This window comes from Eurypyga helias, unplaced genomic scaffold, assembly GCF_000690775.1.
Source record: "Eurypyga helias isolate BGI_N326 unplaced genomic scaffold, ASM69077v1 scaffold7049, whole genome shotgun sequence".
Lineage (NCBI taxonomy): Eukaryota > Metazoa > Chordata > Aves > Eurypygiformes > Eurypygidae > Eurypyga > Eurypyga helias.
Window position 1 is genome coordinate 27943 of NW_010270173.1, and position 70943 is coordinate 98885.

General features: G+C 45.7%; 3 protein-coding genes across 3 annotated transcripts; 1 reads left to right on the forward strand and 2 right to left on the reverse strand.

Annotated features, from left to right (window-relative positions):
- The first annotated feature begins 702 nt into the window (after positions 1 to 702).
- On the forward strand, positions 703 to 18492 carry ARHGAP25 (Rho GTPase activating protein 25). Its single transcript, XM_010158349.1, has 11 exons — positions 703 to 763; positions 6005 to 6198; positions 8317 to 8404; positions 8820 to 8939; positions 11383 to 11590; positions 13754 to 13886; positions 14920 to 14993; positions 15573 to 15694; positions 16450 to 16649; positions 17135 to 17703; positions 18282 to 18492. Exons 1-11 carry the CDS (start codon positions 703 to 705, stop codon positions 18490 to 18492), a joined length of 1980 nt encoding a protein of 659 aa, XP_010156651.1.
- Positions 18493 to 34253: 15761 nt separating this feature from the next.
- Positions 34254 to 39294, reverse strand: BMP10 (bone morphogenetic protein 10). Its single transcript, XM_010158350.1, has 2 exons — positions 38944 to 39294; positions 34254 to 35365 (listed from the first exon to the last, which is right to left on the reverse strand). Exons 1-2 carry the CDS (start codon positions 39275 to 39277, stop codon positions 34422 to 34424), a joined length of 1278 nt encoding a protein of 425 aa, XP_010156652.1. The 5' UTR covers positions 39278 to 39294; the 3' UTR covers positions 34254 to 34421.
- Positions 39295 to 54122: 14828 nt separating this feature from the next.
- On the reverse strand, positions 54123 to 57673 carry GKN2 (gastrokine 2). The gene is made up of 6 exons (XM_010158352.1): positions 57662 to 57673; positions 57073 to 57126; positions 56415 to 56546; positions 55797 to 55907; positions 54808 to 54961; positions 54123 to 54214 (listed from the first exon to the last, which is right to left on the reverse strand). The coding sequence occupies exons 1-6, from the start codon at positions 57671 to 57673 to the stop codon at positions 54123 to 54125; spliced, it is 555 nt and encodes a 184-aa protein (XP_010156654.1).
- Between the last annotated feature and the right edge of the window lie 13270 nt (positions 57674 to 70943).

Below are 70943 nucleotides of genomic sequence, written 5' to 3' on the forward strand. Positions count from 1 at the left end.
GGGGTCTGAGCCCACGTCCCCTGGCCCTCACTGCTCTGATAGTGCATGAGCAGTTTCATTTCATCCCCGTTTTGCTCGTACAAAAAGGGTGTAAACCCCTTCAATCGGCTGTGGGGACTGCAGGAGACCCCCGTGTCGCCTGGGCCGAGCGCGCGGCGATGCTTTAGGACACCGGGAGATGCCATCCTGCGGCCTTTGGCCGTGGCCACCGGAGCCGCAGCCTGCTCTGCGCTGCTGCCGCGCAAAGCATTTCCCCAAACTCCGTGCCGGGCCGTGTCCTTCAGCGAGCACTTCTCTAGCGCACCAGCGGCACCGAGGAGGATACCCACTTCCTCAAATGCAACGAGCAGCGTGCAGAGAGCAACCCCGCGCAGCCACGTTGGGGTGCAGGCTGGGGCCGGGCTGCCGCGTCGCCCGAAAAGGGGAGCGAAAAAGGCGGCATCGCCCCGGCATCGTCGGGGAAGCAAGGCGAGAGCTTTGCAGGAAAGCAGGGCAGGAAAGTACTTTTATGGGGTTGTTCGCAGCCGCTCGCAGAGGAGGGAGGAGGAAGTACGTTGGCAAATCAACCCTCGCCGAGCCGCCGCTCTTCGTGGGGGGGTTCGCACCCCAGCTGCAGGATCCCCACGGGACTATCAGAGCTTTCTTTTAGCCCATCTCCTAGGTGAGCCCTTCTCGAAACAAAAAAGCCCCTCCTGATCCAAAATGTCCCTCAAGCTGCCACGGAACTGGGATTTCAACCTGAAAATGGATGCTGCAAAAATAGGTACCGTGACCATTTCTTTGTGCCCTTCTGCTTGCTTCAGCTTTTCAGATGCGCTGGGGTCTGCTGGGGTGCCTGGGCCAAGCCCAGCAGCGATTTTGGCAAAGGGCCAGACCCAAACCTGCTTCTGGCCTCGGTGGGGGGACCTAGCCCCCCACTACCGCTTTCGAGAGATCTTTTCGAGATGGTTGGCAAATGATTTGCAAGATGTGATTTGCCTAATTGTCACCGAGAGATGCTGCAGGAGCACGGCCAGGGCTGTGGCTCTGGGGCTGCAGCAGCGGCTGTCCTGGTAGGGTGGGGGACAGGGGGACCTGGCAGGGTGGGGCTGCTGCCCACCCAAAATCCAGGTTTGAGGGGATTTAAACCGCATGGCTTCATTCTGCTGGCACGAGCCGTGCAGGAGGTGAAGTGCAGGCCAAGAGGCGGATGGAGCGGTGCAGGCTGGAGGAAGCAATCTCGCTCTTGGTCAGGTTTCTTCGCCCACCCCGACGTCACTGGCTTCCTCTCACCGGTGGTGAAGAGCCCTCTGATGCCCCTGCCAGGCTCCCTGCCATGGGATGGCTTCACCATGGGATTTCTTGGCTTAGCTCCTGCCTCTGCCCAGGCCTTGCACGGCTCTCCTCTGCCTTGGGATCCATCTCCAGCATGAAACCCCCTTGGGAACGCCTCTGGGAAGGAGTGAGGGATCCCTGTGGCCAGCTCTGTGGCCGGAACATCACGGCAAGCCCATGCCTGCCTTTGGGTCAAGCAGCCAGGGAGGGGATTTGGGGCCGAGGGTGCTGCAGTGGAGGAAGGGGTGCCCAAGGCCAGCCTTGTGCATGCACCGAGGCAAAGGCCCCCCGTGGTCCCCGCACTGGTGCCCAAACCTCATCCAGGCACATGTTGGCCACTTGATTTCTCCCTGCAGCAGAGAGATTTGACGGAGCCGGTCTCTGCGGTGCCGAGCGATTCCTCCCTGCGCTTTGCGAGGTCATCCCGGCTGGTTTTTCTTGCAAAGGCAATCTGGTCCAGCTGAAGCTGGTTTCATTGGGGTGGCCAAACCGTTGGCTTCACACAAGGCCCCAGAGCTGGTCCCCAGTTGCCACGGCTGTGGCTGGGCTGGACGATGCACAACGACATGCAGGATGGGACCCCGGGTGGCCCTGAAGCTGGCGGCGGGTGGGGGAAGCAGTGTCACCCCCTGCACTCATCAGCTGGCAGGACAGGGGTGGAGAAATCCTCGCGTAGTCATCACAGAAGCATCCTGGCTTTCTGCACTGCCCGTTCTTGGGATAATTCGTATTGTTTTGCACAGAGGCTGTGGAGCAGTGGGTAGATTCTGTTGGTACCTCAGGAAAGAGGACACTGAGCCTGTTGGGATGCAGAGTGGGTGGAGACGGGACACAGGCTGGAACCTCTGTTCCTTTTTTCCAAGGAGATCTGCCTGTGATTAAATTCTGGGTGCTTTTTGCTGCATTCAGCTGCTGTGAGCCCATGAGATGGGGGTTGTGTGTGTGCGCAGAGACCTGCGCCGTGGGGCACAGCTTGGTGCGTCGACTCTTCTCACGCTTCGGGGTTTCTGGCTGCGGGGACCAGCTGCTGTCTGTGGGGGTGCAGCAGGGATGTGACTGACTTGTGGAAAAGCACAGCCCTTGCCAGCTCCTCCCAGCTTCGGGACACTTCCCCCTCCTCGTCCCGGCCGTGGCACAAGGAGTTTTTCTAAGCCCCAGGACGATGCGCCGGCTCCTGCGTTCTTCCTCATGGTGAGAAAAATGCGGAGCTACTGATTACAACGAAGGAGAAAATTGCATTTGCGACTTTCATTGCAAAACCTACTGTGGCACTTTGTTTTTCATTGCCAGTACCTGCCGCCCCTCCGGCGGGGCAGGAGCGAAGGGCACGGCAGGGAGGGCTCTCGCCCAAGACAAGGGTGTGGGGCAGGAGCCAGCATCGATGTGGACACCACGGTGGCACCCAACGCCGTTTCTCCTGCCCGTTGTGCTTTGGCGGGGCGCCTCTTTCCGGGGAGCAGGCAGCAGGACGTGGGCACCCTGCTGCGGCCGGTCCCCGGGGCTGGAGGAAGAGTGAGGATGTTTTGGAAGAAATACTCAACTTCAGAGGTGGTTACCCCAGGAAATGCTTCGGGGGGGCACCACATTTGCTCTTAGTGGCTCTTTCCTGCCCCGTGAGAGTGGCAAGAAGGAGCGGGGCTGAGTGCGACAGGGATGTGCCGGTGAAGGAGATGATTCCAGGTGCTGGACCACCAAGGTGGGAGCTGGGCAAAAAGCTCTGCCCCAGCCCCACATAAAGTTTTCAGCCGGTCATCACACACGGGCTGGGTATTGCACTGGCCGCAAAAGGTAGAAACTCAGCAAAAGCCTTAGGGGAGGGAGCCGCAGCCGTGGTAGTTCTGGTTTTGTGAATGCAGACAACTTTCCACTGGGCAAAAATAGCCTTGCTGCCTGCAAGCAAAGCCAAGCTCCCCGCAGCAGTACCCTCCCCACGCCTCTGCACGAGCCCTGCGGTGGGGATGGCGGTTGGGGAGTGCTCACATTGCGGGCAAAAAGGATCCTGAAAACTGCTATTTTGGCCTTAAATGAGCCCAGTGTACAGGGACAGCAAAGTATTGTGCAGAGGGACGGTACGTCTGCGTGTTCACTCTGGGGGGTGTGTGTATGGGCATGAACACGGCTAAGCCATGGCTCCGCGTGTGCTCCGGGCACACCGTGAGTCTGGTGTTGGAGAGGGCTGGTGCTAAAGAAAGGGGCCCCGAGCGTACCCCGCCAAACGCACATTCCTCACGCACCGGGGAAAGGCTGCAAAAAGGGAGAGAATGAACCTGATTTCTAGCAAGGACTGGGCAGTTTAAGGTCAAGGCTGAGGGCAGGGAAGCAGTGCCTGCCGGATCGGTTCCTTTCCATGGTGCAGAGCTGCGATGGGCTTAGAGGGATATTAATATCTCCAATACAGGGTAGTAAAACATTGCATTTTTTCATAAAAGACACAATTTCTCCTTTTAAGCCTTGTGCTGCTGGAATAGCAGTGCTGCTGGGCTGAGCTGAGCTCTCTGGGGAAGGCTGAACATGGAGCTGATGGATGGAGACGCATCCCTGATTTCCACCCACTTGGGCGCGAGTATGGATGCTGTGAGCTTCACTTCAGATTAAGCCCCGTGGTCATCGGTGCTTGGTACGGAGACCTCGCTCTGCAACCATTAGTGCTAATTAAACAGGGCGGATATCAGCAACTCTGTTTCATCAAGGGGGAGGTAAGGTCCTGTGGTCGGACAGGAGCACACACAGCAAAATTCGGGAAGGCATCAGGGTGCTGGCTCGTGGGAGTGCTGTTTCTGTGGCATGGGGCTAGTTTGGTGCCAGCCCACTTGGGATTCGCTCCGTGCCAAGACTGTGGTTCGGGGGAGGCAGGCAGCACCCTGCCTCCAGAAGCCTCCACGCTCCCGGCGGCCGCTCCACCCCTGTGGATCATTCCCCAAAAATCCTTGCCCCCGAGGAGTCGGCGTCAGCTGCAAGACATGAAAGAACACGATTTATGGAGAGGAGCGATGCCGCTCCAGAGCAGTTTGCTGAGTACCATTAATATTTATGAGACTTGAGTAATGCCGATGTTTTGGCAAAGAGCAAAGAAGCTGCCCGGAGCTTGAGGTGCAGTTTGGAAAACCCTGTTTTGGTTTTTGTCAGGGTAATCCCCAGCACCAGCATTTTTCAGGGGAGGTGGCTGGCAAACGCCTTTTGAAGGTCCTTGCTTACAACCGCATCCTCTACAGGAGGCATCCCACATCAGCAGAGGTTGAGATACAATCAGCATCCTCACTGCACTTCGAAGGATAATTCTGGATTCACAATCCTTTCTGAATTTTTGGGAAGCGATCCGCGATCCTGTGACAGGTTTGTAGTGGAGAGGTGAGCTCAGAGTGCCCCAGCCAAGCCTGGCTCCGAAGACAAAACGCAGCGGGGTTTCTTGCTCCAGGGGATTTCAGAAAGGGAAGCTGGGCTCATTCTTGAACTGCAGCACCCCCCTGACCTCTGAAGCAACCGCTAACTGCTCGGCACCGAGTGCAGCGTGTTTCATAGGCTTGTGCTCCCTGTGGGTGCCTGTGCGATGGCAGCACCCACGCAGGGGTGAGATGCACCCACTCCCAAACATCACAAGGCAGCGGCAGGTGATTTTTACCTTTCTCCTCTTTTAAGCTTGTCCTTTGCACTCTGGTCCACGCCAGGATTCACCGACGCTCATGTCTAACACAGCTTTTGCAGCTCTCTGCTCCGTGACCGGTTCAGGGGAAAAGCAAGCGTCTGGGGGCAGAGATACAGGGTCGCTGCAGCTTCCCCATCCCACAGCATTGCACAACACCTCCCTCGCAGCCCTGGCTCAGCCTGAATGCCCTCTGCCAGCAAGCACCGCTGGGCTCAGGGGCCCGAATCCTGCACTGCCCTCACCCGCAGGACCCAGTCAGGTGCCATCAGATCCGTTTTAGCAGGGGAGACGTAAGACCTCAGGAAATCATCACGTGTAAGCTGAATTCCCCTGGCGTCCTACAATTATTTTTGCCCTGAGACCATAAATGCCAACTCCATCCAGCTGCATTGGCACTGGGGTCCTGCAGTGCCCGGTCCAGAGCCAAAAACCCCTCTGGAAATGACCCCTCCCAAGGCATCTGCTGTCAGAGGAGCATTTAGAGATGCCACGGGGCCATGCACGTCCCTGGCACGGGTCAGCAGCACCAATGGGTTGCAAAATCTATGCGATGCAAAGGGGACAGGGCACTGCTCTGCCCAGCCAGTAAATCCACACTGGCAGCTTTTCCTGCTCGTTGGAGACTTTCCAGTCCCATTGTGTGAGAACTGCCCCACTGGAAACTTCAGACAACTCTCTCCCAGACCAAAACTGCAACTTCCAAACAGTTCTTTTCTAGCCGGGCTGGGTCATTCTGCTATCACTGCTGCAAGCTGTTTGGGGTGGGTATAAAAAACCCACACACTCCCATTACAAAAAAAAAAAAGCTAATGATTTTCTTCTCACTTGCAAGACAATTACTCCCACGCAGGAAAAAGGAAGCACATACTGACAGATACTGCAGCCACTTCCTTTAAAAACTCTAGCCAGCTTGCTCAGCACAGGCAGAGGGGCAGAGAGCCACGCTCGCTGTGGTAGCTTTGATCGGCCCTGGGGGTGGCCAGCGCCTGTCTGCTGGCAGCTCACCCCCGTGTACCCCCACAGCCCGTCCCTCTCTTCCCTTGGCAGCCCGCTCCAAGAGCGTGATGAGCGGCGAGCCTGCGGGCGCCCGGCCAGCCTCCCCCAACCCGCTGGAGCGGCCCCTGAAGATCGGCTGGCTGAAAAAGCAGCGCTCCATCGTCAAGAACTGGCAGCAGAGATACTTCGTGCTCAAGGGCCAGCAGCTTTACTACTACAAGGATGAAGACGATGTCAAACCGCAGGTAGGATGAGGCTGCTGGGCTTTGCTGGACCTCAGTCTCCCTCTTCTTGCAGCTTTGCTTGTAGGGACATGGCTTGGGATGGGTCTGGCGCAGGGTATTAGAGGTTTTCTGCCCTTGGGCAGTAACAAGATGAGAGATCCCGATCAGGATCATCCTCACACCTAAATTCGCTGGGAGCTGGGTCCCTCCCTGCCCAAGCAATGGGCTGCTGGGAGAAACCCAACAGCAACCAACTAGAGAGTTGTTATCATTCTCCAAGACAACAGAAGAAGCCTGGGGAAACAAAGTGCTCGGCACCCCACTGTTTTTGTGATGTCAGGTGCAGCAACGGGTGCACAAGATGCGGGAGCTTTGAGAGAGGTTTCGGCCATGCCCTTGGTGGGAAAGGCATCTTACGGGATGCTCTTAGGCGAATACAAGCAGGACTTTCAGCGTCGCCTGGGTGTGAGGATCTGCTCAAGATAGACCTCCCGGCGAGGCTGTGGGCTGTGCAGATGACAGCAAGGGGCAGCTGCTTCCTTAGGACCCCGTGCTGCGGGAGAGGGCAGCTGGAGGGATAAGAAAAGGAAATCTCCAGCCTCTGGGTTTGCATCCCATCCTGGCCCAGCTCCATCCTCTGCAGAAGGCTCGGTGGTGCGGATGCAGTTTGTGCTATTCGTCTGCCATCCCAGTCCATCCCCTGCAGCCAGAGGAAAGCTGCCCTGCTGCCCTTTCCTCTAAGGCTTGAAATCTGCTGAGCACTCGGGTGCATGTCAGTTCTGCTGCTTCTCGAGACCCCCAGGAGAGCACAGTGTGCACCCAACCCTTTGCACGAAGCAGAAGTGCCATCACCCACCTGGGCGTGATGTAAACATCTGCAGCAGTGCCCGATATCCACAGCCCACTGGCAGTATCCCCCCATCCCTGCTGGGACGTAACAAGCCCTCTCTCTCGCCCATATAAACCACTTCACAGGGTAGGCATTGTAGTACACTTGCCAGGAAGAAATCAGGTTGTTTTCCCAATTTATATGGATAACTTTTTAGTTTTTCAACCATTTTCTCCATACTGTGACTTACTTTTTGAATGTCCACCATCTTTTCCTCATTTTGAGAAGTTTCAGAGAAAGGTCCTCCCCTTTGCTGGAAAAGGGGATTTGCTCTAAAAGTTGTTACTGGTAGCAAAACTCATCTCAAGATAGAAAAACTCTCCTAAGGGGAAGGTGAGGAGTAGATCCTAGAGGTGAAAGCTGAGCCCGGCAGCATCTAGGTCCTATTTCTGTTTCAGGGGTGACTGGGAGGAGCAGCCTCCCCAGATGTAAACGGGACGTAGAAACAGAAAGTGCTGTAGAAAGCTTACTGCTACTCCTGGCACTTGGGGCTGCTCTCACCCTGATGCACCACCCCGGGTCATTGCAAACCCCTGCCATCCCATCAGTGACTCCGACGGATACAGCGACGATTCAGGCTTTTGGAGCCTCGGTGCTGCCCACTGCTCATAGGAGCCCAATGGATTTCAGGAGGCTGAAATTAGTGAGAAACTTCATTTCTGTGGCGCAGCCTCGTTTCCTGTCCCGGGAGGCCTCCGGTGCTGACTCACACGCCTGCTCGGCCCATGCGCCTCGGCCGCTCCCCACCCTCCTCTCCAGCGGGGACGGAGCTGCCCATCTGCACCATGACAGCTGGGGAAAGCAAGGTCCGAAAGAAACAGCTGTCTTGCACTCTGCTTTCTCATTTTCCCTCCTTGTTCTTCTCTACTCCTCTCCCGCAAACTTTGGGTTGGGTTTTAAGGGATGCTGTGTTAAAGGAACAGTTTTCCTGCGCCGGTGCGGCAGAAACAGGATGCTCCAGTGTTTTGCCAAGTTCCTTCTCCTTTGTACTTTCTTCTTCCACTCCCAAGAGGGGTTAAAAAAACCAAACGCATGAGAAGGGCGGGGAGCAAAATAACCATTTTTCTCATTCTGAGAATCACTTAATCAGAAAAAATGGCATTGAAGAAGTGCCCCTTATTGTTTGTATAAAAATATAGGCTACCAGCTCCTGAAAGGAGGACTTGGATCCTGAGTACTGACACATGGGAGTGGCAGCCTCACAGAGAGGGGACACAGGTCTTTGCAGCTCCTGCTCTGCTTTGTCCTAGGGCTGCCTGTCTCTCCAGGGAAGCACCATCAAGGAGGTGGCCAGCAACCCAGAGGAAGGAGGGAGATTTATCTTTGAAATCATCCCAGGTGAGGATGCTTCACTCCTCTTTGTGGCACGCTTTTGGGCTGGACTGTTCACCCAAAATCATCTGGGCAAGTCATTTTGCCAGTTCTTTTGCTCCCACTTCTTTTCAAGGTCCCCACAGCGCTGCGTTGCACATCAAAACCAAGGTCTTGCTTCCAATATTTGCCTGCCAGGGCTGGAGGAGAGCCCTGTGTCAGTGCCCGTGTCTCATGCCGAGAACTTTGCCAGACTGCAACGTAAGCAGTTTCTGTTCTTTCTTCAGCAAGGGGGAAATTGAAGAGCACTGCTTCATTTCACACCCAAACAGACACCGAGGGGGAAATGTGGAGCCAAAAGCATTTAACAAAGAAAACAAGAGGAATGTGTCTTTTCTCCCCCAGTTCTCTCTAGAAATGATGCGTAATTTGTTTTTTGCAGGGGCGTCTGGAGAGCAGAACCGGACAGGGCAGGACACCTACGTGCTCATGGCAAATTCCCAGTCTGAAATGGAGGAATGGGTTAAATCCATCCGACGAGTGCTGGGGTCAGCGTCAGGAGGTAACGGGGAGCAGGGACAGCTCTTGGAGTGGTGGTTTCCCACTCTCTCGTTCTCCACAGTAATGTTGTGCAAGGATTTCAAAGCTGGGCTCATTAAATCCTTGAAACTGGAAAATGGAGCTGTAATGTGACTGTAACTAGTAACGCCGTAAAACCCTACTGCTAGACCAGAGTCTGCAGTGTTGGGGCTGCTGCAAACCTGGGCAGTGTTAAGGAAGTGACAGCCAAGCATGAATGAAGATTTCTGGGCTGGGTTCAACCTCTTCTGCAAACTTCCTCATTGACTTATTGACCCCAGAAAATGTTCTTTAAAACAACTATACTCAGGGACAATGCATTGAAAAATCTTCCTTTTCACCTGCCAATTTCCTTGCTTTGCTTTTTGTCCAGCTTTTCTTGGTCAGCCCAGCCCTTCTGCCCCCATTTTCTCTGCAGAGTCTGCCTTGGCCACACAATCGCCCTCGCCATGCTCAGCCACTTTCCTGTAAGGAGGGATTACCCACACCTTTCCTGTAAGGATGAACTCTTATCAGCAAGATCCACCAATGAAACCTGTTTTGCTCTCTTCCAAAAGAGCACTAACCTGGATGGTCACCCTGAGCCTCTCCGCCCTCCCTCTGTGCTTTGCTCTATCTATATAATCTGCTTTTCAGAGTCCATGCCCTTCAGCTGTGCAAGACAAGCATGGTGGAGCTCTGGTCTCCCACAGCTCCTGCGTGATCATCATTCCCAGCAGTTTAGAGGCAAGAAGGCACTGCCAAGTCGAGATCTTTCACCGGGACCCTGCCGTAGGCACAGAGGCGCTTCACCTAAACGACAACACAGCTGGGTTTTGCCTGCAACTCTGGTGTTTTCTGCCTCTAAAGTGCAATATGTTGTGCCCTGGGGAAGGCAGCATTACTCATTTGAAATTAGGACTGCACGAGCCAGAAATTTTTGGGTCATTGCCCTACCTGGCTTTAATATTTAATAACAATTCCACATCTGATCGTTGCTTAAACTTGCAGTTTCTTCCAGCTAGATACAGTGACCTTACATGATAGAAAATGTAAGTTCATAGTTGCACAGAGAGCCCTTGTAACAGAGAAGTCAGATGCTCTGGAGTGGCATTTTATGTCAATACACAGGTTACCAGGCCCTGAAACTCCACGCTTTATGTTTTTGGCTTCAATGCAAGGTGAAGGAGTGTGTGCTTTCAAAGCAGCCCGCTGCGCGGTGGCAGTTTTGGCAAGAGCCCACATGGAAGCAGCCCCACGTGACCCTGCTAGTTGTGAGCTTGTTGCACACCACAAAGCAAAGCACCTGCAAAGTGTGAAGCAGCAGCAAAAGCATCTCCAAAACCTCAGAGGAGCTCTTCAGGGCTGGCTGCCACCCTACACTGACAGTGGGCTGGCATGGGCATCACATTGGCCCTGGGGGGTATGCCCAAGTTTACAAATCTGGCAGCTTGAGGTTAAATAGCAATTCATTATCAGCTACCAAAGCAGAGAGGCCAGGAGGAAAAAAAAAAAGGCTATTTGCTTTTACTCTGCACAATGACAAGTTTATACTCATTATTTAAAAGTGTAAGCGAGTCAGAAATTAAAAACCCTCCTGAGCAGGCAGGTGCTGACAAGCCTTGTGGTTCCTGATGAGAGTGTTTACCTGCATTTTCCTGGTCTGGAAGATGCACAGGAGTTATTTCAGCCTTTCGAGCACGACGTGAACACATCCCACGCATGACTGGGGTGAAAATATGGTAGAGGACCATAGGGACCCTTTGCCATTAATATCCCAGAGCCAGTTCGAGTTGGGATTTGACTGCTCTTATCATGCCCCAGGGTCCAAGGAGGAAAAGCTGGCATGCAGGCTGCTGCCTTCCCACCTTTGAGCTTTTCTTTTGCTGCGAGTTCAGGAGGAAAAAGCCATTGCTCCGAAGGAAAGGTACCACCCGCTGCAAATACTGCTCTTCTTTGTACAGGGGAGTTTCTGGAGGGTGAGGAGAGGGAGGGGGGAGAAAAGCAACTAAGTTAGTGAAAATTCCAGCCCCAAATCTCTGCAAGGCTGATTTTCTTATTTCTTGCTGGTCTCCTGTGCTTTCTGTATCCTTCAGGTTTGTGCAATGAGCTTGCCTCCTCTCCCTGTGCTCTCACGTCAGTGTTTTTGTTGTTCCTGTCGCCCTCTGCATCAGCACCCTGCTCCAAGGCAGGCAGGCAGCGTAACAAAGACAAGGCTCACTGCTCGGTTTAATCATTTTGAGAACTGTTAATGAGGAGGAACAAGGTTTCATTTTGCTATTATTTCTTTGGAAGAAGTTCTGTTTTCCCCCAGTTTGTGCACTTCTTGTAGCTCCTGTGCTGTCAGAAAAGCAGGTTCTGCTGTGACATTTGCACGATGCACTTGGGCTGGTAACTTGCCTTTAGCAAAGTTCTGGGCTCCTCTAACCTCTCTGTCCCTTTCCTAGTGGTGTTCGGCCAGCGCCTGGCAGAGACCATGGCCTATGAGCAGAAATTCGGGCAGCACCAGGTCCCCATCCTGGTGCAGAAGTGTGCTGAGTTCATCCGGGAGCACGGCATGAGTGAAGAGGGCATCTTCCGCCTCCCCGGCCAGGACAACCTGGTGAAACAGCTCAGGGACGCGTTCGATGCCGGGGAAAGGCCGTCATTTGACCGGTAATGCTGGATTCCCCTTCTCCTGTTCAACTAGGCCTCATACACCCCAACATCTGGGGAAAAGCAGCCCCAGAGAGCCCAGCAGTTCCCTGCAGGAAACTTGGATCCTCTGAAAGGGCTTGACAAGGAGAGAGGATTCAGCAGAAACCCCAAATGGAGACAAAAGCAAAATCAGAGGGTGCTGAGATGAGCTTCATGGAAATAAAGGAAAGCACTTAGGAAAATCCTGCCCCCGTGCAGCCATTATCATTTGCAGGAGCAGCCAAGGAAGGAGGCAAAGAAAGAGCCTACACAGCCCATCAGCTAAGGGCAGAGGTGTAGAGAAAGGAGCAAGTCGAGGATCACAAAGAAGCTCAGAGAACACCCTAATGCACACAGTAGAATTTTTAATTTCCCTGCCAGCCCATAGCCGTGGTATTTTCCTACTGTTGCTCTTCCGTACACCACCATACAGAGATGAGAGGGAGATTTTGGCTGCTGCAAGGCTGTGTCCTCCAGATCCCTTTCCTCTGCAGGACTAAGAGAAAATAGCAAACTCCCTAAAGCTGAGAGCTGCCTGGAGGTCTGAGAGAGGCTTAGCAGAGAGACATTTGCTACTGCTACCGCTGTCACACCCTGTGCAAACTGAGGGAAGAAAGGCAAGCCCTGGGTGCGTCTCTCCATAAAGCCCTTCCCTGGTAGCTCGCAGTCCCGCCGCCCTTGCAGGTGCCTCATTATCTCTGAAGAGGTTTCCTGGGCCTTTACCCAACAGTTCGCACTGGTGAAAGCACTGACCCCTGTGCTGGGATAAAGGAAAAGTGGGTCCTGCCTTTTTATGGTACCTAAAGGGAGGTTTTTTGGTTTAATTCCTGCCCTGCCCTGTCCACCATAAGAGGACGATGAGTGTCCTGGCAGTGCTGAAGGTCCGTGATACCGGCCGGGGCAATGCCCCATGTAGGCAGTTCCCATATGGCATCACCTGAGCTCTGAGAGCCACCACCAAAATCTGGGTGTACCTGTGGGAGGGCAGCACCCAAAACCAGGAGCTCCCCTGGGCTTTTGTGCAAAGCCCTTTGCCTAAGCGGGGTGCAGGGGGCTCGCCTGCATTTGCAGACCTGTCCCTCCCGCAAGACTTTGTCTATTTTTACCTAGCTGTATGCAGCTTTGGTGGGAAAAACCACAGCACATTTACCTAAACCACCCCTGTGCCGTGTAGGGCAGAGCCACGGCTGCTCTGGAAGCGTGACCGTCCTGGCTGTTGGTTTTGCAGCTGAATTTTTCTTGCTCTCTGGGTGCCAGAGTCCTGCTGAGAGCTTTCCTGTTGTAACCTGTAAGGGGGTCATAGGAAGGTGAAGCCTTTCTTTCCCAGAACAGTGTTCTGGGGCATGGCGAGGGAGTTTGGCCCTTTTCCCAGCACCCTGCAGTATTAACCCTGTGCTGCAGGGTTTGGTGCGAGCGTTGCCGCAGTGATCTCAGGGGGAGTGCAACCCAGGCATCCAGGATGCCTAATGGTGTGTATTTACAGGCCTTACAAAAATACAGCTCGGAAAAAAATTCCTCTATGTTTTTATGTGCATTTGTTAAAAATAACAGTATTTTCAAAACCCCAACCACTCCTAAAAATAAATGACCTGGGGGATTTTTGCTAGAAGTTTATAACAGTTTAGCAACTTCAAGGTAGGTCAAATTAGAGGCTCGCGATCTTGACAGTGTCCTTTTGACATAATGTAAACTATATGGTACGCAAAGCTGCAAACATCTGTCCCGGCAGAACATCGTCAGTAATTGCTGTTGATCTTAAAAACCCCAGGCAAGCTTCGCCAGCTCCGCAGAGGGGGGAGTGCTTGCCAAACATGTGGACACCAGACAGTATTTGCATGCAAACCCTCCTGAGTCCAGCGCAGGCTGGGAAGGCTCAGCCCGGGTACGAACGCTGGGGATCTGCCAGCCCCATGGTGGGGAAAATCTCCACCAAGCATTTATTTTCCTGCCAGCTGGGGCCATTCCTTGGCTTAGGGTGCCCTGTGGATTCCCCATCAGCTTGGTTTGGCCGCCTTATTTACCTCTTTCTGTCTCCCGCATCTACACACAGAGCTTAAATACAATCCCATGCCCCCGGAGCAGGGTAGGGTTTGCTCACCACTTGGGTGGGAGTTTCACTGAGCGGCTCTTTGCGCGTTGCAGGGATACGGATGTGCACACCGTGGCCTCTCTGTTCAAGCTCTACCTGCGGGAGCTCCCCGAGCCAGTTGTGCCCTGGATGCAGTATGAGGACTTCCTGCTGTGCGGTCAGGCGCTGGATGTGGATGAGGAAAAGGTAGAGATGCATTGTTTTTCTCCTTCTGACCTTCAAATGAGCTGTGTTTCAGTGCCAGGGCTTTGCGAGCCGGAGGTGCCAGGTGATATATAGCTGTGCATTGTTAAGTGGTGAAATTACTGAGCTTCAAAATCCGAAAAAAAAAAGGGAAAATATTAAAAAGAGAAAAATCTCCCCAAGCCAGTGGTGTTTCTCAGCTTGACAACATGGGCTTATCCATTTTGAAGCTTAAATTTCTAGAGCAGATCTAAGAGCTGTTCAGCACCTCTTTTGTTGAGCCCTTGCAGCGAACACTGAGTGTGAAAACCGAGAGAGGAAAACAGTCTCCTGCAGCCTCCACCAGCCAGAGCTGAGAGCAGAGCTGGAGGAAGGCTCTGGGGGAGACCAAGGAAGGAAGTGGAGATTCGGGAGAGGGAGAAATGGGTGGGAACTGTCTTTTCCTACCTATATATTTTGGTGGAAAAGAAGTCCCGGGAGAGGGAGAAGTGAGAAACGGGTGGGAACTGTCTTTTCCTACCCATATATTTTGGTGGAAAAGAAGTCCCTCATTGCAAAGAAAGCCCACTCACGGATGCTGTTCCTATACACACAAAAATGAGGCCGATCTCCCTGGCAGCAGCAGCTCTCTGAACGGCAGTGTTCAGCCCTGTATTTCAAGGGCAAATGTTTCTTGTAGGTTGTTTCACTTCAGGATCTTTGGGGTTAAAAACGTCCTAAGTGTTTACATACAAGAAATGCAAGGAGATTAGGCATGATCAGCTATTTCCGAAGAGCTCATCACACACGTGCTGGGCTGGAGGGACCCTGCTCTTCCCGTTGCTGCCGTGGCAGCCGCAGCGCTGGGCAACGGGCTGCCTCTTCCTGCTCAAAATCTGCTCCGTGGCCATGCTTGGTCTGCTGGAGAAATGTAATTTCCAAGGCGAGAAAATGGGAAGAGATGAGACCTCGCAGGGATGAATGGAGTGACCGAGGGGCACTCGAGTCCGTAAGCGCCTGTGAATCTTTATGGAGGTGTTCCTTAACTTGCATTTAGGGCCATCAGGAACTGCTGAAGCAACTGTCCCTCCTTCCCAGAGACAACTACAACCTCCTCAGCTACATCTGCAGGTCAGTCCTCTGCACAGGGTATAAACAGCTCAGATTTGGTGTTGGCAAGTAGAAATATCATCCCAAAGGCTGAGGCTCACTCCTCTAGAGAGAACCCTCTTCAGCCAGGTTTTGGGTCTCCCCCTAGGCACCAGATCCTGACTTTTGTAAAAGGGAGAATTTCAGCCATGGGGATAAATACCTTGACCTTGTCTGAGGACAAACGCCTGCCCTAAAACTCACTTGTGAATCCCTGAGAATTAAAATCAAGGGTAGTTTTGCTAGACAAAACCTCGTGCAACCGAACTGTTGGGTTTCACCCAGCCTGGGTGATTTTCCCCTGGTTATTAAATAGTAGATGTGGGTTTTCCCTTCCTTTTTTATTTCTTTTGGGTGAGCAGCTCATCACATGGTGGTTTTTCTACTGGTACCAATAAAACCCAGCTCCAGTTCGCAGTTGTAAGGCAACTATATGTTTCTGTCCTTGGGACTTAGAGGAAGAGCTGGATGGATTAATCAGGATTTTACACCAATGGGTGTGTAAGGCTTTTTGCAGTTTTCCTTCTCTGACTTGAAATATTTGCCCTTGGATTCTGGCAGGTTTCTCCATGAGATACAGTTGAACTCTAGTGTCAACAAGATGAGTGTGGATAACCTGGCAACAGTGATTGGGGTGAACCTCATCAGACCCAAGATAGAGGATCCTGCAATTATTATGAGAGGTAAATGGACTCCTGGGATAATTGCCATAGGAGCGCCTGATATGCTGAAACACTCAGTTGCAGCCATAATCTTGAAATTAAAATTTTCCAATGTTAGACCCATGGATATAAGCCAAACACATGCCTGGGCACAGCAAGTACAGCAGGGTAGAGTAAAGCCACAGGTTAGGCTGTAAATGTGTTTATGGTGACAAAACCCCCTTAGGAGTTGCACTGTGTGTCCCCTCCATAGATTTCAAACTATTCAGGAATTGGACAAAGTCACCTTTCTTTAGTTCAGAGCAGGAAGGTGTGAAATTCTTCTTAGAGAAACAAAGGAAACTCAGTTCCTCAGCTCAAGGTGGACCAAACCATAATCCCATGTGCAAGGACAGATGTAGCAGCACTAACAGAAGAGATATTTTAAGGCCTGCTCTGCTCTGTAGACATCCCATGTGAATGGTCCAAGAGTCATACACCTGTTCGTATAACTGATAGTTGTAGTTCGCTTGTTGAGCCAAAGCAGCATAATCTGTGGCTCATACAGCTGACCAAACTCCCATCTCGGTTGCTTCGTGGTCTACTACTGCTGTTCTGGAGTGATATAAGAAGGCCAGCCTTTATTTGGTTTTATGATTGTGCTCCTTGTCTTCACCTGCATTCCTATGTGCATCTCTGTCTTGGACAACGGGAAGACCAACCAGAAAATGCAAGTGTGGGTGGAAGAAAGCCCATCGTGTTGGATTTGCTGCTGACAGATCTCTGATTTCTTCCAGGCACACCGCAGATCCAGAAAGTGATGACTGTGATGATAAGCGATCATGCAGACCTCTTTCCCCCATCCAAGGATGTGCCGCCCTCCCCGCCTGCCCACAAAAATGACAAGAAAGTCCCCATCCCGCGTAGCTCCGTGGGCTGGGATGCTGCGGAGGACCCTGTGGTGCCCAGGGCGGAGAGCTTGATCCGAAGGCAAATGGTAAGCATAGATCCTCGGACTCCTAATAAAACATAAATTTAATAAATGTGTGGTTAATTATTATGGGATCTAACAAGTCAGTGAGCCTCTAACTGTGCTTGCTATTAATAGGCTAAAGAGCTGTAACTGTCATCCCTGGAGTCAGGAAAACAATGTAGATAAATTTTCCACTTTCCTGTGGAAAATCTACTATTCTGGGGGAAAGGAAAATTCCTAAAGGTTTGGAGCTAAAAGGCAGAAGGTGAAACCTTTTCAGTTCATGCTGGTGAAGTGAAAACACTTAGGATTAAAGGCTTTTCTCAGAAAGAATCTCTGCAAAATATTCTTTTAAATGGAAAACATGGTGCAACCCAAAATTACTACTTACGGAAAACTTCCTGTTAGCATGTTAAAATGTGCCTTTTGTAACTACTGCAGGCACTGCAACCTGTCTCTGCTCACACAGCAGGGCAAGGCTGTCCTCATGCCACGGGTCTGTTTTACAGAGAGATGACCTGAATTCCAGCGGTGCCCCCGGACCAGCAGCGAGCTCAAGTGCACCCAAAGATAATGAGTCCAAAGATACACTGGGAATTTGGAAAACGCAGTCAAGGAAAAGGACTCAGACTTTACCTACCAAGAAATCTTTCCTGACAGCTTCTTTGGTGGAGAAAGGCAGCAATGACAAAAATGACAAACTTGCCAGTGACTTTTGGAAAAGTTCCCCTGGGCGGTCCATGATCTCTGAGGGACATAAGAGAACGTTGTCTCATGATCTTTTCAAGCTGCTCGACCTCCACCGGGCTTCGACCTACGATAATGTTCCTACTGCCCAGGCAGAAAGTGAGGAAGGCAGCGGCTCCAGCCCCAGCCCTTCAAGCAGCTGCTCCGATAAGGAATTTCTACCCTGCCCCAGCCCCAGCCACCAGCCAAAGGAAATAGCCAGTCCCACCAGCAGCCCTGCCGAGGTCTCCAAGTCTGATCAGGAGAGCAGGGAGATCCTGCAAAACATGATCCTGAAGCTGGAAAAAGAAATGGAGGTACAGAAAAATGACTACGAGGGACAAATTAAAAGGTAACACGCTGCGGAGTGCTGCTTTCTGGAGAGCATGAAGTCTCCAGCTCATGTTATTCCAACACTAGTCTTGCACAGATTTATTTACGAGTAATACTGTACAGTAAGACTAATGATAAAGCATAGTATTATAGTAGGCTGTCTAGAAGGCAATGCTCGTGCTGTACTCTCATGACATAGTGGCTAAAGTTTTATTACTACAATATTAATACTCTAAGGTTCTTATTATATAATTTTCTGGCACTATAATATATCTGCAATAACCACACAGTCGCAATTCATGTTATTATTGCAATATTGTACCATTATACCATCCAGAATGCAGTTGTAGCATTACTACATTATTAGTCGTGACCATCAGTGTTACTATAGCTTCAATATTGGTATCATATCATTGTGTATCATGTGTATTGATTTATTGCATCGTCTTTTGTGGCCATTGAGGGTCAGGGGATCAGGACAGCATCTCTAGCTTATTTTATTGCTTAATGACACAGAGGGAAGACTCCTTAAGAGCCAAACGATGACTTCCTGCACTCTTCTGATCCAATCTTTTCACTCTCCATTCCTCTTTGCAGTCTGGAGAAGGAAAACTACGAAGTCTGGGCCAAAGTGGTGAGGCTAAATAAAGACATTGAGAGGGAGAAGAAGAAGTCAGAGGAACTGGAGCTGAAGCTGATGAACGTGGAGCGCTCACGGGAGGACATGGAGAAGAAAAACAAGATGCTTGAGGAGGAGATAAAAAACTTATCTAAATCCGCAAGCAAAACTGATGCCAAAACCAACTAGGAGAAGACACCCACCTGTGAACAGACATAAAATGCAGCTGCATGGATCCACAGGAATTGCCAAGCAGGATCAGAGCCAGGGACTTGTACTGTCCGGTGTTCTGCTACTGACTGCGGGCTGGTTCGGAGGAAGGAGCCCAGAAGCTAGAGGCTGGTTTATGCTCTGAAACAGGATATTTCAAGAATATTCTTTAGCTTTTTTATTGTGGTTTTTTCAACTCCTCTTTCAGCTGCTCAAGTTACCTGTAGAACAGGCCAATACTTCCTGCTGCTCAGTCAGAGTATCTTGCACTCAGGAGTTCAGGTTAAGGACACATTATGCCTTCACAAAAATAAACCAGCAAGCACCCCTCCTGGCAGCCAGGTGGCTCCTGGCTGGAGATACCCACAGTGCTTCGGAGTGGAACAGAAAGTCCTTAAATCCTGTGTCTGGGGAGACAGAAAAGCCCTAAGGTTGGGGGCGGCGCAGTCTGTCATGCAGTATGCCTGGATGGTGGGCTGAGAATGCACCATGCTTGAGATGTTCACATTAACACATACAGTTAATTATTGCTCTTATAGAGTAAGAGAAGCCCAGACAGCCTGTCGAGTCCACTGAGGTCTCATACAGCATCTCTCACTGTGCTGTCCCAGACTTAGTGTCAAGGCTCCAGGTATAAAGTCACAATATCACAAAAATCTCTTTAGTTAAGTGGCCATTCGGTTATTTAAAGTGACTGTTCCTTATCGCCATGTGGATATAAATCCAGCACAGCTGCTGACGAGGCTTTGGAGACCACTTTCACACTTCCATACACAGAGCTATTTGTGCACAAGAAGTCCATCAGCAACGTTACCTGGTACAGAAAATGCGGCTTCTGCATTTTCCCTGACTGGCAGTTTTCAAAGAAGAACAGATCTGGACTTATTCACCACCTCTGCTTTTGTTTTCATGATTTCATCAGCGTAGAAGACAGTTGCCTCAGCCATCTTGGTGGAAACCTGGGTTTGCACCCCTGTGATGAAGCTGGGTCTCTCCCTGTCACTTGCTGCCATCAGTGTGAAGACCGAAGGTCTCGTGGTGCCAGTGTGGCTGTTTGTAAACTTGTCTGCTTGTTTTCCTACTGCCTGCCAGCAAGGTGCCCTTCCAGCAGTCCCACGATGCCGCTGAAGCTTTTGGTGTAGGAAAGAAAATAACAGAAGCCTGCAAGAAAACCTTTCACTCCTCATTTATGTGAGGGACAACCCCTCACAGACCCAGCCCAGCCTGGAGACTTCATGGGAACAGGAAAGGGGATAACACAGACCTGCAGGAGTTTTCAAGCAAGATATCTAGGACCAAACACTCTGTGCCAAGCAGGGGTAATGCTGGATTACTGCTGCGGAGCACTTGGCCTTGCTGATACACAAGTTTGGCTCAGGACAGACCGCAGACCTGCTGGTAGAGCCTGCAAGGAAAAACGAACTGGTGAGAGAAAGGGACACGGAGGAAACGATGTGAAAAAGCGGGGAGATGGGAGCAGGAAAATGTTATCAGAGAATAAAAGTCAACATTGGGTATATAGCATGTGCTGCTGTCAGCCTTGCTGAGGGGGAGACTTTTCTAGCCCTAAAAGTGAGCCCAGACTCCTTAGTTTCAAACTTGGGTCCAGTCTGAATCTCCCTTTGCTCAGCTGGGGATATGAAGTACAGGTAAAGGAAAGGCTTTGTGAAAGTTCAGCTGCATTTAAGAATCTGACCCATAAATAGCTCCTTCGACCTATAGACTGACTCTGGATGGTTTACTTTTCCATAGGATTCCCAGAGGCTACACAGCTCCTCACTGTCCTGCCCACAGACCTTCACACCAGGGAATTCATTTTTTCTGGAGGCCTGCATGGGGTTACTGCATGGGCTACTACAAGATCACAGTGCCTTCCGGAGGACCCACAGCCACGGCCCTCTGCTCTTGACACGATCAAATCAGATTAAAATGTTTGAAATCTGAAACTTGGTACTTTAAAATCTCAGTGAGGGTCACAGTGCCCCTTTGTGCTGGACCAGCGGGACCCCCGCAGCCCACAGCCGGGGCATCACAGAGCCCCAGGGAGGACAGTATGGCCTCCACCATTAGCCACCTTCAAAGTTGAGCTATCCAAACCTCACCTTCCCCATCACCCGCATGTTGCACACACTGTGGCACCCTGAGACAACGTTTCTTGTCCCCTGAAGTCTCTTCCAAGCATCACTAACACCACTGGTGCTGCAACTCAAAGTTCCCATCTTGCACCTATGGGACCCACATCTTCCCGACACTCAAATCAAGAGGTTCCCAAAGTGCCTGTGGGATGCATTTTGCCTGCCAGTATTTCAGAGCAACTGTTTGCGTTCACAGTTCTTGTCCGTGATTTCAGATGACCTCGACAGAGCTGCTTCAGTGTTCATTTAATTTTTTACCTTTACAAGGAACTGATTACTAATCTGGGCGTGAGACTCAGGAGTCATTTAGGGAGAAACTTCTCCATCGAGACTAGGAGAAACGTTGTGAACATCTGGGCTGGAAATGCCACACGCTCCTTTCTGCAAAGATCAGAAGTGTGAAGAGGCAAATAATTCCTTCACAGCCCGCAGTAGACTGTAATGACGTGAAAAGGCTTGGACGAGGCTCAGAAGTCTCCGCGATTAGGACAAGTGCACGTTATTTTAGTATAAACTGTGCATTCCTCCACTTCCGCTGCAGATAGGCAAAAGAACCTCTATCAAACCATGACTGTTTCTGAAGATCAGAGTAACTTCTTTGAAGATATTCTGCCCATTAAAATTTGGAGTGTTTATAGTGGCCTTATTTAAAAGATAGACTCTCCAACAGAGGTCAGGTGGGCTGGAAATTCCTATGTGCATGGGGGAACGAACAGCCCCAGCGAGTGGCATGGGCATCTTATGAGCTGGTGTTGCTGTTGGGTTTTCCTTTTTTTTATAAGTGAACTTTTTCCAGCGAAAAGAAAAGCATGGATGTGCCCATGCCAGACCTGTGAAAACTTTGGAGCCTTTTCAGCCCTGAGGGTACATCCTCTGGCTCAGCCACACAAAGCAGAGAGCCACACCTGAACACTGGCAATGCCCAAATCCTGCTCTGGATTTAACGCACTTTCAGATCTTCTGTTGGAGGCACCAGAACACGAGATTCCCCCAAATGGACCGATGCACGACCTACATTTCCTTCCCCCCTCTCTTTTTGCAGCCAAGCTGCAAAGCTTTTGGGGGAAGGAGTAGCAGGGAAAGCCTCTCCTGTTCCTGAAGCAGGGGATGCTGCTCCCCTGTGCTGCAAGGGGCATAATAAACTCACGAAGGGTTGTTTGGTGGCTGCTTTTCAGCTCAGCAGGCTTCATTGACTCTGGATATCCTAGAAAGTGTGAAACTACTACTATCATATAAAAGTACTACAGACTGTCTATCATAGAGAATAAAGAATAAACCCTGTAGAAAGATCCTTTTCAACCCTGTCCTGGGCACTGTAGGCTTGGAAACTGCCAAAAAGGCTGTATTTCACCCCCTTTAACCCTCACACTGCAGAGCCAGTGTGAGGACACAAGAAGAGAGGACACAAGAACATCCCCCTCAAGCTGATAGGAGAATGTGTAGGATAACCCACAAAATATATTGAAGATTTCCCTCTCCTTTAAATGTGACATGGCTTTCCAAATTAGAGCCATTAAAAACACAGATCTGAACGCATCTAAACCTGTTAAACCGTGTGTTACAGGGTGAAAATATGACATCATTTAGGATATAATTTTAGTTATCATAGAGTGGTTTGGTCTGGAAGGGACCTTAAAGCCCACCCAGTCCCACCCCCCCCTGCCATGGGCAGGGACACCTTCCACTAGACCAGGTTGCTCCAAGCCTCATCCAGCCTGGCCTTGGACACTTCCAGGGATGGGGCATCCACAGCTTCTCTGGGCAACCTGTTCCAGTGCCTCCCCACCCTCTCCGGGAAGAATTTCTTCCTGATACCCAATCTAAACCTCCCCACTTTCAATTTAAACCTGTTACCCCTTGTCCTGTCCCTACAGGCCCTTGTAAAAAGCCCCCCCAGCTTCCTTGTAGCCCCTTCAGGTACTGGAAGGTGCTATAAGGTCTCCCTGGAGCCTTCTCTTCTCCAGGCTGAACAAGCCCAACTCTCTCCGCTTTTCATCATAGGAGCTGTGCTCCAGCCCTCTGAGCATCTCCGTGGCCTCCTCTGGACTCGCTCCAACCGGTTTAGTCCCGTTGGCATTGTCTAGCATTCTTTGCATTAGAACAAAAAATGGGATTTGCTCTCATTAGGTATTTATTGCATTCATTTAGGAATTCTCTTCGTTGTATCCAGGCATTTGGTAGGCGTGAGAGGCAAGAAAGTAAAATTATCCTTCCCACATTATTCCCTTTGGATCCTGAGCCAGTCACGCTTATACTGACTTATCCACTCATATTTTATCAAAGTTGCATTTTTGGCATGATAGTAACTTCCCTTTTTTAGCTTGACTACTGCATAAAATAGCACATTGTTGTGGGAGGCGAGGTGGACGTGCAGGAAAAGTGTCCAGCCACTATTTAGGATGGCTTACACAAATGCAAGAAAAGCAAGTGAGAACATGTTGTTCTCCCCAGGAATGAGAGAGCAATGTGGTCTGCCCTTCCTCTACATGGGAGCTGAAAATACCCCTGGAACAGGATGCTTTTTTGGAAGAAAAGACTGTCAAATTAACTTCTTGCATGAGTAACTGTTCACCAAGGTGGGGAGCAAAACCAAGTCCCCAGGCTTTCAGCCACACCCTCCCCAGAAGCAGTCCCACTGTCCTGCTTTCTCTGTGTTTTCCTGCCACCTTGCTGCAGCACAGGGATGCTACGAGGCCAAACTGGCCTGGAGGAAAAGTAACCCAGCAAGAACGGAGCATCCTGATAAAGCAAGGGACAACATGGGGCAAGAGGGAGCAGCCAGGGTAGCAGGGACAGTGGTTGCTTGAGGAAGCACTCCTTTGGAGAAAATGATCGTCTATTCTAGCACGAAAAACCCTGCAAGTTGAGGAATTCTAAGTTACTCAAGCAGATAAATGCCCTGAGCGCTTGCATGGTGAATACTGCTCAGAGGCTCCAGCTGGGACAGCTTCTTCCTTGGATAATTCACATTTGCCAACAGCTCACCGCACGCATGGTCTCCACGGTTCTCGGTGGGGAATGGTTTGCCCATCTCACTTTACCCTTCTGGCTGTTCTCCTTCACTAGAGTTGTCTCGGTAGGTAATTCCCATAAACAGAGGTGCTCAGCAGCTGACTGGGAGCTGGGTTTCCTAAGAAACAAGGCTTGTAACTTCAGCCACATATGGCAGTCAGGTGGGTGATAAGAATTCGAGTGCGATTTTCCTAACTGTAAGGCTGTGGGGCAGGACAGAGACCTTAGTGGTGCTGCCACTGCAAGGCTCCAGGGTGTGCTCAACCATTAGCAAACAACCGTGAATTTACCAAGCTGAAAATTCCAAGGGGCGGAGAGCTCAGCCAGAAGGAAACATCCCGTTTTCCCCTTGAGTCCATGGTGTAAGGAAGCTTCAAAAAAAGCCATTCGCTTTTCATGCATAACCCTGTCCAAAGGGACCCCCCGCACCCCCGTGCTCAGCCAACCCCAGTGAGCCCTGCACAGCAGTGGGGAACGACACTCCCGGCGCCGTCAGCGGCCACTGGTGTGGCTTGCGAAAATTTGCTTTATCACGCGTAAAACCACGGTGTGATATTTCGGCCCTCTTAACACAATGGACCGATAACAGGAACTGGGAACAGGGGAACGCTCCTTTAATCTCATCAGCTGGCCGAAATGCTGTGTGCTGCATCCAGGGAGCTATTTCCAAATGAGTGCATCTTAAAGCCAGCCAGCGAGGCCGGGGCTTTGACCTCTTATTAAAGACATAAGCATCAGCTTGGCATCTGCTTTCTGAGCATGTGAGAGGTAAATTTTTCCTTTCTCTGGCACCATTGCCTTGTTTCCTTCCTCAGCTCCCTGATAAGGGCCAGCACAGGCTGCCATCCAGCCGGAGATGCTCCCCTGGCACTCTGTATGCTCTGGATGAGGTCCACCCTTGGTCCCTAGGGCCAGGGCAGGTTTTGAGTCTTTTCCATGACACCTTTACCCTGTGTGTCCCTTTCTGGGGCTCAGAGGATGAATTTTGTAATGCTGCCAAGTGTTCCCTCTGCATGCATCCACCTAGTTGATGCTGCTGAAAATCCAGTGTTCATTTTAAGTGCTGAACTCTATGGAAATGCCAATCCAAAAGGAGTTGGGAGGTCAGTCAAGCACATCAAGGATGGTTGTTCCCAACACAACAGCTACAGGCAGCGCTGGGGAGTGAAAGGTCAAATGTCCACTGGAAACTGGAGTGTTGTCACACCCTGGGATGTCATGTTTCCTCTGGGGGAGTGGGAACATCCTGCTCCCTCGCCACCTTCCTCCTATCCAGTATAAAGATGGCCATGTAAAGAATTCTGAAATAGGGATAAGTCACATTTTCCATTTGCAGAAGACCTGGGATACATGTTTAGAACCTCATTAGCTCCGTAAGACTGGCTCTTTCCCCTAGCTGGCAGTGGACGGGCATTGGCTTAGGGTCAAGGATAGCACAAGAAGTTATGGAAAAGCAACAGCAGATTAAATTGCTGTCATCCACTCTCACCCGCTTCTGCTCACTCAAATATAAAGCCTCACTGATAATGGCAAGCAGGATGGCTTTTACAAGTAAAAGTTTATCAGAGCCTTTCTTCTATTTTGTAAGGTTGTTAAAAAAAAATGCCAGTCGGAGCGAAGCACCCTAGCATCCCATCACAATGCAGAGATGGAGCTTTAATGTGGCTTGCATCTCCAGCAGCTTTTTAGGACACTGGTGTAAGGCTCAGATGGTTAGACTGCTTCTTGCTTGACCTGCCCCATGTGTTCATAGAATCATAGAATCACAGAATGGTTTGGGTTGGAAAGGACCTTAAAGACCATCTAGTTCCAACCCCCCTGCCATGGGCAGGGACACCTTCCATTAGACCAGGTTGCTCAGAGCCTCGTCCAGCCTGGCCTTGAAGACAGCCAGCCTTATTAGCACCCCATCCTCTTTTAGCTTCAACTGCAGTGAGCAAGGAGCCCGCTGCCTGTGCAGGTGAGCTGCAGCAGTGCAAGCCTTGCAGCGCCTTGGCCAGACAAGGCAAAGCAGTTTGCAGCAGAGGGCTCAGCACTCACCTTTCCAGCCAAACTAATTAGGTCTTCCGTCCCAATGAAAGTCAAGACATCAAGGTCACAGATTTTTGCCCTCCAAAACTCAACACAAAAGTAACAAGGCCTTGGAAACTGTTTGCAGAGCACATATGAAGCAGAGCCAGACTTGGGAGTCCTGAATCCCAACCTACGCTGCAAATATTTGTGATAATAACTAGGTCATGGGGCTGGCCAGATAACCCTTCCTTTTTTTAACTTTAGGCTAGAGGTTTTAGGCCAGAAGTATTGACAACATTGGTGTCAGTGGTGAAGCCACTGTTTTTCCCCTGAGAAGAATGATGCCAGACTGAGAGAATGATGCAAAAGCAGGATGGTTTTGGATAGAAGAGCAGCTGAGAGCAGATATAGAGGTACAGTTCATTTGTTCACACAGGTAGTATATTTCCTACTGGCTACCCAGTCCCTCGAAGGCTGCTGCGTTGCTGTGTGCATGCCAACCGCAGCGTGCAGCAGAGTCCGGCTTAGCCAACATCCCTATTGTGAAAGTTGCTCCTTCCTCTTGCACTAAGTGCAGAGGTTAATGCAGCTCTGGGGAGCTCCCTGAGGCCCTTGTCTAAATTGTTTGGAGCTCATTAGTGTTGCATGCAGTGCCCTGAACAGTGTCAGGGAGGAATGCGTGTGGCAGCCCCTGTCAGGAAGGACGCATGCCCTGCGAGCACGGCCTGCTCCCTCTGCCATTAGCTCGCTGCTCAGGGCACGTTGCTTATCTCTAATGCACTAATTAGGGTGGACAGAGGAAGCACAAGACGTGCAATCAATATTATTGGGCCAAAATTTGCAGCTGGTGTAAGTTGTCGATTGGCAGAGGAGTGCAAAAGAACGAGAAACGACATGAGCTAGAGAAATCCCAAGAGAAAAGGATGAGTTCAGCGAGGAAAGCAACTGTGGCTGACAGCAACTTGCTTTCCCTGCAAGGACGACTTCAAAATTGGCACAAAGCTGTAAGTGAAATTTTGGATAGCAGGTTGTATTTGCATGATGTTACACTATTTTGTGTCTATCTCAGCAGCAACCAACTACTGTCAGCCAAACTCAAATCACTTAAACTTTTTCAGTGGCTGAATCAGCCCATTACTCTCCTACCTGTGTGGGTCTCAGTTTCCCATGGATCCCTCCTGTCATCTTAATCCACGGGGGAATTCAGGTTGGGATTTCATAGTGCAGATCTGGTGAAGAGCAAGCACAGTAAGCAATAACTGGTGAACAGTTATGCCAGCTACCAGTACTTGTGGAAATGGGTAAAGGACTCATTTTTCCTAAAATAAGATATTTGCTCTGCTTCTGGTTCAGCTGACTCAAGGTTGAGGCTGTAGGCTTCTCTGCGTCAGTATCTTGAGCTGGGCATCTAAAATCTGGTCATGATAAAAGCAAATAGAGCAGGTTTAGGATTGTAGGACAGGTTTTGCTTTCCCCCTCTCCCAAAGCTTTGCATTTTGACTTTGCGTTATTAGCCAGCGGTGACAGCTCAGGAAATGGATTCCACCAAATCTCACAACAACTGATCTGAAATGCTCTAATCTCTGGAAAGATAAGGGGTTGCTACAGCAAAGCCAACATAAACCTGAGAGCTATGGAAGGTTGCACTGTTGTTTAGCTACTAGTTGCTGTTAGCTACTGTACTTGATTTCAGAGACCACCCTGTGTTTAAACCTTCTCACTTAACTCGACACGTATCTTTTCAACACCATCGGAAGCTCACATGCTGGATAGCCTCAGCCACACAGAGCTGAAGGACATTGTTTGGGGAGCTGCAATGAGCATCCCCTCATCCTAAAGTCGTTGCAGATATGACCCGCAGCAGCTCCTGTGAGAGAGTTATGCTAATATTGAATTAATGGCACCATAGCTGCCCACTTTAAATAAAATACAGTGTATTGTCTTTGTTGGCCCTATCTTGGGCCGTCACAGAAAATGTAATATTTGAGTCAGGAAAAAAAATCCCATCCTTTTCAGGAAGCATTGCTCTATGTCACGGAAATCCATTCCTCTCATATCGTTTCCTTTATTGCAGCCATGTTGATTGCTTTTATCCCTCATATTTCCTTTGTTTACTTAAAAAAACGCAAAGGTCCCGCTAAGCCCTTGAAATGCTGAGCAGGGGGTTGATCAATCTGCGTTGTGAAGAGCATCACCCTGGGCATGTATCCAGTGGTGTAAAACAAGTTAGCAAACTTCCCATTTCCAACATAAGCTCATGTGTCCTGAGCTGGATATACTGCAGAATCCATGTGATCCACTTCTCTATCTTCTGGCATTATCCCCTCTAAAAAATAACTGGAATAGTGTGGCTATGTCCTAATGAGCTTTGCCAGCAGCGCCGTGTGGTGAGGTGGGGTTGGAAATTTTCACAGCTAATTGCCAGCTCAACCTCTGCTCTTACCGACACCTGGAGTGACTTGGGAGGCAGTAAACTGGCATTTACTGGCATTCACCTGGAAGCAAATGTGCTCAGTTGCTGCAGGAGATGTTGCCAAGACCTTATCAGGGAGAGCTGGACCCCCTTCCACTATTCATCTTCTTGACAAGGGTATCAGAAAGTGGACTTTTCCCTCCACTTTTATCTGGGAAAAGAAGCAGTAATTCTAACGGCTGCTCCTTGCACTCTTTTCCACAGCCTTGCATTTCCCCGGCAAGCTGCTCCCCGGCGAGAGGCGCAGACACGCTACGTGCCTCGAGTCCCGCTCCCCAGGGAACGGCCTGCAGAGACGTGGCCTGACAAAACACGTATCAAGCGGATGGAGAGTGACAGAGGGATGAAGGAGAGCAAGGGAGGGACAAAGGGGTGAAGGAGGGCGAGGCAGGATGCCTAGACTTGTTCCCAAAACGTGCCCAGGGTTCTGAGGTCATTTGGAAGCCTGGGCCTGCAGTGGGATGCGCAATTGAGATAAGAACTCTGACAAACCTGCCCACCCTTTGGAAATTACTGGCTTTATGCTTTATAGACAAAGAGTTTGGTTTGGTTTTGGGTTTTTTAACAGATATCTCCATTTCAATGGCCTTGTAGTGCAAAGCGGCTTTTTCTTCTTACTGGGAAGGTGATCACTGCAGTTCATTTGCACGGCAGGTCTGACAGTCTCTTTTCCTTAGGCAGTGTCCAGGGGTGCTAGGCCATAAACTCAGGGTCCTGCTCGGGTCAGAGCTGTGCCAACCAAGTGTGCCAGACCTGGCTGTTCTTCACTGCCAGCTAAACTGGCTTAATAACAGGTTGTCTCCGACCTGCCTCATTCTGCCCGGGGGACGTTCAGGGTAGACACGTTTGGGTGGCTTTCACGTGCTCTCATGTAGGCATGAAACTCTAGAAATTCAAGTGCATATGTATCATGCCTTTATTTGCAGTAAGAGAGAGGGGTATCGCCCCGCACTGCCTCTCCTTATCCGGTGTCAGTGCCAGAGACAGCTTGGGTGATTTCTACGCCATTGGGTGATTTCTATGCCAGGTCTGTGCCATGTCCCTGTTCACGCCCAGGGAAATCGCATCCTGTTACCCTGTGTGGGTCAATACAGGAGAAAAAACCACAGCAGTTCCCCCTTAGACTTCAAAGCAGGAGTTCAGAGTAAGACATGGGTCACCTTTTGCAGCTGGTTTGTGCTTTCTGTGACACAGGCACCTCCCTGACCGCTCTGCACTCCCAACATTGCCGGTGCTAGAAATACACAGCTCTGGCCAAAATGCCTAGTCCCAGCACTAATATTCTACAATAATACACTCCATCTAGTAAACCTCTTCTTCCAAGGGGTGCTGATAAGAGTTTCCATTTTTAGTTGAGGGCAAATGAACCATTCAGCCTTTATTTGTTGCTGTTGCAATTGAAGAAGGAGCAGAAGCTAATTTTTAAACTTTTCCTGTAAATAGTGCATTAATGAAGACAGATGGGTCAGCAGTATAAACAAAAACTCTATCTCAAGCTAGTTTTGTTCTGGCTTTGTTTCCCAATATAGTAAGCAAACCACCACCACCCCGGTTCCCATCCTATTAACAGTGTTTGCACTCCAAATGTTGAACCGGGTTATAAGGAAGTTTAAATTAACACTGGGCTGTAGTTTTTCAAATGCTTGAAGCAGATGTTCAAGGGCCAGGAATTCTTCCTCCTCTCTTTTTTTTTTTCCCCCTCAAAAAAATTATACATTTTTCTGGGGTTTGGCTCAGTGTGTTTCACAGGGAATGCTGAACTGAACCTCTCCCAGTGTGCTGTAGGTAAGCCAGGCACCAATCTGCCTGTGGCTCCAAAAAACCGCAGGATCCTATGATATTTCTAGGCTGTTGGAGGTTCTGGTCTGCTTTGCTCTCTGAGCAGCGTGAGAAGGGCAGCGCAGGGGTTACAGCCCGGGAGAAGAAGATGAGCACAGGTTTTGGCTGCTGCTTTGCATGATGGTTGCTTTGGGAGGTGATTTTTCTTAAGTGACCTCAGTTTTGGGTAGGCTGATCCTCATGCCTTTAGCTCCAGGGTTGCTGCTCACCTGGTACGGCCCGCTGACTGTGGAAAGAGGCGTGTGTGCACAACAGTCAGGAATATTTGAGTTCCCAAAGACTGCCATTTGGTCATCTCCAAATGGGAGAAGCAGGAGCCAGCACCAGGCACTGCCCTTTCTCCCCAGGCTCCCCAGACTGCCCCAAACAGCCCAGCAGTGCAGCGGTGGCAGAAGAAGCCATGCTGAGCTGTCACGCTTTAACACTCAAAAAGCCGGGAAGCTGTTACTTCAGCTGTGCAGGGCACTGCAGAGTGAGCCTGGGGTCCTGGGATCACACCCAAGAAAGGGATAAAGCAAGCAAGCAAGCTTTGGGAGAAACCAACTGGAGGAATTTCAGTCCATGTGCAGTGAGCTAAGAGATATAGATCATTTAAGGGAACCTCAAACTCCAGGTGCTTCATGAAATCTGGCAGTGATGCTGAGTGTTTGCAGGGGGGGGAGAGCTGTCATGATTGTTTCAGAGGCCAAGAAATGAGTAAGATGTCTTGAAGTTTGTGCTCTTCTGGAGGCATCATGCGTGTTGATTTAAGAGCAGCAATCCAAGACCAAAGCTCTTCCCTCAACTCCCTCACGGACACGTTATCCAGGCTCTTCCTCGCTTTGTATCATTTGGTTTTTGCTCCCCCCCTTTGTCTGCCCTGTCTATTTAGACTGCGAGCACTGCCTGGCATTTCATACAGCGTCCAGCAGAAAAGGGGCCTCACATCTGCGTGCGCATTCGTATACACACTCAGAAACAGACGAAAGCAAGAATCCAGCTGACACTGTTGATTTATGCAAGACAGGGTTGCTGCTTCCTTTGGTTCAGAAATGGATGGATGGAAAGATAGATCCATCCTGAAGCCATATTTTTCCAAACCTTCCTAAAATTGGTTTGCACTTTTAAGATTGAAGTCACGCTTCTGCTAGCACGTTGATATAGAATAGATCAGATATGAAAGTAAAATCGATACACACTATTTAATGTGGAAAATAAATTCTTTTGGAAACAGAAGTCACAACACTAATGCGGATGGTTGGAAGGAAGGAGAAAAGAACAAAGAAAATGAAAACATGCAGTGGAATACGTTTTCAGGATCTTGGCGCTGACATTACCAGCACTTCCAGCTCGGCAGCACTGGCTCTTCTCATGCAGTCACCACGCTATTTGTGAGCGTCGTATTTACACACACAGGTGCATTTAAAGCCAAGGACTTCTGAGTTTGCAAAACCAACCTTAATTCGCTACTTAGGGAAAGCTCATTATAAAATAATTGCCTGCATTTTGGTGCCATTCTGCCCAACCTCTACCATCTGAGCGCGTGAACATCCAGCAAATGTCTTTGTGCAATTATATTCAGAGGTAAGGTAAAAGTGAAGGTCTGGCTCATGAAGCGGGCATGCAGTCCTAACAGACTCACATTAATACATGAAATACCATTCTCAGTAGTTCCAGTCTCAGGTTATGAACAGCAAAGCTGCAGCTGAAGGATTCAAGAGATGCTCAGTTTCCTCCCAGAATAGCTCAATAGGATACATCTCACGCTCTGCAGATTTCACCACAAACTCTGGCTAAAATACTCCTTGAGCCACAGCAGGGTCTTTCTGCTTTGTAAAGAAAAGTTCCTAATATCAAAAGACTTGGCTGGCTGCTAATTCTAAACAACCATCACTGATATTTTTACTGATTTTGAAACAATTCACACATGCAGGTTTATGGATAAAAGCCCTGCCCATGGCAGGGGGTTGGAACTAGATGATCTTTAAGGTCCTGTCCAACCCAAACCAGTCTATGATTCTATGATCTGCTGTACTGTAATACACTGTGTGCTATCTGCTCTACCGCAACAATTCTGTGGCAGTAAAAGAGCGTGAAGGCAGCCACTCTGCTTTGCTACGTGGTCACTGGAAAATTTACAGTGATTATGGCTGATTACAGTGGGTTGCTTATTATTTTTAAGGCACAGGTCCTCCCACGCGCTGTTCAGAAATGTTTGTAGTGCTCCGTAAAGGACAGTGGTGCAACAAGCACCCTCGTCAGATCACTGCCACGGGAACAGTCGCAGAAAAGAGATGATAAAAGCAAATGTCAGATTATCTCCCTAATGCTGGATTATCACTCCTAACAAGGTGAATGGCTTGTCTTGGCAAACGGCTTCATAAGAATCATGGATAGTTTTGAAAGGATCCGTGTGGTCACACTTCAACCGTTGGCTGCTGCAGTTCATGTCAGCAGAGCATATCACACCTCTTACGAATTCTTCTGCCATGCCATTACCCACAGACTGAGACTGCAGTGTGCTAGGGAAAGGTCTGTGAGTGGTGTCGGGCACTCGCAGGGCGAGATCTGCAGCAGGCACAGAGCACTGCAGCCCCACGGCACAGCCCGCTATCTGGGAACACGCAGCACGAGTGGAGACCGAGTAACTCTACAGTAAACTACATGGCTGACCACTTAATGAATGATAGCCCTGCAAGAGTAGCTATGCACCGGGCAGGAGCACACGTGCTGCAGAATGCTGCTTAAATCACTGCAGTGAGCGAACGGCTCTGGAAGCAAGGGAGATAACTGCGGCGTACAGTATTCACAAATATCTAGGGGAAAAAACCCACCAGCAACCCCCAATCGCCGTGCAGCACAACTCAACAGAGAGATTCCATGTAAAACAGGATTGGTACAGGTTTTTATCCAAGTGGGATTACACACAAGCACAAAAATAAAACATTCTGTATTCTACATTATATTACAAAGGCAGGCAGTCAATAAATAGGTCAATAAATTATGGGAAGCACAGCAGAGTATGTGTGAAAATAGGTGAAACTGGTTTTAGTTGGTGCACGATAGCCTTTGGTGTTCATTCCCATGAAGTGTTAGAGTGAGTCTTTCAAAGACCCTTATCACTTCCAGGGAAGATAACTTTCCCTTAAAAGCGTAAAAGAGAGGCAGGGACAGTACAGTAGCTCTGGTCCAGGCTAAAAGAGTCAACGTCACTTACACTTTCCCAAGAATCTGACAAATTTGCAGCTTAGTATAAATAAAGTGACGGGTCTATTGTTTCTCAGCTCTGACACCTCCTTATCACCACGATTTGTTGCAGAAGAGTGGCGGAAACATGGCATGTGACTCCATCATATAGAGTTTAAGTGAGGGGGGCGCAGGATCTTTCTGAATTGACAACCTCAGCACATACATAAAGGAATGATCCTCTCTAGCTGGCACGAAGGGGGGTCTTTTCTGTCTAGCTCTTTGCAGACTCAATGCAATACTACTACTTGGCCATCTGAATTGGATTAGACAGCTGTATCGTATGCACCTTACGGGACTGGGTACAGGGACTAGTTTCCTAACTGGTATAAACTGGTACAATTTCAAGGATTCATGAGATTTACTTCACTTATTTCTGCCACCCAAAGCTCTGGCCCTTGAGAGACAACACACAGCTGGTGCAACAAAGCCAGTGCTGCCTTGCACAGGGTGCTTTTGTAATGAACATGCACAGGGGGAACTTCTTGCTGTCACAGGTCAGAGCACTGCACAACCCTGGCATTGCTCCTGGGCCCACTGCTTTACTAAGAAAGATGGAAAACGGAATGGTTTCCTTCCGCTCCAGATGCCAAATCATCCCTGCCAGTTACTTTCAACTGAGACAGGGAAAGGTTAAAGAAAGGAGGAAGGAAAAAAAGGAAAAAAGGTCTAACACCTTGTCATGTCGTAGTGATTTAGGGGCTTGGGAATTGTCAGGACTTCAGATCTACAGAGATAAATTAAAAAAATCTGAGCATGTAAAGATCTTTATAAAGATTTTACACAAAACTAGACAATCTAGGTGTGTGTTGCCCATAGTTCACCTATCTTTCATAGCTCTGGAAATCCCTGTAGATGCCAATCAACATTTATAAAGTACAAAAATATTCCTTTATTGCTGTGAATTTGAATGTGCCCCTTTGGCACAAAAAGCCCTCCCAAGTAATCCAGTGATCTGCTCTATGCCGTGATAGGAAGAGAGACTCGGTCATTATTGGGACAGCAAAGAGCAGCAAGAAGCAAGCAATGGAACAAAATATACATTCCCTACAGTCGTACGACTTGCCCATTCCCCATAACAGGAAACACAATTATCTGTACATGCCTCATTAAATAACCTTATTAAATAGGAAATCCGAAATGTACAAATTTACAGACTGAATCATTAAATACTTCCCCTGTGCACCCCCCTGTGCATGCATTCCCTGCTACTATCTGCAGCCACACTCTGATACCACCATGCCTTCGTATTTGAACTTGTAGGTGACCACCCCTGCATCTAAGTAGAGAATGGAGATGGGATCGAGTTTGGTGGGCACACAGCAGGCCTTGGAGGCTTTCTGGGGATTCTTCAGGTGAACCAAAGTCTGGACAATGGCATGTTTCGTGGGTGTGACGTGCTCTGTTAAGGGGTAGGCGCACACTCCATGGCACTCGTAAGCTTCATATCCCGCCGGGGCGATGATCCAGGAATCCCAGCCAATCTCCTTGAAATCTATGTAGAGTGGAGTCTTTTTGCAGTAGTTGCCTTTTGCGTTCCTCCGGATTCGGGCAGTAGAGTCATAAATGATGTTGGAGCGCATCTGGAGCAGTGCCTCCTCACCGGGCTGGCCGTGGAAATTGCCGACCTCCAGGTTCTCCAAGTCCAGGAGCTGCTCATGGTCTATCATTTCATTCAGCTCTTGCTTCTCCTCTTTTTTGTCATTGCTTTGGTCATCAGAGAACACAATCAACAGGGGCACGTGCTTAGCCTCGGAGTTGATGTCAATATCGAGTTTCCCCTCTCCGTTCTGCTCCTCCCCTTCCCTGCTCTCTATATGAACTTCCAGCCGGTGCGTGGTCAGCCCTGCCCTTCGCCAACGCCTGATGGCTTCGGTGACCTCGAAGCTCTCCCACTCGCTGCTTGTGCCATAGATCTGCCTAGATGCCAGTGCCACCATCTTTCTTGCTTCTCCTACCCCCGGATGGCCATTCTCCAGCACTTCAAAAATAGTGACTTTCCGGTCGAGCCCATCGTAGAGCATTTGGTCCCGCTCCACCAAGGTGTAGAGCCTCAGCTCTGCCATGGTGATTTCTTCATGGTGAGGGATGGAAACATTGAATAGAAGAGGGTATTTCCGAATTCCTGTAACACCAATAGGGTGGGAAGCCAAGTCTGGAAATGACAAAGATCAAATATTTTAGAAGGGTCGGTATATTCAGCAACACATGCACCGAAGTTCATCTGACATGTTTTGCACTGCTTGGTTTCAGTCAAACAGTTCCAGGAGAGCGTTTTTTCATCGTTCCCCAAAACTGCACTTGTAAAAAAGGCCGACTTTATTTCAGATGTCTCAGGACAGCAAGATCCCAGACATGGTAAGCCTGGATTTATAGATTCTCATTCTATCCCCATGCCTTCCAGGGACTTTCTTGTCACCTGGAAGGATTACATATTAAAAATGTTTTGTCTAATACTAAACCAAAATCACTTCTAGGTTGCTGTACAACAACTATTTAAGAAATGAGGGAAAACATTCATCGGTGTAGGAGAGGAAAGGAAGAAGGGAATGAACAGGGATCGGACAACATGTAAGCTGCATACACAAGAACAGCAGGCACTGTCTGTGGCTGCTGAGCGTTTCTGTGCTAGCAAGCAGTCCTTCTGCGGAAACAGCCCTCAGAAACTGAAAGGGCCAAGCACTGCCGGAGGAAAAGTTGCTTTGGAAGATATAGAGGCTCCTGGTTAGAAAGAGCTGGCAGTGAACAGCCAGTGTGAACACCACCAGCCAACAGAAATCCTGCCACAGGCTCAACGGGCTTCAAGTGAGCAAACAGCTGCACTCAGCCAGGCACTTTTGGCAGCTTTAGTTAATAAAACATTTAAGAAGTACATAATATCTGCTTGTCAGTCAGGCCGTCTGTCCTATCTGCATTGTTTGTTTATACACCGGCAATATGCATTTCTTCACAATGCAGGAACCTTAGCTAACGACTGTGTATTTGTTGCTGAATTACTCTGCTGTCTACGCAGAAGACAGATTAGGACACAGGGACCATGGGTACCGTTTCTGCAAAGGCAAACTACTCACAACCTATTACTATCTTCACCTCTGAATTCTCCAATTTTGATGTTTGTAGAAAAATGACACTGATAAAGCTGCAAGTACTGGCCATGCTCCATCAGAGCACTTAAGCTAGCAGTTAACTTAAGCACATGACTTGTCCTACTTCATTTCAGTTTGAGGCACCTGACTTTTTTTTTTTCCCATTTTGCACTTTCATCTGTTCACAAATTATAAAAAAATGAGGCATGATTTTGATTGCATTTCCCTACTTGTCAGTTGATAAAGGTGGGAGCAGAATACGCTATGCACAGCATCAGGGTAGGAGCAGACCGCGAGCTGAAAGACGATGCTATTCAAGCTTAGCTATAATCTCCGACCTGGAAGAGATCATGGGATTTCCTAGACCTTGATAGGCTAAGGTGAGTCTGCAGTGCTTACATATAATGACAGAGCAGAGAAATGCCACCTGACCATAGAGAAGATGAGCATAAGTAATTCAGTAGGAGGCAGGGAAGGCCACACTATATGTAAGAAGCTGGGGGAGCGCAAGCAGGGTGTGAGAAGTGTTTATTTCTGAGTCAGAATGTGACTCTGCACTTCAGCTAGAAAGCCCATAGGGTGAAATATCCCCTACTGTTACCAGTACACCCCTAGCAGGGTCAGGCAGGGAGATCTGGAGGCCATAGGAAAAGAAAGATTTTTCCCTTAAGGCTTTTATTCATGTTTTAAGAACTAATTAGTCCCATTTATGACGGAGATGTTACAGTTGATGGCTTAAAACAAAGAGCTATTTCCAGCCATGCAGCATGCTATGTTTCTGTAATGCTCTTAAAACATTTAATAAAGGAGATATATATATATAAAATATATAAAAATGAAACTACCATTACTGCCAGTTTTCAGTAGGCGGGCGAACAAAACCATTCCATGGTATGATCTGTTTCTATTGTTCTGATGATTGCAAGCAATTAATCCATCAGAAGAGCTCTTTAGCATGAAACGGATGGTTCCTAGTTGTACAGAATTTCAAGACACAACATTAATTCCACAGTCCCTCTAACTGCATGTGTTCATGAAGCTGCCTTGACATCAGCAGCCTCACTCCGCATCTCGCTGTTTTGGAGTGTAAGAGGCGAGAGAAACACTGAAATGACAGAAGTTAAGCCAGGTTTGCCCCAGCTGGTGCAGAGCTGCTGCAGTGATGAAACAGGCTTTGAACGCCACGGTTACAAAAAGGCGCTGGACTGCGGACCACTACTGGTCAGCCCGTACCATTTGCAATGCTGCAAGCCTGAAAGAATTTTGGTTTTGCCAGTGGAACGACCAAAGATTTATGCCACTAAACCACACGTTATTTTATTCTTTAGCACATCATACTTGGCAAGTTTTATCCCATTTACTTGTTCCAAATAGAGCAAAAGGAGAAAAGCTCCAGACGCATTCCTGCGTACATCTGCGTTCACGCTGCTGAGCAGTGACAGGCACGGCTGTCCAGATGAGCGGCTGCTCACCAGGGGGTGTAACTGGTTTGCCATCAACCCTTCAACAAATTCCTCCACACTGGAGAAAAGAATATGTGAAGAAGCCTGAAACCACAGCCTAGTTGCCTCTTCAACCAGAAGCATGTTGCTGGTAGAAAGCGGCCAGGCCTGGCAGAAGGACAGAGCAGAACAGAGCTTTTGGATTCTCACTGTGTTGCAAATCTGAAACGACTTGCACGCAGCCTCTCCTTATAGTACAGCGCCTTGAAATCGCCAGTGCTAGGAAAAACCAGTAATGACATCCACACTTCATTAATTGGACTAACAAAGGACGAGAGAAGTCCCGTGGCAGTTGGAATAGTTGCATGTACCCCTGAGGAGTTAAACCCAGTCAGAGCACTTGTATTTGTCAAGTGGAGTAATTGGTATGTGGAAATGAGAGTTGAAAACCTGTTTAACATAAAACCTGTATTGGTACAAACAGGTATGGACAATCTATTGAATGTTAGCACTGAAATGTCGTTGAACTGAGAGGAAATGCTAAGGCAGAAACATGCAGGAATCTACCACCGGTCACAATCAAGCTTCTTCAGCTTTTTTTTGGTTTTGTTTTTAATAGGAATTATTCTAGTCCTGCAAAGCAGAACCTAAGGGTTATCCAAAATTCTGCTTCACGTATCGCTATGTATTTGCTGGACTATGCTCAGATGACAAGGGAAAAATGTTACACATCCCATGAGGACCAGTAGTGAGAGGATATCAACAGAAAGCTGTGCTTGGTTAAGCTCCTAATAGGAAAATATTGCACCTCTGAACAGCATATAAAAACATTTCTTGCCTTAATTTCAACGATTACTTGAGGTATTTGTTTGAAAAATAGATCAGGTACTTATAAATGATACGCATCATTATGCAGATAATGAAAACGATGCATCCAAATTATCCTTGGTGCTGTCCAAACATTAAAGAAACATCTTTTTCCCCCAAAACCTCACAATCTCTAAAGCAAAGGGCAAGAGGTCTAGCTCACAAGAAGCGGGCTCTGGGTAACGCTGGTACAAGCCGCGTTAGGTGCCCGTTTCCAGCGCCGTCCTCACTGAAAGGCCTTTTTCCCCTCGCCATTCATGCTCCATGCCTGGTAAGCGCATGTCACACTGACTAGAATGACGCTGTATTTACTTCTCCTAGAGATGCCCATAGCTTACCTTCATTTTTGAAGCTCCTAATAATATTTGCGGATGGCATAGATGTCCTATCAGTGGCAAACCTGTTGTACAGCTCTAGCATGTACTCTGGTGGATCCACCTTGGCCGTTTCGTGCAGGGGAATGTCGGAGAGGTTCAACGTCTTCAAAAACTCGTTTTTCATATTCTGAAGCAGCGTGTTGAAATCAACACCGTCCTGCTCGGAGAGAATCTCGTCGAAAAGAGGCACATCTTCCTCCAAGGAAGAGTGCTCCAAGCTCAGGATGGGACTGCAAGTGGCAAGGTGACCCAAGAGACAGAGGACAGCCCACAGCTGGAGGACTACAGAATCCATGACTTCGCTCTAGCCTCCAACCGCACTCAACAAGCTCTAGCCCTCGTGTGGGCTAAGTGGTGGTTTTATCCCTTGGGTTGTACGCAGCTTGTGTCACAGAGAGATGACAAGTTTGGAAGCTCTTGTCTTGAAACTTGTGATCTGTCCTGTCTGTCTTCCCCCTTCCCCCTCCCCAAACCCAGGTCTCGGTAATTGGATATGGCTTGCTCTCTTCTATGGTCGCCTTGCCTCTCTTATCTTGTGTAGTGTAAGCTGTTCACCAGATTTGTTGCTATCTCGCAATCCCCTTTCCCTTAATGAGCGTTTTGTAAACATTCTGCGCTAGGACACTCGGAGATAGGACGTTTCTCCTCAGAGAGGAACTGCCCTTTCTTTCTGCCTCCTGGTAGCTGACTTCCTTTGCTGTGTGAACATAACTTTCATCCATGCAGATTTCAAGCTAACATCTAATTCTACTGAAACCTATCACTTTGCACCAAGGGTAAAGAACAGTTCCCTTACGGGGACAACTCTGCCCTTTTCAGAACTATTTTCGTTACGCTTACAAAGGAACTTCTTTGGGAAAAGGTCCATGCTTCTGCGCTTGTACAGCGCAAAGCACTGGAGAGGGGCGCTGGGTACTACCTCAGTGCCGGAGTCACAAGGCCCTGAATGCAGCGGAGCAGACGAGCTCAAGATGAGCGAGGAGAATTTCTCACATTGCAGCTACCCAGCTGTGCTTTGCAAGGGCCCCGCTGGAAAGAGCGCTTTGAAGAGAGATCGAACGCGAGGCCTGGCAAGCTGGGCTTCACGGTTTTTATGCAGGCACCTTACACTCGAATTGGCACCACACAGTTTAGTGCCAAGGGACTATTTTTGTTTTCCAGTGCTTATTTTTGCCATGAACCCCTCTTTCCTGATCTGAACATCAACATTAGTGCTGAGCGCGCCAGCTCAGAAACAAAGACTAGAGTATTTGCAAATGGATCAGAAAATCTTTCCTCCCTTCCTTCTTTCCTATGTGTGACTCAGCAGGTTACAGCTGTTGTTTCTTTAGTCACAGTACTACCAAAGAGGTGCTCTAACATACTGAAGATGTGCAAAAGCCAACAGACTACCCTGATTTCACCTTCACATCAATTCAAATAGCTCAGAGGCACAATGTGGGGAATATGGAAATGATTTTGCCAAAAAGATGTGCTAAAATTATTTAGTGGCCCTTTTTGCTTTAGTGGGCAAGTTTCAGCAAAATGTGAGCATTGTGCATACAAAAATTAGCCTGGCTGTTATATAATGCTGTCCACTCAAATCGCCTTGTTGTTCACAGGCTTTTGTCAAAGTGCCCTCGTTTTGGCAACAGGGCCAGAGCTCAGCTCCTACACCTGAGAGGATCAGCAGTCAAGATAAAAAGGCATTTCTTCTCAAGCTGCAGAGTTTCTCTTTGCAAGCACTAAGAACTTCACCCAAAGACTAAACCACTACACATCTGCTGAGTTTTCCGGACTCTGCTCTCCCGTTATGGCTAAGCACACCCATTGATTTGTTACCCCGTCTCTGCAACAGTCATCCTTCTTCAATAGCCCAAGTCTGTCACTGACACAAATGGCCGCAGCTCCACCTAAATTAATGAGAGGGATGCTCAAGCCATGCCTGTTTTAAATTCATCCTCGATTTCCATAAACATCAGTATCTTTGTGAAAAATCATGTGCAGCATTGATGTCATGGAGCCAGATCTCAGCACAGCCTTTTAACCTTGTTTTATTCAACTTTTCTTCTACTAAACATGGGGAACTTGACAATGAAAGCTAAGCACATTATCAAGGTCCCTGTTTTTGCAACACTACATCAGCAGTAGATATTTGAGCTTAGGAAGATTAATTTTGATCTCATTGTGGAGTTCATGGTTTTCAGTGCAAGTTTATCTATACCTGCTCTGCAGCCTTGTCAAAGGCTCATCTCCAAACATTGTGGCTCTCCAGAGCTAAGCACAGAAAATTTAGGGAAATTTTGGAGCTGAGTTCAGGTCACTTCTGCTAATTAACTTTAAAAGAAAAGCACAATCTCCTTTTTGTGGGTGATTCATCACCTGACTATGCCGAACTAAGGTCCTTACTGCCATAGGAAGTGAGATTAGCGTTAAACCCCATGAGAACAGACTTAGCCTTAACTCTGTTGTGCAGCACAGTACTGGCTGCTGCAAAGGAAAGTCTGTCACAGCCGGCTGTGCAGGCAGTAGATATGTCAGGAGAGCGGCAGTACCGACAGAAGTGGTTTCCTTTTCTATGCTTAAATATTAATTTCAAAAATGCACTGATTTTATATATATATATAGGTTCACTCCACTTCCCTATGAAGTAAAACTTAGTCTGCTGTGCAGCTCTGGTTTGCTGGGTGACAAAACCCAGCGGCAGTGACATAAGCAGCGCTGACGCTGCCTTGGAGCAGAGGCTGGGCTAGTGACCTCTCTAAGCTCTGCTAAGTCCAGACATATTTTCTATGAATCTGTAATTTCACACCCTGCAGATATTAATATGTAAAGGAAAAAGTAGCGTTCACACAGCGTTCTGACATAAATTTCCTAACCCACAAATATGTCACCTTGGTTCAACGGCTCATTAGGAACACAATTACTGCTCAGACATTCCAACTGCCTCTGCATATCCGCTCTCATTTCGATAACTCCGTGAACAATAGCGTACTGAAGGGCAACGCAGCCTGCTGTGTTATACACAAACCAGCTTTCCTGAGTTTCCTTGCCTAGTCAATTGAGACCCTGATGGGGATTTGCCAGATGAGGAATACCCATAGAGTACATCTGATATAAAAGCAGCTTCCTGTTTCCTGAGGTTGCAGGCTGATAATTTTAACACATGCCTTTTCTTTTTTTTCCTCTAAATTAAAATGCTTAACAGAAGGGCTTTATTTCATGTCCCTGAAATGAAGAGGTTTGACCTTTTTCTCCATGTGCACTGAATTTTACAAGCACATTAAGTCCCTCGAAAGGAAATTGCTCTCAAAAAAATCTATGCTAAATAGATGAACTGAGGTAGCTGGATAGGGAGCAGTAAGAAGCATTACTGTTTAATTATTAAATCTGTAGTGTAAACCGATCACATTTCATTAGCAATAAATAGTGCATCAGGCAGGCAGAGCTACAGAAGGGTCTCTTGGCCCTCACCCCTAGCAAGTCTGTGTTCTCTCTCCCAGTGAATTTGCAGTTGTACATGGGAAAACGTAGCTACCAAAACCCAAGCCTCTGCGCTGAACCTGGCAGTGTCGGGGAAGAACATACAGCGTGTGCACAACATGGTTTAATTAATGTTTTGCCTTTCTTGCTGGAGCTGGTTTCTGGTGGAGGTGGCACGATGGGCTGAACACTCTCCATTCTTATGCCACGGTGAGAACTGGAGGGGAAAACCAGCCCCGAGAGCAAAGGCGGCCCTTCCTACCCACTGCGCTAAGCCGAGCGGCTGGAACGAGTGCAGTGGAAACAGCGGTAACCAAGGCTATGCAGCAACTCCTGGGAACAGCTCAGCTGTCGAAAGGGTCAGTCCTGAAGATTGTGGGGCTCCAAAATAGACTCTAATCTCAGGCACCCCACAACTTCCTCCAAGCCTATGCCTCCACGGCTTCTTGTGTCAAGAGGCAGCAGAAGAGCACGGGTTCGAGCAGGAAAGCAAGCTCGGTGCTGAAAGGCTAGAAAGTGAAGCAGGGCTTTACGAAGTGTCAAGGTCGACGATACACAAGACTGAAAGGGTGTGATGCTCCTCTGGGTAAGAGGAAGCGGGGAAAAAGAATGTGAAGTGTTTTTTAAGCATCTTCACCTTTCCTTATTCAGGTTTTCGTAACAGAGGAACACCTGCTCTCACTAACACGCTGAGAGCAGACTGGGATGTGGAACCTTTCCCAGGAGAAGTGGTCAATATTTGCTCATGTGTCCAAGTCTTTCTGGACATGAATAGTTCCCCAGTGAATATAAAGAAAGTTTGCCAGTTCATTGTAAAGTCACATGTAATTTCTCCACAGAAACTCAGGTGGATTGTGGTTCAGTTGTCCATGCCTTAACAAATTTAATCAAGATTTTAAAATTACATTGTTATTATATATTCGTAATAAATATGTAATAACATGGATAAACATGGGGAAAAGTTTCCTTTACAAATATTCAATTAAATAATCTATTGAAGGGGGAGAGGAAATTAAAATTTTGCCTGCTCTGCTTATAAATGAATATAAATGTCACAGGTAAAACTTTCGCTAGAATATGGACTTAAGAGCATTTCATTTCTGATTTCACCAGGGAAGGATGCTCATCCACTGCAGGCTTTGGGGGACATTTCTTATACAACCTGCAAGTCGAAATCCCCATATTTAGGACAGGTGAGACAGGAAACCTAACAAGCATCAAACATTTCTAGTACCCTGTGATTTCAGAGCTTTAAATTTCAAACATTTCCAGTATCCCATGATTTCAGAGCTTTACAATTTTCATTTAAGTTTTATGCTTATTTATCAGCAGCACAGTTAGACACTTGCATGTGCAAAGACAAGAAACAAATCCCATTCCCCAAGAATGTACGCTGTACGTAAAGAGACACAGGATAGCAAAGGGCAGCACCCAGGGTAGCAGAGGACATAGACAGCATCTGTCTCTGTTTCCAGAATGCAAAATGCAATGTCCTGCTTCACCACAAGAAATTATCCTATCCCACCCTGCTCCTGCAAAGGGATTTGCATTATCGCACAAGGGAACGTGTTTCTGTGCTAAAACCTTGGAGAAAACAGTAACGTCAAGCCTGAGAGTCTTTTCTATATGATGCAGAGAGCCGTCACTCTGAGCCACATCACTGCTTCTGCCCATAGGTAATACAGCATTAATAAAGTAAAGTGTGTTTACACTAGTGTGTTTACACTGGTGTGTTACAGTAGTGCCTTTGGTGACATTAATCAGCCCTCAAAAACACTGAGATCAGTCTTAAAACCCTCACATTTATCCACTGCACAGTGTAAGGAGGTATAAACACATCTCTATCACAGCACTTGATCAAACCTCAATATTTAGACAATCAACAGCAAGACATCTTGTTGAGAAATTTTTAAAATTCGTACTGGGCAAACCTGAAATCCTTCCCAAAAGCTGTGTAAATGCAGGGATTTCAGTTCAAGGCTGCTCTCTAATCAGGACACCACAGACCTAGGTGCCATTTCAGGGAAGTGATTTTCAGGAGAGTGATGCAAGCTAATGTGCTCTAGCAACCATCACAGAATGAAGTTTTCCAAAATACGGGGATGAAATTATTACTAAAATGTCCTACAATGGTCTCTGTCAGGAGATAGCTGTGGTATGAGGTAACTGTTGGATGTGATATGGCAGATAAAGAAGAGTGTGACACTGACAGTGTGATGAGCTTGCAATGGAATAACTAAAATTAGTTTCCATTCCTGCATCTGCTTAAGTCTTTATTCCTGTATGCCTCTGCTCATGGCTGCTCTGGATTTCCTTTCCATAAATGGGCTGTTCCCAGCAGCTCTCTATTCTGATTTCAGATGGCAGTGGAAAATGAAGCGATAGTATTTAATGACAGAGTGGCAATGGAGAAGTGTAGCAACGCATGAGCGAGAAAAGAAAACAAGGAGAAGAAGGAAAGTCACTGTGCAGCCACAAAGGCAGGGAACTATTTAAACTGCACAACAAACTCCTCCTGACCCAGCGACAACACTGAAATGTGCACCAGTAGCTTTATATGGGAAGCCAGCGGCACATCTTCTTCGTCAGCTATTTCCAGGCAAGTGAAAAGGATGGGGGACGTACTAATGAGCAAGGCACAAAAACTACCTGCACTGCTGCTGGCAATGGCCTTTCCCCTCTTTTTTCCTGCCGAGCTGGAAAAAGCTCCAGGCTCTAGGAAAAGAGCCCACCAGTGTGCATTTGCACTAGTGCAACCTGGTCTCATCTGCGGGTCATTGGCCATGCGGCAGTACAGATAAGCAATGATAAGCAGAAGTTTTCAAGCCAGTGCAAAGCTTGGGCAAGTGAAACAGAAAGAAAAGAGCTGGAAATAGCTGGACATTGCCTTCCTGTCAGTGTCCTGTCAGTCACATGCAGCAAAGTCACCGCCTCATCGCTACGATGTGTGCCAGTCCCTGTGTGCTTGTTCCCCAAGCAGTTATTCAGAACCGCTGCCATTTTCTAGTGTGACTGGGTTGGGTTTGCATTTAATTGGGAATTTCCTAGCACACACTCAAGTACATAGCTCGGTCCTGCATGATACACAGAAAATTCTTAGATCACGAGAAAGTCGAAGCAGGCCCTTGCTTTTGCATCTGCTTCTGTACAGCATTTAACCTGTCTTTTTTCTTGCTAGGCCTCAGAATGAACCAACACAGGCAGTCAAAATGCTTACAGTTAGCACAAGTTATTTCCAGAAACAGCAAGCTAAATATTTGCTTATATAATTTTTGGGATGGGAGATGTCACAAGAATCTACTGATTTGTCTCCACTCCCATTATCTCAGTGTACACCTCCACGCAGGTGGAGGCCAGAACTAATATTGAAAGGTCAATTAAAATTTAGTACGCTCAAAGGTCACGCAGTTTATTAATTCAGTCTAACAATTCCAACCTGGTGAGATATGGTAAAAAAATAAATCCCTTACTGTTTGAGATCTTCACACAGAAAGTGATTGCACTGCATTGCTAATGAACAGCAGAGTAGGCACGCTGTTTAATACCAGGAGTTTTGACTCTGCAGGCTTCTTATCACACTTCCTTCACAGAACAGTTTAACAGAAAAAGGTCAAGAGAAAGTTTTAATTTTACATTTTTGAAATTCCTCCTCTCATCATCTAGTTATTTTATGGAGCTTTGGTATTCATGTGGGTGTTAAAAACTGTGGGCAACTCTCTGAGCAGCCTTAGTGACACTGACAAAAGCAAGACTCCTGAAGAAAACTTTACAGAACTCTCCAAAATTGTTCCTCTTTGTCAGCTACATCCAAGTGGGCTATTTGAGGAATACCATTCCTCTCCTTAATGAGAAGTCCATTCAAATACTCCCACCGCCCTGAAAGAACAAAGCTATTGGGAGCAATGACTAAATGTATCTTGTCCTTGGTTTTTAGAACTATGGATTCTTAATCATGAGCAATGGGTTGGAAGAAAACAGGCTCTGTTCACCAGAAATTATTTTGTTGACAATTTTGATTAATAACATAAAATTATTTAATTGACAACTTGAGTACTAAGCAGAGATGGAATATTTTCCTCCAGCGTTACTCAATGTCTCAACAAGAGATGGTAATTACAAACCCAACAGCTTGTAATCACATTAACAAAACATAAGGAAAAATTAGACAAGCATGTCTAATATTTGCTCTGTTTATTTGATGTTAGGGCTGGGATCAAAAAGGGAAAACAAGTTGTATGGAGCAGTAGAAGAGAATGATTCAGTAAAAAATAATGCTTAAGTACAGCCTCTAAAAATTTAAAGATTAAAATGTATTACACTTGAGTTTCTGTAACTTGATGGTTGGAATGAGACTGAATAAATTAGGGCTGTCAGCAGCCTCTCATTTATGCTTGCCATGCAACTGAACAACCAATTTTGTCTTCTCTATATTTATTTTTTAGGGGAAATTGAATAGAACATCTTATTCATTTTGGCTTCAATTGCAGCAAAAATTCCAAATATGGATTGGTCCCCTTAGTCTGGCTTCTGCAACTTTATTGTTTAGGAGGTTCAGAATGCTTATGTTTAGCATTACCGAGGAGTTTGATTAAACAATGTTAATAGCTCACTTCACAAGGCAACTGCTGAATTTTTCTCACCTGCAAGAGACTTATGTATATCCAAACCAACAAACTGAAGAACTAATTGCTCTCCAAATGTAACTAGCACATCAAAAATATAGTAATTTTCAAAATTTTATCTTGGCAGTTTAAAAAGAAAATGCCAACAGGCAAGGAAAATCAGAGTCCCTAGGTAATAGCTCCATGCAAATATCCTTACAGCCAGGAAATTTACCTCATTGATACACAGATTGTTTTCTGATTACCTGGCACACCAGTTAGAGACCATTTTAGTGGTGGCCTACATGTAGAGGGACTCTCTCAGGTACTATTATACTGTATTAACACTTGTGAGGCTCAGGATCATGAAAATACATTTTAATTGGAGAATTTTTAATCAAACTCCCACTTTTCAGACTCTAGTACTGCTAGCTCTGTCATTCTTGTTGTGTGTAGTTCTCTCCTTCACAGCTGTTTAACACCTGTAAGCTATGCACAAACACTCCCCTATCTGAAGGATCCTGCTCTCTGGTGGTTCCTCTCTTCTGATTAGCAAGCCCCCCACATTTAGGATTGTAGCCTGGGGGAGTCTGTAACGTGCTTTAAATCATGCTGCACATCTTCCCGTTTTTCTCAGAGCGCCTTGGCAGATAGGAGTGTCCCGTGAAGCGCGGATGGCAGCTTATCTCATTGAGAGCATGGAACAAGCCCCTCGCAGTCCCTGGTGTTAAAGGGCTCAGCTTATCTGGAATGAGTGGCAGAGTGCCCTGGCTCAGCTCTCAGTATATTGCACCCAGGGGCATTGCTTAATGTGCTGCTGTCAAACACCTCCCAGTGTGCTCAGGGCAAATTTCTGAATCAGGGAACTTCTTTAGGTGAAAACAGCCTCTGCTTCCTATCACAGGGGATGGAAAAGGTTATTGGCTACCACTGTTGGCTCAAGGCTTAACGTCCTTAGGTCACAGTTTAAACATATTTTTAAATGCCTAAGAATCTTTACTTGACCATCTGTACAATGGTGCCAGCAGGAGAAAGGGGAAACTCCCCAGCAGCTGGCATCGTGACTATCATGGTCTGTATGGGAAGGGTGGATGTACTGTGTCCTACCTAGGAACTGCTAGGCAGGATTTACAGCCTGCAAACACATAAAGGCCCTAGCAACTTTTACAGTCTGGGCTGTCCTGGAAGCTATCAGAATCACAAGAACCTCCTCAGAAAAACTCATTGTGCTGCTTTACCCCTCTACCCTCCTTAATATCCCCACATCAGCTCTCACCCTAGTACCAGCAATTACAAAGTGATGTTTAAAGGATGCTTTCTCCACTCTGAGCACAGCCACAAAAGGGTCTACTTCATGCTACATCTGCTTTTCTATCCAGCAAGAAATGGCCGGAACGACTTGAGGACCACATTCAACAGGTCTGAATCACTTTCGTCCTTTTACCCACCCTCAGAAAATGAAATAAAGTGTGAGCTGCCAAGTCACATGAGTCTGGCTGCCTCCTACTGAGCTGAGAAAAAAAGCAAAGAGAAGAACTTGCAGAATAGCAAGAGACATGCTAAAACCAGTAGAGGATGTGGCCATGACAAGTGTCACAACAGCAGGACCTGCCTACAAGGAACAGAGACCTAACTACAAAACTCCAGCCAGACTGCCAGCCCCCACTCTGCTCTGGTCTCCTCAAAAAAACAATCCAAACCAAACAACGAGGCAAGAGCATGTAATTCCCCTGTGGGCTATCCATGCCTGAGGGAGCAGCCCGGCTAAGCAGGATCGGGCAGGGGCAGAGACAGATGAGGCTGGCTAGATTTCACTTGGTGACAACAGAGTTGTGATAAGGAGAGGAGATAAGAAGAATGCAGGACTGTTGGGGCTTCCCCCCTTACCTGTGCTCATGGTCAGTGTATGACTGACATTTGTCAGATTTATCTTTCATCACTGCTGCATCCCTTTTCTGAAAGAGAAAAGATTTCAAGTCATATCAGATCTTGTGAATCTTTGCTACTTGTGTTTCTAGAATGTTTTGAAATTTTTGATTAATAAGCATCGTATACATATATGTATTAAATAAATTAAAGGATCGAAAAGGAGTTCAACTAATCAACAAATGGGGCAGAATTACACATGAAAAACATCCCACTGAAATCTGAAAGAAAGAATTCTAATCCTCTGCATCCTGACTCAGCTTTTATTTCCTGGGGAACAGGACTCAGGTCGACAGGGATTCATTTTATTTTCGTTATGGTTTGCTCCTCATCAGTGTTTTCACTAGCCTGCTGACAGCAAAATCTCACTTAAAACCCCCCTTGGATTCAGACTGCAATAAGAAAACCATAGTTATTGAGGTTACTGTAGCAATTTGCCATCTAGTGGTCATGCAAAATAGCTCATGTACCACCCGGGCTGCATTCCCTGCCTTGGAAAGCCTGATACGGCTCACTGGCTGTGACATTTACTTGTTTAAAACAAGTAACGGTGCAAAAACCAGCTCCCCACCTCTGCAGACGACATTTTTTAATCTGAGTATTTACTATTAGGCACCTTGAGTCAAACTGAATATGTAGTTTCCCTTTACTGGGATGTGTCCTTTTTCCTCCGTGCACATGGATCTTGCCATGTTCTTCCGTGCTGGCCTACAGCAATTAGCTCCTGAGTGGTTACACAGACCCACTCAAGAGGCAAGATTTGTCTTCTAAACTGAGAGATGGTGGGGTTTCCTCATGACTCTGCATTCGTAGTACAAGACCTTGGATCGATGTGCAGCACAGGTGACTAGGTAAACTGGTGGCCTTGGCAGTGAGGGTCCGTAGAGGCTCCCTGCCCACCGATATGCACAAGGATCAAGAAAGGTTAACTGCAGCAGGCTTGGAGATGTGACTGGAATGTGTGCTAATTCTGCCCTCCCCAAATGCTTGCCATATTTCAGCTCCCTGTCAGTGTGCATCCAATGATACCATTGCTTGGATTCCAAGCATGCCTTTAAACACCTTTCAGGCTTTTTAAAAAAGCTGTGAGCAAACAAGCAGCAGTATTCTGATATCCCAGCCTAGGACAAATATTGTTTTAACTTGCACACGTACACAGATACTCGGGCACACCCAGACACTCCCAATGTGCTCTCTTCCACAAAAAACAAATTCCCCACCTTTTCCAGAATAAGCCTAACTGAGGAGCTAGCTAAACTTCCAAAACATGCATACTGCTTTGAGGGAGAGAAGCTCTTGGAAGGATCGGGTAACTTTCAAGATAGTACGAGTCACATCCTGACACTCTCTTCCTCTCTAGACTCTTTCTGCCAATATGTCTTTAGGATCTTCGCTTGTTCATTGGCTCCTTTCTTCATTTTTGAAACAGATCTGGGTTCTAGTCCTGGCAGGTTCACCACAGCTTCGTTCCTCTCCTGATGCAGACGTACCAGTAGCCTGAGCTATTTTCAAGGTGTTCACCTGACACTCAAGGCCAACAAGCCTCATGGCCAATCCGCTCTGCACATTAACCACAGGCAGTTGTTACCAGGATAAGCACTCTGCTTTGTTGATTGTGAACATAACTCTCCCCCATTGTTTCTGAGAACGGCTGCTGGCTGCTCTCCACTTAAGAGATGGTTGCAGTCCTCTGTGGGTCCCTCCTGTGGAAATCAGTGGGAATTTTCCATCCAGTCCAGTGGGAAATCTCATGGATCCCCATGTAAAAAGATCCTTACCAACAGACAACCCATAAAGCTACTGAGAGCTAGCAAGCTCTATGACAGCAGATGATTCATATTCCATAGAGCACACGTCTAAGTTAAGTCCTAAGTAAGAGGAGAGCTACGTATTTCCTTCAGATCATGAACATTCAGTCCAGACCCCTTGCTGACAGGCTGTAGTTTTAGAGAGGAAACATTTTCAGACTACAGACAGCAGATGGACACTTCAGGGACACTTCACCTATTGCTGCTGCTGCGTTTTACTTCCTTGGTCATTCCCTGTGCTCCACTAATAACATCCATCATGTTGAAAGATTAAAAAAAAAAAGAGATTAATTATAGTCTAAGATATGCACATAAAACATATGGTAAACTGGCACAGTCAGCAAGAAAGGGAACAGCAGGAAATAGCACTGCCCAACTACAGTATCAAATAGATAAAATAACAGAATTCTTTCTCCTGCAGAGCTGCTTTGCTTTGCTTTTGTTCAGAGCTGGATGTACACTCCTGTTTGTCCTGTAGCTAGTCCCTAAAGTCAGAATAAATTTATTTTCCCCTGCAGCCATTTCTAGCATGATCTTTGAAATCAGCAACATGTTGGTGATAACCAACAGGCTCGAGGCCTGTAAATTCAGAGCTGTAACATGCCCATCCATGTGCTCATGTGGAAACAGACCATCGTCCGAAAGACGGGGAAGAAGAAGGTGGGCATATACGATTCTTCCTGTGCTGCCTTTTCTTTGTTGTGAGCTGCACCCCAAAAGGCACAGCAGTGTCACAACAGATTTGCCTCCAGGGTGCTCCATCCAGAACAGTTTCCTCTAGGCTATACACCTTGGCATTAGAGGTACAGGGAGAATAGACGGATAGCTGGAGCATTATTTATCAAACAACACACAGTAGTCAAAATGCAAATATATTGCTAACAGGCCCGACCGATACAATGAGATTGTGAGCTAAATAAAAGCTGCAGACAATCTTCTTCCATGTTTGAGTACACGGTGGGCACAAACACTACCTGCCTAGCTCAAACAAAATTAAATGGCAGATAATAAGGTATTGAGACACGTTTCACACTTCTTTGTGGAACTGTTTGTTCTAGTATCCAGTGCTAATCCACCGAGCTTTTAACGCTGCCTTCAAAATTAGTAGGCAGTAAACACTAAAAGCTTACCGGGAAGCCTCAAGATGTATACGCAACACTTCCTAAACAAAATATACAAGACCTCAAATATCCTTCTAATCTAAATTAAATTCAGTCCAACGACAGAAAGGGATTTTTTTAAGCCAAAAAGATTGATGAGCAGGACTGAGTGCCTGCCTCTGTCAGACAATTTCCATGGTAGCAGTCAAACCATGCAGAGAAGGTTGTGCTTCAGTTTTGCACTGACAGTACCAAGGCAGCAATGCATCCCTTACTCTGTCGCTCTGGAATAGTCCCATATAAGCAGCCATGCCAGAGGAGAACAGGACTCTCCACATGAATAATGCCCTTTATTCCTAGGTCAATGGAAGAGTTTAGCCCTACATCTTTTATAACCACACATAACCACTCAGTTTTATTCAGATCTCACTCACACACCTCAGAACACTGTTCCATTAATAAAGGGATGTTGTACAGAGGGAGTTGCTTTAAAGTAACTAATCCTGATTAATCTAGTAGCAACAGGATGAGAGTCTCACAGGACCACTATTACACACACAGTAAAGGTTTGGATTCATCTATACTGCAATTAGACAGAAAATAGATTGCATTGACTAATTATTTTAAATAATTTTGAATTAAATCATGAACTTAGAATACTAAGACTCAGCTTTGTTCATACATGTAGTCTGCCTTTCTGTAAGCTCTACCAGTTTGTTCCTTTGGGATCTACTTCAAGCTCTGGTCTTCCAGCTTCACTGGACAGTCAATGTCAGGCCAGCATCCCTAATGAAATGATCCAAATATATAGAAACCCTGAGATAACTGAGGCAGTTATTTTCTAGATTTTGAGGAGCTTGGCTGACTTGGGGCAGGGACTTATCATGGCTTTCATGTCCTCTAACACAATACACAAAGGGTTGAAACATGCCAGTTGTCACTTGGAAACTAGATTAGAGCTTCTAACCAAGTTTTAAGGTCTTGAAACAACAGCCTCTCTGGATGCCGCAACCACAAAAGCTTTGAAAGTCACAACCCATAAGTCCCCTTGCCAAGCAGTGCTCTGAGTGCTTTCAGGTGTTCCACATCCCCATGTATCAGCCAAGAACATCACAACTGTTCACAGCCACAGCTTCCCATCAGTGAGCCTCACTTCAAAAGACAGCTAAACAGGGTATCCTGAATCTTGAAGACATACAAATGTTCTTGGATTTTACTACCAAAGTTTGACTCTCCAGAAACACTCTTTGGATCACCAAGAACCTGTGGCCTGATGTGAACACAATTCATCTAAAAGAACAGCTTTGCAAGAGATAAAATGCTCTTTTAATAAATAGCAGATGGTGTCATGAGGATTTGAAAATACCAAATTGCAGACCTGGGGCGAGTTTCCTGGACTCCAAAGGAATGCCTTGCCCTCTGGCAGCCATTCAAGGCTCCAACAGTAAACGTTTAGTCTTCAGCTCCCAAATACACACTCCTTCCAAGCACTGGTGGAAAGGATGTGTGAATTCAACCATTGGCTGAGATCTACCAGAATAGCAGGCAGGCAGCACCAGTGTTGCCTCATCTTGTGTTTGTGTCTCCTGACACACACTACCCTTCAGCATATGCAGGGCACTCTGCGAGCGGTCACAGCTCTTCATACGCTGGCATCATGTGAATGGATAATATTATTCTGGGTTAGGAATTTAGGACTGGGACAGTCTCCTCTATCCTGGTTTGAAAAGTGCCCACAAAAAAAAGCTGTCTGACCCATCCCACCTATTCAAATGACTGCAAGCTTTCACTGCTCTTGCAGAATTCAAGCTTCTTTCCAAGTGTTGGTAACAGATTGCTCCTTCCCATTGTCTACCCATTCATCTGTTTTCACCCTCCCTCCAGCAGTCATACAGAAGGTGAGTCAGCACCTGAAAAAGCTGGCTGCTGATGCCAAAGGGAAGTTCTCCACTGGGAAAAATCTATTCTGTTACTGTTTCTTCATTGGCATGAAGTATATACCAATGACTAGGTGAAACACAACTCTTCTGTAGGAAAACTATTTCTGTTCTACTTTTGGATGAAGAAAAAAGACAAAGCACTTTAATTACTGAGTTATCTTTATTTGTATACCATCAGTTTGTTGTACTCAAAGCTTAGGATAGGCAAGTTGGGTCTAACACCAAGTGTTGTCCCAGTTGGAGAACATGGCTACCATCACAAAAGCATGCAAAGAAACATCCCGTTTCCATGCAGCAGAATTGTCAAGATTCAGCCTCATGGAGTTTTTCACAGATATTAATGCCCAAAATGCTTGGAATTCCCGCACTGGCACAGCTATGAACATTCATTGGTGCTAAAAGAAACAAGAAAATGAAGATATCATCAGTGACAAGATCCCTGTATCCACCTAGGAAAAGTCTGTTAAATACATGCATTTCAATTTGGAATTATGGTCCTAATGGAGGCTCCTGTTGGTCTTAATGGATACAGTGTAAAACTTCCGTGGTGTAATTCAAAGGGAGTGTTTTGCCCTTATTGCCCCTACATACAGTGTCTGTATGGCTTTAAATCACCGCTGTGCTCCTCCCTCCCCATAACCCACATTCGGCGGGTAGCATGCTGGCACGCAGCAGATGCCGTGGGGGACCACTGTATCATCAGGGCATAAGCTGGGTACAGCTGCTACATGGTGGCTTCCTCCGACACCAGGCAAATCACTTTGGAACAGATGTTCCAGATGTTTAGATGCCTAACAACGAAGCAAAGTGCTACACCGGATTTCCCCAGAGCATCCTCACCCTTTCGATCCTGCTAGGTAGTTTACTCCTCCTCTTAAAACAGGGCAATATGTTCCTGCCTCAAAGGTACCATGTGGATGTAGGTTAAAGGACAGAAAGGTGCTTATGCACCCTAACAGAAGGATCATGTTCTAATCCTGTAACTTACGTTGAGACTTGGCAAGCTGGTAGAGAGGCAGACCTGTGCAGAGCTGTTCAATGGGTTTACCATAGAGAAGCCAGTCTTTGAAATCCCCAAGCGTGGAATGGCCAGATTGAAACTGTACCCACACATTCTTTGGAGAGTATACCCTCTTCATAGTCTAGAAAAAAAAACATCAAGACATCAGTCATGTTGCTTGAGTTTCATTCTATGAGGACACCCTTTGAGACAATCCCAAAGTCTTGGATCACCTCCCTTTGCCCCACACAAAGCATTAGCTAAAGAAGCTACATGCTGTTAGAGAAAAATAACTTTTTTCAATCTATTCAGAAACAAAGTTCACTAAATACTAATTCTGTCAATACAGCAAAATTGAGCTGTATTACTCTGTTATGTTAATTAGCAGCAAGTTTTGCTGTAAATTAAACAAACAAATTTGCTGTAAATTAAAATAAACTACTGTTGGGCTGTCATAATTCAAGCCAGAACTCAAGTTCATCTCCAGGTAATACTTCAGTCACCTTTATGAAACCTTTGCCTGAATAGGAAATTCAAAGTCTGGTGAAAGTAAATTGATTTCCAAATTCTGTTCTGCAAACCAAATTACTTCAAGTTATGTCAAGCTCAAAATATCAGCATGACAACGAAAAATAGAAAAGCCTGTCTGAACTTATATTGTGATCACCTGAAAATAGTCAAATTACACTAATTCCAAGAACATGGGATCTTACAGCTCTAGTCACAAGGACAATCCACTAAACTCACTGTTGAGGGGGGGAGGGGGGCATGATTGCTTATTATCTTATAAAAATACTTGTTCTATATCATATTCCCTTGAAGTTTTATGTTGTCAGATCTGCTTCATCATCGCAAATGCAGCAAGAGACTCCTAAGAACAGCTGTTCTAAAGGTAGATGGGAGGGCTCCCATCACACCACACAACTCTTACGCAGCAGCCTTGCTTGTACACAGTACGGGTTTCACCACAAAGTCACCTTTCTCTCAAAAGCCAGGCGTCCAATTTCGTGCAGCTCTGGGATGTATTCCTTATTTATTTTCATGATAAAGCAGGCATTTCGTGAAAATAACCTCGTTGCAATATACCCCTGTGATTAAAAAAATTATAGTTAATATAATTTAATTAAAGAAAGCTACCACTAATATTAGTTGATTTTCCATACTCTTTAGTACAATCTAGAAGAAACAAAGTGGCTACTCAGGCTACTAGTGTGGAATGACTCTGCATCTACACTGTCACCTTTGGAGAATGGAAGCAGGCTGCCTGCCCTAAAGCCTATCCGAGACTGGAAGTATCTTTTCCAACAGGTTATTTCCATGCTGACAGAGAACTGCCATTCTCAACTCTAACCCCACTGAGGTCAATCCCATCCTTCTCACTTTCATGATAGCCACCACAGGTTTCATTACAGGTCTTTTAAATTGCACCACCATATGGGTGAGACAAAGAAAAGGCCTGAGAGGAGGAAAGGTGACAGAAGTCTTCAAAGAAATAGCATTTCAGGGCAACTTATGGGAAGAATACACTAAAATAATTTCTGAGTTTAACAACTTCCCCAGAGATTAAGTCTAGGCAAGTTTTTAGATTTACTTACACGCAAGTAGTCAAAAACGGTATCAGAGGAGTACACGCCAGAACGGACATGGACTTCAACAAGGTGTTCCTCACTGTGGATAGTCATAGTTCCAGTGACATAGGCATTGCCAGGTTCTCGCAGGACAAAGGTCTTTAGGAAAAAAACAAAATCGTTGTTCATCATCTGGCTTGCACCTTTAAAAGGTGCAATATAAACAAAGGCTTCCTCTCAAATAAACAAGTATGATTGCTTTCTGTAAATACTAAATCCCTTAACAACCCTCTAGCAGTCTCAGGAAGCCCTTGAGGTGGAGATCAAATAGGCAAGAGTCAGGCTGAGAAAGGAGGGGACAGGCCTTCACTGCAGGCTAAGAACAAACACAGGGCATCCCAATCAACATTGTGTGACAGCAGGGACTGGCAGGAGACTGCAACAGTCTCCAAATTTTAGCTTGAGCTAAGGGCAATCACGTCCCCCCAGATTTCTTGCACCTGCACAGAACAGCCTCCTTGGCTTATAACTGTCATTCTTGGCAAATGCTATTTTCTCCATGCTCAGCTATATGCATCTTGTTAGTTTCTCCTACGCTTTTCTTCCAGTTATATTTGCTCTCTGCCCAGGAACCTAATCCATTTTAAATGAGTTCCTGTACTAGATGCCTTATCAGTCTACTTACGTCCAACGCAGAAGTCTGAGTCCAAAAGACTCCGAACAAAGCAAGAACTGCAGCCTGTAAAAGGAATAAGCATTCTCACTCAACAGAAACACCAGGCAGTGCCACAAAAAACAGTTCATGAACTGAGGGAAGCAGCTGTAGCATCAGTTTGAAAAACTACCCTCTTAACACATGTATTAATTGAAAACAATTACAACTCTTCATTGCAAAATCATTGCTGTTAGGCTCTTTTGCCTGTAACTGTAAAAGCAGAATAGCAACCTAGATGTTACATTTTCTGATTTTCTCAAAAGTCACACTCCTTGATACCATGATCTTTCCTGATTTGTCTCTACAACTGTAATTATCAAACCATAACTAATTCCCCCTTCTGAAAGTGCTGCACTCTCTGCTCAAATGATGCTTCTACTGACCAAGGGGATTACTGCACACCCAGGAAATGCAAGCTTCCCACTAAACAACCCACAGAAACAATATGCACATGTTATTAGTCCAAGCACTGTACCACTTGAGCATCTTCTTTATCCCTCTGTTTTTAAAAATAAGGAACTTTTTCTATTAGAAATTCAATAAAAATGGATATACTCACAAATCCATTCATTTTTCTGTCTGATAAGAATAAGAGGCTGCAGAAAGTAGGAACGCAAGAAAACCCCAGAGACCTTCAACTTTTATATCTTGCTGGAGGTGTGGGAAACACATGACAGAACTTTTCTTCATGACTCGAACAAGTCCATATCTACATGCCGCACTGTGGTAAGCCTCATATCTGAATTTTGGGTTGGCACAGATAACCTGACCCCGATATGTTAAAAGCACTCAGTAAGTCAGCTTTTGTAAAATTAATCACTCTACAAATGGCTATTATTTGCTGGTTTAAACTCCAGAGGAGTTCCCACTCTTGCTGGTTCCATTTTTTAAATATTTGTCCAGAACTGAAAGGCATCAGGAGTAACTCTGCTATTCATTCATACAAACTGCATTTTGTCTTCTGAAATACAATCTTGAACAGCCTAATATTCTGCAGGCAAATCCTGGACAGAAATGCCTACATGATGGTGACCTTGTGCCAGCCACCAAACAGACCAATTCTTCCATCTAATACAGCTATCAACTTTTAACAAGAAGTGCTGCTTGGTTTTGATCTGCTACCATGATGTATATAACATGTGCATTGAAATTAGTCACATAACAAGGAACAACAACTGTGCTTCGCAAGACAAGCTGGGTAACTTCTAGCCCCCTCAGCATACAAAGGAGTGACACGAGACTTCAGAGGATGTGTGGTTCACACAAGGTTACAAACCAAAAGGAGCAGGATGGGGATTCCTTCTCTAAAGCTACCACTGTTTTCTGTGCTGTAGGAAAATGTCAATGACCACATGGCGATGCCATGAGAAATTTTCTCCTATGATTACCTCACCTGGGCTCCTCATCTGTGACTCCACATCAGGCAGTGCCAGAACCTTGCTGAATCACACACTGCTTTCTACTAGAATGTCATAATTGAGGCCTATTCCCTTCCCATAAAACGAGAACTCAACCTCATAGCCAACACATTTCTGTAATCTCAGTCATCAGAAAAAAGGTGAGAGAGATTGTATGGAAATCTCTCCCAGCAAGCAGGCTTCAATAAAAAAAAAAAAAAAGGGAAATTGCAGGAATTTGCTTTATTCCACCTAACTTGGCATGCAAAATGTTATCTCAAGTGTAACAAAGCCATGTTGCTAAGCAATATAACAAATTATATATAAACAGATATCAAACTGGGACAAGCACGGTTAGATTAGACTGATTAGATTAGGTTGACGTTACTCTCCTCTTGAAAGCTCACTCTGTCTCTTCTCAAAAGATGCTTTGTTTCTCAGATTACAGATATGGCAGAAATACTGAGTAGATTTCAGTAGTCAAATATGCTTTTCATGGCAGGAATCTAACAGCGTTCACGTGAACCATCTATATCAAAAAGCTTTACTAAGTTTTAAATGCTTTTAAACTAAAGCTGGAATTAACTGGCCACTAGTCATTACATCTTCATACAATCACTTCTTTTGGAAAAGACATAAGCAGCATGAGCTCCTGTTTTCTTACGCATCAATATGCTCGCGCGCAGATAAGAGCAGAACGCCACGTGAAATTGACAGTTATTTAGTGAAGAAGAATTATAACAACAACCACGATCTCATGATTTTCAACTTACACTGGACTGAGTGAATTTTGATCCAATCAGACAAGGCCAAAAATTAAAGAGTAATTCCCAAAAAGCATTTGACTACTTAACATTATTGCAAGAGAGAACACATTTCTAGTTGTGTCAGGCAAAGCCTTGATATACTTCCAGTAAGAAAGCCTTGCTTTTTGGAGACTTTTTCACCACAGTTAATGACAGATGTCCCAGTAACACGCCCAAAATTAGCACACACGCACTCGGAGGCAAGACTACCCATCACTAGGCCAAGAGTCCTTGAAGCACCCTTCTATGTTAAGTAACTGAAGTAAAGAGCTGCCTAAGAAGGGCTATAGCCCACTAATTTCTACACACAGCTTTCACCAGTCCTCAGGCAGAGGGAGGTGTAGCTTAGAAAGCCATGACTCCGAATCCCTTGGCTGAACGTGAAATTTCACAGTGATGCCCACATTCTCAAAGCAGTCTTCTTGCTTTGGATACTTTTGATCTAAGGGAAGACACTCAAGGTCTTCCCCAAATAAAGTAACTTTTTCCTCAACTGTTACACTTGCAGGCAGTCTGGTCATATCAGGGAAGCCAGCAGCAAATGGAATTTGAGTAATGTTCAGAACAAGAAATACATTGTTACAACCCAGCAACCTTTACTGTCACAGGAAACTTAATTTCTCTGTTAATTTTCATAAAGCCAAATACATTAAAATACATTCTAATTTACCCTGATGAACCTGATTAAGTTACAGAATTACTCTTAATCTACGTAAGTAAAACTGCCAGAAGAATTTGACCCATTATTTAGCACTGTCATCCGCTAAAAGTCATTTAAACAAAAGAACTTTGAACATCAAAGAATAATGGTACAATTTCAGTTTGAGTCTGATTACCAAACAGGAATTTCAACACACAAGGGAGATGGATTCAATCAAGTTAAGGTGAGATTATATTATCATAATAGACTCTGCTGGTGACTCATGCTTTTATTTTTTTCAGGTACTTTTCATAAATATTTACTATCAGGGAGTGAGCAGGTAGTGGGAGAAAAGTAAAGAATGAAGCAACACCTCAAAAAATCAACAAAATACTCTATGCTTCCATTTGCATTCAGCTGGGTATGCCACACACGAGATAAAGAGAGGGTGACACAGTCTAGAAAAATCTGTGTGGCATAAGGACAGGTCAAGCCGAATTAATCACAGTCCGTAGTTAAAATAAATCAAGGATGAACCCAAATATAATGTCAGCAGTTTCATTGTTGCTAGACAGCAAGGCGTAAAAAACCCACATGAAAATGTAAGTGTGCACAAAATGAAACAGGAATTAGAAAATAGGGTTAAAACTGGAACAGATCTTAGCACTGGGAGTCTGCTGCACAAGAATTTAGTACGGAAACAGAATGCTTTGGGAGAGCTTTAAAAACGAGACACAGACAAGCTTGTACTGGAAAAAGAACAAGGTCTTATACAGTAAAAGCACCCCTCCCTGCCCTTTTTCCTGGCTTCTACCATTGTCATTAGTTTCGTAAGCTATTCTTAATGTCGAATGCTCTTGCTGTGTGTGTTTGCCATACAAACGACTCAAGTAATCAGAAGTTGATGGAAGATTTGGAGATTCAGGCTTCCAAGTGTGACACATTACTGTAATGGCCAAATTGGCTATGGTTGCTGGAAGAAAAGGACAACACTCTTTTCCAACTCATTGCTAATGACACCACAGGGATTAGTGTTATACAGTTCAGTTTCTCCATGCCTTTCTTGGGAGCTAGTCAATTAATTAAATTTCCAGAGTCTATGAGAGGATTTCGTGACATACAAAATAAGACTTGTGTATATTGGATCTTGGAGGCTAAGGACATACCTGTCTCCATTTGGCATCCACAGACCAGTCTGATTAGAACTATAAATCTTTTCCCTTAGTGATTTTTTACTTTCATTCACCATATTTTACACCTTGTGCAAATTGCAAGGTGGGTGCAAAATAGATGAAAACCAGAGCTCTGCACTCACAGTGCTGGCAGACTGCTACACCTCCTCTGCACGCACGTAGTCCAAGCAAGGCATCAGTTAGCAGCAGAGAGATGGAGTGTGGCCCTGACTTGTGTAAATGAGAATTGGGCCTCCTCTCCTCAAAAGTAAGATTCCCTGGGTTTTCCAACAACAGCTGCAACAATGATCCTCAGCAAGTGATGACAGTGGGGAACTTCAGTCAGAGTCATTAGTGTTTAATGATACTGTATCCTCATTATGCCATTCTGGAAACAGAAGGGAAACTTATGTGTTTAAACCCATACGGAACAACAGTCAAGCACACAAGCACTGGGACAGGTTGCCCAGAGAAGCTGTGGATGCCCCATCCCTGGAATTGTCCAAGGCCAGGCTGGATGAGGCTTGGAGCAACCTGGTCTAGTCAAGTTGTCCCTGCCCATGGCAGGGGGGTTGGAACTGCATGATCTTTAAGGTCCCTTCCAACCCAAACCATTCTGCGATTCCATTAGTATACAGAGGGACTGAAAGAACGGCTTTGCAAAAGGTGCTTTGCAAAAAGCACCTTTGGAGTCGGCAAATGAGCACCTCTGAAAGTGCTTCTCTAAGAGACACAGCCAAGAAACAAATCCAAATTATCTGAGGAGATATATATATATACATATATATGTCTACTAAACAGCAATAGACAATATTCCTGGTCAAAAAGTCTCAGACATTTGTCCTGGCCAATTAAAAACCTAAGCATTTTTGCAAAGTTTCTGCAATAAACAAGGAAATAAACTCTTAACCCGTGGCTCTGTTATCATTATCAGAGAAATTAAAATCTACTTTCTAGATCATAGTTTACATAAAATGCCTGTTGTTACTGCTCCTCTCTTACTCATTTTTTATCATCTCTAGTGTACGGTCCCATTCTAGAATTAGCCCTTGGTCTATAATCAGGCACTGCTGTCCTGAAGAGGCTCTGTGAAGATACAGAGGTCAGGCCTGCAGACTGGAAAGCAGATCCTAACTGAAGGAGCTCAGAAAGGAAGGTAATTACTATGATTTAGAACCAGCCTCATTGCTTAACATTTTTAACAGAGCAGATTACCACCTCCGTTGACTTAAAAGATGGTATCAGCTATGGATAAAATATCAGGCTAAGTCCTTCATCACGTAGGCACAAAGCGTCACTACAAATTTTATCAGGCATCTATTCACTGGTTCTGGGTTGTTGGGGTTTTTTTTATTATTATTATTATTTAAAAGTTACTATAAAACACATTGAACTTACCATGACAAGTTTTCTTTCATCTTCCTGTACGTAATGAATTCTTTCAGGGTGGTATCAAAGCCTACTCTTATCAGAGCACTTCCCCAGGAAACCAGTCACGATTCCGTGAACACAGGGCACGTGCCAATAAGGTAAACCCATTTTAAGATTTAACTTGGGATATTACTGTATAAAAAGTAAGAGTACATATCAATCACCAGCAGATCTTGCCTCGCCTACTATCAAAATGAAGTTCACTGTAAGTATATGTATCACTTTCTCATAAAACTGTTAAGGCTGGGCAGTTTTAAAAGTATTTTGAGCCTTTCTTGGCACTTAGCAAACTATTACTGATTTATGGAGGGATTAGAGTGAAAATGCCAAATCGGTCGGGATTGCACGGGTGAAATTTCACTTTTGGCAGCTACTTCACTCCATATGGCTACTCAAACATGGAAGAGAAATGCTCTGTTGAAGGGGGAGATGCACATGTAAAATGTCAAAAGGGCATTATTTTCTCATTCACAACTCGGATGTAAGTCAGGCTTAGCAAGTGATATAAAGTTATGGCAGAGCTGTCTGATGAGAGCAGAGGAGAAGAACCATGAGACATGAGACTACAAGTGTAGCAGCAGTATTTACAGCAGCCCAAATTTGTTGCAGGATAAATTCCAAAATGTTAATGCTAAATACTCTGAGCCACAGTTGGATCTTTCTCATAAAAATCCTCCTTTGAAGCAGGTGAAATTTGTGACTGATTCAATATTAGAGGGATTGTCTCCAAGATAACAATTGTTCACAATAATTATTATTACAAAAGAATTTATCAGCATAACAATACTACATCTCAAAAAAATCAGCAGTAGTTTTGACCTGGGAGAAATCTAAGCAACAACAAGCATATGAGTCACTGAAACTATATTATTTTACACAGCTAACAAAGCGTTTAATATTCCATTTTTCTGAACAAAACCAATTGTGCCTACCCCTACAGTATAAGCCCTGTACTCAGAGACAGGAGGTCTACTATGAGGATGCTCGAGTCCCATGTCTGCTGTGTTCCAAGTACAGAGCTGTACTGTACACCCACAGTCCAACCCTTCACAAGAGCTGCACATGTGCATGGACATCACGTGGATCTGCTCCATGCCTGAAATTAAAAGCTCAAAGTCAAGAGTTCACTCTTTTAAACAAAAGATTTCAGACCACCTTCTTCCAAGGAGTTTACGGAACTGGGACTGATCATATTTAAAAAAAACCACTGTGTTTAAATGTTCTTCTTACCTGTGCAAAGTACACTGCTGAGGTTAAGAGCAATTTATATGAATTGACGATCATCTGAATTTCAACTCATTAACAAAGGATTCTTCTGTGTATTTAAATACTCTTCAACTAGACCACACTTGAGAAAACTGCCGAGCATGTACACTGAGTTAAAAAGGAAGTCAAAATTACTTTAAGATAGCAAATAACTTGATGCAAGGTAAGCAGTGCTCAAGTGTTTTGAATTCAAATGATCATTTCAGATTGTGATTGCTTCTCTTCTCGGAGTGTTCCTGGCTCCAGCTCTTGCTAACAGGGTAAGTATAGAGCTACATGCAACTATGCACTGCTCCTGTAAGAACTGGTGGCCTTTAGCAATAGCTTCTGAAAAAAATGTTTCTCAAAGTGAAGCTGTATTTTGAAGTCAGGAAACAGCAATTTTTTTTCATACCAAAGATAGTATTTCTGTGCTTATCAAGGGAAAGAAACAGTTGCTAGATATGAAACCAACAGTCTGTCCCGAAATCAGCATAAACGCTGTGAAAATATGTGTGGAGAGAAACAACTATTAGCATGAAGGATCTCACCACAAAGTACAGTGAAATAATGTGAATAACCCTGCAAGATCCCGCTGGGGAAAGAACAACAAGAAATTATTTTATCTTTCTTAGAAATTTTTCTTGCAAGCTTGACTGAACATCCAGTTTAGTGCTTAACTTTAAAGGAAATTCTCCAGTGTCCAAATGAAACAGTGTTGTCTTTTCCACCTGGTCTAATAGCATTCTGGAGTGGGGGTCAGTGGGAAATAGAGCAGTACTGTTAAAGCTTATCTGCCTTCCTAAGGTGGATGCATCAGACACATGACAATCAGGGCTAGATAAAAAGCCTGAATGTAAGGTTTGTCACTCCCCTCTAAGGCCAGAAATCTCCTGCTTAATCTGATCTCTAAGAGCAGTAATTTCCCAAAACATGGCTACTGGAGCTATGGCTTTACTGAGTGAAAGACTATTGGGAATCCAGAAACCTCAATCCTCTCTTCCTTTAATCTTTTTTCAAAAATCAGAACAAGAAAAGCTTTAAGGGGCATCATGGTGAAAACTCACACCACTCTCTCACTGACACTGGGGTCAGCACCTACCTGAAAGACGGCTCTGAGACCTGGAAAACTGTCTGGGACACCAAGACTGTAAGTGGCTGCCACCATGGCTCAAAAAATTGGAAAACAACCATAAGGTTTTTGAAAAACCTCCAAGTGTCTACAAACCATGACAAGATTTTAGCAGCGATGCTTAGAAACGTTCCCATTTAACCATTTTATTGTTTCTGCGGTACTGTGTGCTGCACTGACATTTTCAGGAGTGAATTCTTTCACCTGACTTAAGCAGTACAACTTATCATACACGTGGCATTACTGGGAAAGGCATTTACGTTCTACCAGAGTCCCTTGTCAGCCTGCATGGCACATTCACCTGGACAACAATTGAAAAAACAATATATTTTCCTTCCCTATGATTATTTGTATTGTATAAAGCCTTTTTTTAAACCAGTGCTTCTCTCTGGCAACCCACTTGTCTTTCACTGTAGAGTTTCCAACAAACCCTTTTTTTAATTTTAATAGGGCTACATTGCAACCAAGGTATTTTCTAAACACACCTGCATCATCGCTAAAATGGACAAGAGGTTTTTGCTTGATAAACAGTTTCCTGCACCACCTCAAAGACACAAGGTAGGATGGTGAATCCAAGCAGTGAGAAAGCTGAACAATTCCCAGTGGAAAGTACTCGTTTCCTACCCGCAGAGAGGAGAAAAGGCTCCAACAACTGAAGACAAGTTCCTCAGCAAGACTCAGTCACTCTCCAAGTTCAGCCTTTCCAAAGTTGCATCGCACTTGCACAACCCCTTCCCCATTATTAAAGGTGTGCGTACAGATCCCAAACTCCAGTTTTGTTTTTTCTAAACGCTGTTTTCTGGGTTTGTTTCTGTGATGCTTAGAAATCCAGGCCTCACCGACTTCCACCCAGGGAGTATCGCTTCATGATCTCAAGAAGCAGGCTCCACAGCTTGCACCCATATGGAAGACGCATTCAGGCTCTGTGCAGAGGAATTCCCTCTTACCTTGCTTACCCGGCTGCTGGTGAGAATACTAGTAACTGTTTTGTATACCAAAATAAAGATTAGCAAGATAACAAATACCATTGAAAAATATTTAAGTGAAGATGAGCAAGTAAATTACTTAAATCCAGTGGTTTTCTATGACTTTTCATGTCAGCGTATGCATACAAAAAGAAAAAAAGCAGGCCTTCAGCATTCAACTTGGAGACCAGGCTTTTTCAGGAAGGTTTTGGGCTGTAGCTGTTGACACAAGTCTGAATTTTTTAGGCAACTTCACGCCTATACAATACCTAGCTATCACAGGCCCTGCCACAGCACGATTTTGACATTCAAAACCCAATTTGCATCTTAGATTTGTCTAAAAAGATTGCACTAACAGTTGCTCATCATATAAGTTTAGAAAGATGCAGCTCAATTTTTAAATGGCATTTCCTGGTACATTTCCAATATTAAGTTGGAAGAATTTCAGCCACATTGTTCTCTTATGTTCTCAGTCCAAATCTAATCAGTTTTTCCTTTTCTTTCAGGATCAAACTTCTTAAAGCAAGACGTTTCATGTTTTAAAGTTAAGATTAATGAACTGCCCGTCTGTTACTGTGATTAATTGTTCTTGATGAATTTCTGAGGAAGAAAATTCATAGAACTGTGTACCCATGAACAAGATTTTTCTCCTTGATAATCTTTTCATCATTTCAATCATTTACCTGTCTCTTCTGCTCTGTGTGGAGGCTGTTGTGTCTCAGTAAAATTTATCATCAACCTACATTGGTCTGTGCTGTGTTTTTACTAATCCTTTAAAAAAGTGCAAGCAATTCCAAAGACAAGTTGCTATACTAGTGTTCTTGCAAAATCTCAGTTTTGGCATTTAAACCTCAACCTGTACAACTTCCCAGTGAGATTTCACATGGTGCTTTAAGCAATTATTCATCAGTAATTAAGAAAATGGTCCTATACCTACTATGCCGACCATATTTAAAATAATATGGTCTGGGGTCCAGAGTTATAGAAATAAGCATGTCCAAGTTATTTTTATTTTATCTTCTTACTAACATACTAATTATTACAAAATTTTGTTTTAAAAATAAGCATTGCAATGCAATACAGCAAACTACAAATAAGATACACTCTTGCTTTGGTCAACCCAGAAATCAAGCTGTAAGTAACAGAATTAATAGGTGTATGAAGTGCAATTTGGAGTTGAATACAGATTGAATACTCTTACTTAAGTGTTTGAGAAATGTTTAACACAGGAAGGAAAAAAAAATCATACCCTAATCAATTAAAAGCACAGTTGGAAATTTGAAAGAATCACATTATAGTCAGGCCAAAACTAAGGCAAAAGGGATGAGACAATCACTTCAGTAATCAAGTCTGCCTGGAAAATACCACATATCCACCTTCCCTCCTTGCTCAGAAGCCCCCTTATTGGAGTCTGAAAGGAGTTACTCTAAGAGACACTTTACCTATTCAGGAACAGTCAAGGGTTACTCTAAAGGATGCAGCAGCGTGTTCTGTTCAGGAAAATGTTTTTGGGGACTTTAATAGTTAACTGACATTAAAACCAAAGCAAAACTGCGCTGAAAAATATTTTAGCACCTCCAAAGAAAAGCAGCCATATGGTTGAGGAATTTAATTGGAGCTCCTGTCCAACTTGCCTGGGGTTTCTGGAGAGAATCTCCTCTCCCTTTCCAACTTTACACCGCATTTTCCCTGAGACAAAACAGGCACAGCCCTCTTCACTTATCCTATCGCGTGTCACTGGGAACCATCTTTCTGAGGGCCTTTAAGCCCTTGAAGACTCTGGGATAGACTCTCTAACTGATGATGATTTGGAGTCCCCAGCGGCAGCGGGGATCTGACCTGAGCGGAGTCTGTGGTGCAGCACAACATCACGCAGCCCCAGCTGTTAAGCCCTGCATGCAAAAGGGTCAGCACCCTTGCAGGGAAACAGGGATACCCTCCACTGGGCTCAAACCACAGGCTCCATGGCCCCCTTGGCAGGGAACACCAGGGGACAGATCCCTCTGACAAGGGACACCGCCTGCTCCAACACCATCTCTTTTAAGGCCAAAATCTCAACGGGAAGGCACAGAACATTTGCAGCAAGGTCCAGCTTCTTGCAAAACTAGCTTCATGCATGCAGAACCCTATTTTTACTACAACATTACACACTGTGATGCTTAACACATCTCCAAGCTTTTTTTATTCCATTAAATTGGCCTGAAAAGCTTAAACTGACCATGTGTCCTACAGTAAGATTTTAAACTTTAGAGAAGATGGGGAACTACTGCTGAAATTTGCTTTTTCCAGACCCTAGGAATTTAATTGCAATATTACATTGTGGCAGGTTTCTTGCTCTAATTGGGATGTCATTACATAGCACAACATTCACTATTCAAATGTAAACTGATTCAGGTTTAAACTGCTTAGGAAGAGAACAAGACTCAGAGATGCCAAGAGATTGACAGGAAAGACTCCGGTGAACCTGAGGACACAATACTCTTTCCAACTCTCTGTAGAAGCAGAGTTATATAAATATTCTTAACAGTGCAGAAAATTAGAGTTGCTTACTTTACCAGAAAAGATCCTTCTCAACAAGGACACCGCCTGAGCTTTATTACCAAACACCATTTCCATGATCTACAGCGATCACTTCAGTAACTTGGGCTGTCTGGAAAAATACCACCTCTTCACCTTCCCTAAAAGGTTAACTGAATTAAAATTAACATAACTAAACCCATAACACCTTAACTAAAATTGTAATTTAAATTCTGAGCGTCACCCATCAGTATTTCAAAAGTACAGGAGTTTATCCTAAATCCTAGTTAACTGAATTAAAATTAACTTAACTAAACCCATAATTTAAAACACCTTAACTAAAATTGTAATTTAAATTCTGAGCGTCACCCATCAGTATTTCAAAAGTACAGGAGTTTATCCTAAATCCTAGTGCTGTTTTTTTATTATCCCACAAGCAGAATATGCAGATTCAACTGCATTTACTTTTTTTTTTTTTAAAAGACACCTGAAATCTGCACTTACAGGAAGAAGTTCAAAAGAGTGACTTGAGTATAATTAAAAAGCCATAACATAATCTAATAAATGTAGCTGAATACCCTCGTGTATTTTTAAGACAAATTCAGGATGCAAAGCGAAGCTGACACACGAGGTCTGGGGCTTTCTTTTAAACACAAAAAATATAGAAATACTCATTTAAGACACTGACAGCAGGTCTAACGCCAATCGTTCAGGGGAACAATACTTCAATAACTGTAAACTAATAAGGCTGGAATGTCATAAATGTGGTAGAAATGCTCCCGCCAAGATCGCTGAGGCGCCGCAGCAGGGGTTTCCCGCCGTTTTTCCCGACCGCGAGGTTTGTCCCCTCACGCGCCCTGTCGCGCCTCAGAGCCCTCCCGCCCGCTTGCGCTTCAGCTCTTCTCCCCTGCCCGCCGCCCCGGCTCTCCCGCACCTCAGCAAAAGCAAGCTCTTTTGTTCCTTCAGCAGAGCGTTAATTCCTGTCAGGCTGCGTAGAGTTTTCTCCACGTTTCTTTTCGGGCTTTGTCTCTCCCCTGCGTCGCCACAAGCGGGCGACGCCGAGTGCCGTCTGTCCTCAGAGCCCGCGCGCAGACCGACGTTTTTTCCACGTAAATCCATACAAACGCTGCTCCTTGTAAAGAACCATGATTATAACCACCATTTGGCATAACGGTGTGATCAACAATGTCCCTTTGGACTTGCAGTCTCGACTCAGTGAAACCGAGACCAGAATTTAATTAATACTCCACTTGCTGCATGGATTAGGATTTATTTTTTGATATTAACCCCCCCCTTTTTTAAAATAACCTGCTGGATTCCAGTTGAAAAGTCATTTTGGAGGCCTTAGAGTGATTGCCTGCCACAGACTCGGCTTGCAGACGAAATGAAACTGAGCAACTTGACACAAAACCCAAGTATTCAAAAAACATCCCTAAATAAAAAAAAAAAATCACTGTTTTCAGTAAGTATTTACATCACCACAGAAAATGAGGCAAAGTGAAAAAAAATAATTGTTGCCACCTAAAATAACTAAGAGACCTCCACAGACTTGCACACACATGTAATATTTAAGTTAGAAGTGCCTCTTTAATTTACAACAATTGTCACTGAAAATTGTTTCATTTGGGCCATATATTTTGGCGGGCCCTATGGTTTCATGGTAGCATACAGTACATTTTCGAAGGTACAAAGGCTTTCATTTATTTTGTCTCCTGTAAGAGTTTTTTTAAACACTAGGCTACCTCTGGTCTTAAGTTTGATGTGAAGTAATTAGTACAGTCCAGAAACTTACTCTAAAACATATTTAATTTTTCACTGCAAATGGATTCTTATCTGATAATTATCAGACTCTGGCAGGTCAAAATTTGCTGAAGTACAGTCCCCATATTTATGAAGTAGTTACAGCAGGAAATAATTTTCAGTGACATGCAGACAGGGATACAAATTACAGAATAATTTTATTTCAACACTTAGCTGTTCCACACCTAATTCTGAAAACGTATATAAGGTGGACTGTTCACATCGTTTGGTCTATCTGCACTAGCATCAGCTCTGCAGTCAAGATGAAACTCACTGTGAGTATGCATGCTTTTTTTTGTCCTTATAAACTAAAACTTTGATTCGAAACTATTGCCTTTATCTCTCAGAAGTGCCTATGTGAGTCTATGGAAAATAGGTATTTTATAGGGAGATTTTTCTCCCCCAGAGTGAGCAACTCGGACACTATTAACCTAATCAGAAGGATTTTTTTTTTTTTTTTGGAAGGTTAACTATACATTCAATTTACGGGAAGTCTAATTCATGCCCATTTTTGTCAATGCTTTTGCAAAACTGCAGCAATGCACTAATGGATCAACGACTTTCTTGTAATGTCTAAGTAGAAGAAATTTTAATCTCCTCATGCTTGTAAAATACCTGTATATGACTGTGATGGTCTCAGAAGCAGCTTTAGATTCAATGGATCAATGACTTTCTTGTAATGTCTGAGTAGAAGAAATTTTAATTCCTTCTCCTCATGCTTGTAAAATACCTGTAT

Bases quoted from the DNA above. Each gene is read 5' to 3' on its own strand.
- ARHGAP25 (XM_010158349.1), top strand. From the start codon at position 703: ATGTCCCTCAAGCTGCCACGGAACTGGGATTTCAACCTGAAAATGGAT. The intron at 14,994-15,572 runs GTCAGTCCTCTG...GGATTCTGGCAG, and splicing joins CTCCTCAGCTACATCTGCAG to GTTTCTCCATGAGATACAGT. The intron at 17,704-18,281 runs GTAACACGCTGC...TCCTCTTTGCAG, and splicing joins TACGAGGGACAAATTAAAAG to TCTGGAGAAGGAAAACTACG.
- BMP10 (XM_010158350.1), bottom strand. From the start codon at position 39,277: ATGGATTCTGTAGTCCTCCAGCTGTGGGCTGTCCTCTGTCTCTTGGGT. The intron at 35,366-38,943 runs GTAAGCTATGGG...TGTCATTTCCAG, and splicing joins TAGGAGCTTCAAAAATGAAG to ACTTGGCTTCCCACCCTATT.
- GKN2 (XM_010158352.1), bottom strand. The intron at 55,908-56,414 runs GTAAGTAAATCT...TTTTAATCACAG, and splicing joins CCGTTTTTGACTACTTGCGT to GGGTATATTGCAACGAGGTT. The intron at 54,962-55,796 runs GTGACTTTGTGG...TTTTTTTTCTAG, and splicing joins GCCTGGCTTTTGAGAGAAAG to ACTATGAAGAGGGTATACTC.